This window comes from Phyllobates terribilis, unplaced genomic scaffold, assembly GCF_046119375.1.
Source record: "Phyllobates terribilis strain yellow unplaced genomic scaffold, ASM4611937v1 Scaffold_4__5_contigs__length_816908805, whole genome shotgun sequence".
NCBI lineage: Eukaryota > Metazoa > Chordata > Amphibia > Anura > Dendrobatidae > Phyllobates > Phyllobates terribilis.
In genome coordinates this window covers 104,878,707-104,950,795 of record NW_027362764.1, presented here as the reverse complement: position 1 = coordinate 104,950,795, position 72,089 = coordinate 104,878,707, and positions in this window count along the sequence as shown.

Below are 72,089 nucleotides of genomic sequence, written 5' to 3'. Positions count from 1 at the left end.
GTACGCCGCCTGTGTGTCCATTTTAGAAAGTCAGTTACAGCTTCAGCCGCCCATGCCGTGTTTCAGCAGCGTCTGCAGCTTCTGGCTCACAGATTGGTGTGTGATGTCCTCACACATTGGAACTCTACACTGCAGATGTTGGGAAGGATTTGTGAGCAGAAGAGGGCAGTTTTTGAGAACCAGCATCAACAAGGCCATCGGTATTCAGTTCAGACTCCACACATAAGACCTCAGGAGTGGACATGGATATCAGACATATGTACCATCCTCCAAAACTTTGAGGACTCCACCAAGATGGTGAGCGGCAATGACGCCATAATTAGCATCACCATCCCACTTCTCTGTCTTCTGAAATGCTCTCTGCTCACAATCAAAGATGATACAGGCGGAGCACGAAGAGCTGGAGCAAGGAACCATAAAGGGTGATCACACACAGCCCAGCCTCATCTCATCCCAATGTGGATTGAGTGACAATGAGGAAGAGGAGGAGGAAGGACAGGGGCTAGTTTCATGCGCTATAGACGGTACTACCTGCACAGCTGTCATACCGTCTGTTTAACGTGGATGGCCAGAGGACAGAGAGGAGGAGGAGAGCATGGTCAGTCATCCTCTTGGTGAGGACACGGAAGTCTTGCCTGTTAGTAGTCTAGCACACATGGCTGAGTTTATGTTACGCTGCCTTTCCCATGACACTCGCGTTCTCAAATTTTTGGATGACAGTCATTACTGGTTGGTGACACTTCTAGACCCACGCTACAAGGACAACTTTATATCTCTTATTCCTGAGGCGGACACGTCTGCAAAAATAGGGCTGTACCAGAAGGCCCTTGTTGCGGAACTATTAAAAAAATTTCCCATCTGAAAACGCTGGCAGCAGAGGGCACAATTCGTTGGACAACCAATTAGTACAGGCGAGAGAGACACAACTTCAATCCAGCAGAGGCAGGGGAACATTGTCAAAGTTTTGGGAGAGTTTTCTCAGTCCCTCCCATCGCACAGGCCCTGAGGCGCGGGGTACTCTCACAAGGAGTGCAAAGTTTGGGAAGATGCTGAGGGAGTACCTTGACGACCGTACCAACGTCCTCCATGATTCCTCTGTGCCTTATAATTATTGGGTATCCAAGCTGTATACGTGGAATGAACTGGCTCTCTATGCCTTGGAGGTCCTGGCCTGCCCTGCCGCCAGCGTTTTATCAGAGCAGGTTTTTAGTGCCGCTGGTGGAATTACAACTGATAAGCGCATCCGCCTGTCAACTGAAAATGCTGACAGGCTGACTCTTATAAAAATGAACAAGGGCTGGATTGGGCCAGACTTCTCAACACCACCGAATGATAGCAGCGTAACATAAACTCAACTCCAGTGTCTTTTCTTGGGAGGTGTATTCCCATGCACCTTTTCACACCCACAAATGGGTATGCGCTTACTGATTTTGGCTATTTGCTCTTTTTCTCCTCCTTTTCCTCATCCTCCACCACCATATCACCAGGGTGACCGTGGTCAGTGATGTAACACCCACATAATTTTTTTAAAGGGTGTTTATGATGCCCGTAAAAATTTTTTTTATACAGTACGTTCATGTATACCCCCCAGGGGTAAATGTTTATCAGCCCATACACATAGTACATGGGCATTACAAGTATAGGAGGCCCGCTCCTTTCTAATTGGAACATTTTTATATGAGGCCCTCCTCCACGTCTCTTCCAAGCGGCATTGGAGTGCCTCCAAATTTTTGGCAACCCTTGTATTCACTGCATAGGCCAACACTATGGAAGACCCACTTCCTATTAATGGGAAAATTGTTTTGAGGAGACCCTCTGACCTCCATGTCTCTTCCAAGGGGCATTGAAGTGCCTCCAAATTTTTGGCAGCCCTTGCTTTCACTGCATAGGCCAACATTATGAGAGACTCTCTCCTTTCTAATGGGAATTTGTCGTTACTGTTGCCCTGCTCTATGTGTATTTAATTTCTTAGTGGGGTTTTTCCTAAATTTGGTCAGCCGTTGGACTCACTGCATACGATATAACTGTATAGCAGACCCTCTCCTTTCTAATGGGAACATGTCGTACTTGTTACTGTGGCCCTGCTTTATGTGTCTTTAAATTCTTAGTGGGTTTTTTCCTAAATTTGGTCAGCCGTTGGACTCACTGCATACCCTATAACTTTACAGCAAACCCTCTCCTTTCTAATGGGAACATGTCGTACTTGTTACTGAGGCCCTGCTCTATGTGTCTTTAAATTCTTAGTGGGGTTTTTCCTAAATTTGGTCAGCCGTTGGACTCACTGCATACCCTATAACTGTATAACAGACCCTCTCCTTTCTAATGGGAACATGTCGTACCTTGTTACTGTGACCCTGCTCCATGTGTCTTTAAATTCTTGGTGAGGTTTTTCATAAAATTGGTCGAAGGCGGAGGCGATACCGAGAAATATAGTGGCCCTGCTCTATGTGTCTTTCAGAGTCCCTCCATCATCAATGAAACAGGATGTGTCTGATGATGTGTCACACACCACATTGCCAGATAAGGTTGTAAAATGTTAAAATGACATTTACCGGTGAAAGCATTTGCCTTAAAAAATAACGTAAAAAAAACAAAACAGTACGATCTTTCTTTAGTATAAAAACAGAGTCACCAATGTAACCTCAATTTAATCACATTGTTCAGCTCCTGCACCTCCTCCTCCATCTCCGAAATGACCACATCAGTCACAAGCTGAAAGCACTGCAAGCGGCAACAGGCTGTGCTGAAGATAACATGCTTACTGCTTAGGTGACAATCCGCCCAGCGCTGCAGAGTTGTTGAAAGCTGTAACACAGCAGCTTGATCTGTGGCTCTCACCGCTGAACATACAGCCAGGCATGGTCATGTGTGACAATGGGTGGAACCTGGTGACGGAGAAATGACAGCTGGAGTAGATACGGTTTCCCTCTGTGCCAGTCCTTTCACCGAGCTAAAGAATATGGCTGTGGTGAAATACAACTCCCACTGAGAAGATGTTTCAGATTGAAAAATATTGGGCCCACCAGAGGATTTGATTCTGAGGGCTCACCTTTCTTCCCCACTCAAGAGCCCCATAGCAGCTGCAAAGTTAGCGCTATCATGAACTCTCCTGATGTAGAATCCAGGGCACACCAGAGGATTCTCTGGAGGGACCGTCCAACCCTGCGGAGAAGCAGTCCTGGCTAAGAAAAGTGTGTGGAAAGGTTACCGGACACTATATGGCTGCTTTTCTACTGAGTTGGAAACCCATGCAAACATGGGGAGAACATACAAAGTCCTTGCAGATGTTGTCCTTGCTGGGATTTGAACCCAGGATCCCAGCGCTGCAAGGCTTCAGTGCTAACCACTGATCCAATGTGCTGCCGTTCACCCTCTAATATCTAACAGGATGGAGAAACTTGCACCTACTGCCACTCTATCTTCAGCTCTTTTGTGAGAAACTAAAGTATATGGGCAGCCACTCAGTCTACCAAATTAAATTCCTCAGAAGGAAATTGGGGATGGCTTCGCTACTGTTACTGGGGGCAGTGCTAATACCATGGCGTCGTACCATAGTTTACTGGAAATATTCCAGGCTGGTAGGAGGCAAGTAAATCCCCACAGAAAAGTACCAGCAGTAATGTTCAGGGACCCGCGCTTGTAGAAGGCGGAGACAACACCGAGAGAAATATTGACGGCTGGGGACTAAATATGGACACGAGGCATGAGGTTATGAAAAGCTTCCAGACCCACGAGCCTAAAAGGCCACATTTCAAGTGCAAGAAGCTGCCCAGAAATCTGGCAGTTTAGTATTGCAGCCTGTGGGTGGGTGGCTGGCTGCATACTTGCGCTTGCATTCCAAGTAACAGAAAACTAAGCAGATGGTGGCCTCTATCATCATCATGGCCTCACCTCGGCACTATGAACTCTCCTGAAGGAAAAGCCAGGGTCCACCGGAGGAGTCTTCGGTTTTCTAGTGTGTCCGTCCAACCCTGCCGAGAAGCAGCCCTGGCTAAGAAAAGTGTGAGGGAAGGTTCCTGGACACTCTATGGCTGTTTTTTTTAATGTGGATCGGACGTGCTTATGCATGTTATTTCTCAAACTGGATTGCAGATCAGGCCATTGCCCAACTCTGTAGTCATGAAATTAAATGCGCAAAGAAAGATGTTTGTGTGTCAAAGCACCACCAAGAAGTGCGAGTTGATGTTGGATGGGCTGCCATTGCTTTTGCAAAAGTTGCTTTAGAGGACTTTCTGGGAGAAATGACACCCAGAGTAGATATGGTTTCCCTCTATGCCAGTCCTTTCACCGAGCTAAAAAATATGGCTGTGGTGAAATACAACTCAGCAAAAAAAGCTGTGGACTGGCTCCGTACAGTCCCTGGCCACATTCACCTGTCCACGTGTTTGTGGTTAAGTGGTCCTTCCCAGTAAGTGCACTGGGGAGGACACGGGTAATGTTGAGGGAGCCGTGCTTGTGGAAGGCGGAGATGACACAGTGAGAAACAGTGGCGGCTGGGGACCGAGTATGGACACCCGGCCCCTGCTGGCATGAGGTTATGAAAAGCTTCCGCCTCCACGAGCCTAAAAGGCCACATTTCAAGTGAAAGCAGCTTTAGAGGACTTCCTGGGAGAAATGACAGCTGGGTAGATATGGTTTCCCAAGTCCTTTCACCAAGCTAAAAAATATGGCTGTGGTGAAATACAACTCAGCAAAAAAAGCTGTGGACTGGCTCCGTACCGTCCCTGGCCACATGCACCTGTCCACGTGTTTGTGGTTAGGCGGTCCTTCCCAGTAAGTGCACTGGGGAGGGCACGGGTAATGTTGTGGGACCCATGCTTGTGGAAGGCGGAGATGACACCGGGACATATAGTGGCGGCTGGGGACCGAGTATGGATACCCCGTCGCCGCCGCCATAATATTTTGGACAGCTTCTGTCTCCATGAGCCTAAAAGGCCACATTTCAAGTGCAAGCAACTGTCAAAAATTTGGTAGTAAAGTATTGCAGCCTGTGGGTTGGTGGGTGGCTGGCTGCATACTTGCGCTTGCATTCCAAGGAATGGGGTAGGGATAACTGAACGCTGCACTGGGACAAGGACGTGGATGGTGATTTTTGCAAGTCTGCAACGACAGGTGCATGGTGGGAGGCATCTTCGCATGCGCCAAGGATCACTTATGATGGGAACACTTTTAGGCAGTGACCTGGGAGTCAGAGATGCTTCCAGAGGTCTTCCCCATGCTTTTCCCTTGTCTTTTCAGCACTGTATGCATGTGTCTGATGATGTGTTACACACCACATGGCCAGATAAGGTTGTAAAATGTTAAAATGACATTTCCCAGAGAATGCATTTGTCTTGGTTGAAAGCAAAGCAAAAGTGCAAAAAAATGCATCAAAAACACTACGTTTGAACAAAGCCCAAGGTGTGGAGGAGTATTTTTGTTTTTGGTTATTTATTTTGCCTTATATACAAGTCATTACCCTGGAAAGGATGTTCCTTGACATATTTCCCAGGAAAATCCATTTTGGTTTCGTTTTTGTGTGTTTTATTGTGAGTCCGTAAAAGTGACATAATACTCTGACAACGTTGTTGACAGCAGTGATCTGGGAGTCAGAGATGCTTCCAGGGGTCTTCCCCATGCCGTTCCCATGTCATTTGAGCACTGTTCCCATCGATTTGGGCAATTTTTAGGCCCTCTGCAGACCGTCGGGGGGAGCCGCCTGAAAAATGCTCGAGTTTCCCATAGACTTACATAGGACTCATTGCTCGGGTCAAGCACCCGAGTATTCCAATGTGCTCTACCCGAGCAACGAGTACCCGAGCATTTTAGTGCTTGCTCATCACTTCTCCTAACTAAAAAGAAAAAAAATAAATACAAAATATACATTTTTTTACATGTTAAATTACAATAAAATTGAGTTTGATATTTTGTAATTATCAATTACTTCCCCAGCAATGCCAGATCATAGCTGGTATAGATTTCAGTTTTTGACGCACAGGTAGACCAAAGGTGCGCCAAATTTATTAAGAGGCATGTATCCCTTAATAAACTTAGTGCATCATTTTCTAGGAGGTTTATAATCAGAAGTAGAAAAATGCTAGTTTCGATGAATTCCCTATGTACACCTCATTCAAAATTATTATACAAATTTAATTTGTGTCATAAAGATGTAATTTTTCATTGTTTGAATAAGCTCATGGATGGTATTGTGTCTCAAGGCTCTTTGGATCACTGAAATCATTCTCAAACATCTGTGATAATTAGTTTGCCAGGTGAGCCCAATTAAAGGAAAACTACTTAAGAAAAACGTTCCACATTATTAAGCAGTCTACAGGTTTCAAGCAATATGGGATAAAAAAGGATCTCTCTGCTGCCAAAAAGCATCAAATAGTGCAATGCCTTGGACAAGGTATGAAAACATTAGATATTTCACTAAAACTTAAGCATGATTATTGTACTGTGAAGAGATTTGTGGCCGATACAGAGCACAGATGGGTTAGTGCAGATAAAGGCATAATGAGGAAGATTTCTGCCAGATAAATTTATTGGATTAAGAAAGCAGCTGCTAAAATATCATTACAAATCAGCAAACTGTCATTTGTAGCTTCTGGTGGATCTGGAGTCCCAAGAACCTCAAGGTGTAGGATCCTCCAGAGGCTTGGGGTTGTGCAAAACCTTCATGCACGACAATGCACCACCTCATGCTGCAAAGAATACCTCTGAGTCATTGGCTGTTATTGGCATAAAAGAAGAAAAAATAATGGTGTGGCCACCATCCTCCCCGAAACTCAACTCTATTGAGAACCTTTGTAGTATCCTTTATCAAAATATCTATGAGGGTGTTAGGCGGTGGTAGTTCACATCAAAACAGATCTGGAAGGCTATTCTGACATCTTGCAAAGAAATTCAAGCAGAAACTATCCAAAAACTTACAATTTCAATGGATGCAAAAATTGTGAAGGTGATATCAAAGAAGACCTGTTAAGATGTTTTTGATTGAAAAAGCTTTTGATTTCTGTAAATGTGAACTCTTCGGGTTCTCTCACACAGCTGTTGATTCTCTCATGCAAGAGAATCAGCTCAATTATGCTAATGACATTCAGCTCAAACTCTGTCAGAGTTTCAGCCGAGTTTCATCTGAGTGTGATCAAATTCTCTCACATGAGAGAATCGTATCACTGGTGCGGAGAAGATGGGGAACTTATTTTCTCCATCTTCTCCATTGTCTCTGTGCGCCTACATCAGGATGCACTTGGATGACATCCAAGCGCAGTTTGATGTTACAAATGCACCCATAGACTTATATGGGTGCGTATGATTCGATTAAAGGATGCACCTGCAGTATGCTGCAATTGTTTTCTAATGCCGAATTGGAGAAAAAAAATCTCATATCAGCATTGCCCCATAGTATAACTTTGAGCCAAGTGCTATCCAATAAAGCATCAGATAGCCCTTCGCCGTTTTATACGCCAGTGTCAGCGAGCCCTTAATGCTGAAAATTCAACAAGTGACCATTTTCAGTTCTTTGCAATCTATAAAATGTTTCTCCTTTTTCTCTTTTCACAAATAGAAGACGGACTGAAGAAAATTACTTTTATTTATAGGTAAGTTGTGGCCACTCTCTGTAGTTTTTGGCCAAATTCATTTTTTATAATTTATCTGAAGGGGTTTATGGGCTGTTTCGGTGACTTATGTTCAGCGCATGCGTTGAAATGTGGTAACTGTAAAACCAGAACAGTGGCGCCTACTTCAGGTGGAGCCGAAAAGAGATAGCACATGCTTTACATGGCTGACTTGTGCAGTAAGACTGTTGAAACCATGCATGCGCATGCTCATTGCACTGCAAAAGAGATCCACTATACAGTGCTGTGCAAATTAATTGGGACAAAGCCCAAAAAAATCATATTTTTGAATATTTAATAATAAAATGTTATAATGCACTGTTACATACTAATTTTAGGAAGAAATATGTCCTCCTTAAGCAGATATGAGATTATCAATGCGTTTTGGCATTGATTCTACCAAGTTTTTGCATAAATTCTTCAATTCTTCATCATGGAACCACACTTGTATGGCACCATTTATCATGCGTTCTTTGGTTGTACAGTCCATTTTGCCAAGACGTCTCTTCACAATGCTCCACAAATTTTCTATAGGATTTAAGTCTGGTGAATTGCCAGGCCAGTCCAGCACTTTTACTTTATTTTATTCCAGGAATTTCTTCACACACTTGGAATTGTGGCATGGAGAAAAAGTACACTAAACCACTCCTCACAGAAACAAGCTCTCAACTGAAGCTGAGGGGGCAGCTAGCTGTTATTTTCTGACTAAAACCAGTCAAACCACATTTTGTTACTTACGGTTGTACACTCACAATTGTTCAAAGCAGTTAAAACTGGTTTGAATCACTGACTGGTAACCAACTTACGATTTTACTTAAAAAATGCTTTGTCCCATTTAATTTGCACAGCACTGTAGAAGCATGAAGGATCTCACTGCGCATGCGCAAATAGAGAAAATAACTACTGGCAGGTGTAAACAGTAGTTTGAGCAATCACTCATGTATTTGCAATTATAGCTTATTTTTTTAAATGACGGCCAGAAAGCCATATTCTAGATTGTAGGAATACTCCTGTGTCATCATAGTCATGCAGAAGGCTGAAGAAGGTTGAAATAGGAGTCCGAGATTTAGAGGTATCCCTAATGTCTCGTGTGATTGGTTTAAAAGGAATTTGCTAACAGCTAAGTCCAATCAGCTAATGGATATTAAATAGTTAACACACTCCAAGTAAACAAGATTTAACAGTAAAGCGACAATGATAATGGAATTAGTCAGATTAACAAGTCTACCCGACTTGTACTAGTCGAACGACAGTACATCAAAATTAGATGTCTAGCACAAAGCAATACAAGACAGGCAACATGATTTACTCGCTGGAGTTTAAGTAGCGACATGGTTTTAAAATACATCCATTGGTGTCTGGACAAAAACAGGAAATCCACAGACACAATTTGCAGAAAATCAAATAATGATTGCCCTTCTCTGCTGTGTATAATGAAACCTATTTACTGGCCTGCTTCCAGTAGGAAGCCTCCTCAGGGAAACAATGCACATTTACAGATCTCATTGATTTTGTATAAAATGAAGTCTAGGCTGTCGGGAGAGGTTAGAAGAACTGTAATCTGCTGCAAAATGACCAATGAAATGTTCGCTAATGTGGAGAATGGCTTTGTCAGAAGCACGCAGGACACCTCCAATAAGACATGCCATTTTCATTAAGACCAACAATTTGTATTTTGTAACCGGGATCTGATTTCATCCTTTTTTCCTCTTGTTTCACATTAGCTCTGCCTTTTGTTATCTGTTGTTGAAATAAAAAAGCTATTTTTCCCTCCATGGTAAAACCACATGCAGCAGTTCTGTATGAGAAGTACATATGATGTTGCACTTGGAATTAAGTAAAAAAATGCAAATTAAGCTACATCTGAATTGTATAAATAGCAATTCCTTATATTTCATCGTCATTGAAATAAACACTTCAGAATTCTTGTTTTTGCCTCTCTGTCCCCAACGTTCTCAGTTACAAGGGCTAGTCTTAGTGTGTATGGCACCCCAGCCGCCATAAAGCAAACAGCAACTGTACTAAACATTATAAAATATATAAATATATGAAACACCAATATAAAGAACATACAACGCCCAAATGGCATGCATGTAATACACACTCAGCACACTTATGACACACAAAGGGAACACATATGGCACATATACAGCGGGTGAAATAAGTATTGAACACGTCACCAATTTTCTAAGTAAATATATTTCTAAAGGTGCTATTGACATGAAATTCTCACCGGATATCGGTAACAACCCATCCAATCCACACAGGCAAAGAAATCAAACCATAGATGTCCATAAATTAAGTCATGTGTAATAATTAGTGTTGTTGAGCCACCCCCGTAGTGTTCGGGTTCGGTTCGGTTCGTCGAACACCGGGATGTTCGAGGAACTGTTCGTCGAACTGTTCGTCGAACACCTTAGAACACCGTCGAACACCGTTAAAACCAATGGCAGGCAAACAAAAACACATAGGAACACATAGAAAACACCTTCAAAGGTGTCCAAAAGCTCACAAACTGCTCAGAAGACGCTTTCTTTAAAAAAGCCGGCCGGCAATTCAGCAGCGGCATACACCGGTACCCGACAATTTAGACATGAAGGAATAGAGCATCACACATAGATTAGATAGATAGAAACATGTCAGTCACATATATATGAAGTACAGTGACAGTGTTGCTTACTGTACTTGTCATTTAGTGTAAAGGATTTATTAAAAAATATAATAGTGTTTTCGTGCACCGTCTCTTTAAAAAAGCCGGCCGGCAATTCAGCAGCGGTACCCGACAATTTATAACAGACAGAATAGAGCTTCACACATAGATTAGATAGATAGAAACATGTCAGTCACATATATATGAAGTACTGTGACAGTGTTGCTTACTGTACTTGTCATTTACTGCAAAGGATTTATTAAAAAAAATAATAGTGTTTTCATGCACCGTCTCTTTAAAAAAGCCGGCTGGCAATTCAGCATCTGCACCCGACAATTTAGAATAGAAGGAATAGAGAATCACACATAGATTAGATAGATAGAAACATGTCAGTCACATATATAATAAGTACAGCGACAGTGTTGGTTACTGTACTTGTCATTTAGTATTAAAATAAAGGATTTATTATTAAAAAAAATTGGCGTGGGGTTCCCCGTAATTTTAGTCTCTAGCGGAGGTTAAGCAGACAGCTGGGGCAGATGTTTGAAGCCTGGGAAGGGGGTAATACCCACGGAGCTTCCCAGGCTACTAATATCAGCCCCCAGCTAAATACCTAGCCTTTACTAGCTATTAAAATAGAGGACCCCCCCAAAAAAAATGACGTGGGGTCCCCCCTAATTTAATAGCTAGCAAAGGCTAGGCAGACAGCTGGGGGCTGATATTAATAGCCCAGGAAGGGAGCCATGAATATTGGCCCCCTCCCAGGCTAGAAACACCAGCCGTCAGCCGCCCCAGAAATGGCGCATCCATAGGATGCGCCAATTCTGGCACTTAGCCTCGCTCTTCCACGCTGCCCTGGTGCGGTGGCAGGGGGTAATAGGGTTGGGGTTGATGTCAGCTTATAATGCCAGATGACATCAAGCCCAGGTTAGTAATGGAGAGGCGTCTATAAGACACCCCCATTACTAACCCCATAGTCAAAGTTAAAAAAAAAACACAAACACCCAGAATAAAGTCCTTTAATTGAAATAAAGACACAATTCTTTATTGTTCTAAATTAAACCATACTTACCATCACGCCCATTCCAGCTGAAGCCAACAATCTCCTGCAATAAAAGAAAAATAATAAAGCAACCTCATCCTTACCTTTCCATGGTTCCCAGGACAGCTTCAGCTCTGCTACATCGAGATGACAGGCTGGACCTGCAGAACGCTGCCATCCAGTCTGTCATCCCGCAGACACTGAGAAGCCCAGGCATGCTTGCGCTCCTCAGTGTCTGACTGTGACGGCATCCAGATGAGCCGACAATGAACTCGGCTCACCTCATGTACGTCACTGACAGCGTGGGAAAATTCTCCTGCACTCAGCGCTTCAGCGTGAGAATTTTCCCACGCTGTCAGTGACGTGCATGAGGTGCGCCGATTTCATTGGACATGACCTCGGCTCATCTGGATGCCGTCACAGCCAGACACTGAGTAGCGCAAGCAAGCCTGCGCTTCTCAGTGTCTGCGGGATCACAGGCTGGATGGCAGCGTTCTGCTGCGGTCCAGCCTGTCATCTCGATGTAGCAGAGCTGAAGCTGTCGTGGGAGCCATGGAAAGGTAAGGATGATGTTGCTTTATTATTTTACTTTTATTGCAGGAGATCATTGGCTTCAGCTGGAATGGGTGTGATGGTAAGTATGGTTTAATTTAGAACAATAAAGAATTGTGTGTTTATTTCAATTAAAGGACTTTTTTCTGGGTGTTGTGTTTTTTTTAAATACTTTACTAGAAATTCATGGTGGTCATATCTAATATTGGCGTGACCCCATGAATTTCGGGCTTAGGGCCAGCTGATAATGCCAAGCTGGCCTTAACCCCTTTATTACCCAGTGAGCCACCGCACCAGGGCCCTGGATGAGTTGGGTACAGCACCAGAAGATGGCGCTTCTATGAACGCGCCATTTTCCGGGGCGGCTGCGGACTGCAATTTGCAGCGGGTGGGGCCCAGAAAGCTTGGGTCTCCCTGCGCTGCAGATTCCAGCCCCCAGCTGCCTAGTTGTACCTGGCTGGACACAAAAATAGGGCGAAGCTCCACGTATTTTTTTTTTAAATTCATGAAATTCATGGAATAATTAAGAAAAAAAGGGCTTCCCTATATTGTTGTGTCCGGCTAGGTACAAATAGGCAGCTGGTGGTTGGGAGCAGCCCGTTCCTGCCTGCTGTACCTGACTGGACACAAATATAGGGCGAAGCCCCACATCAATTTTTTTTTCATTATTTCATGAATTTCATGAAATAATTAAAAAAAAATTGACGTGGGGCTTCGCCCTATATTTGTGTCCAGTCAGGTACAGCAGGCAGGAACGGGCTGCCCCCAACCACCAGCTGCCTATTTGTACCTGGCCAGACACAACAATATAGGGAAGCCCTTTTTTAAAAAAATTATTTCATGAAATAATTAAAAAAAAATTGACGTGGGACTTCGCACTATATTTGTGTCCAGCCAGGTACAGCAGGCAGGGACGGGCTGCCCCCAACCACCAGCTGCCTATTTGTACCTGGTTGGACACAACAATATAGGGAAGCCCTTTTTTTCTTAATTATTCCATGAATTTCATGAAATAATTTAAAAAAAAAATGCGTGGGGCTTCGCCCTATTTTTGTGCCAGCCAGGTACAACTAGGCAGCTGGGAGCTGGAATCCGCAGCGCAGGGAGGCCCAAGCTTTCTGGGCCACACTCGCTGCAAATTGCAGTCCGCAGCCGCCCCAGAAAATGGCGCGTTCATAGAAGCGCCATCTTCTGGCGCTGTACCCAACTCATCCAGGGCCCTGGTGCGGTGGCTCACTGGGTAATAAAGGGGTTAAGGCCAGCTTGGCATTATCAGCTGGCCCTAAGCCCGAAATTCATGGGGTCACGCCAATATTAGACATGACCACCATGAATTTCTAGTAAAGTATTTAAAAAAACACAACACCCAGAATAAAGTCCTTTAATTGAAATAAACACACAATTCTTTATTGTTCTAAATTAAACCATACTTACCTTCCAGCTGAAGCCAATGTCTTCTGCAATAAAAGTAAAATAATTAAGCAACCTCATCCTTACCTTTCCATGGTTCCCACGACAGCTTCAGCTCTGCTACATAGAGATGACAGGCTGGACCGCAGCAGAAAGCTGCCATCCAGCCTGTCATCCCGCGGACACTGAGAAGCGCAGGCATGCTTGCGCTCCTCAGTGTCTCGCTGTGACGGCATAAAGATGAGAGAAGTTCATGTCCAATGAACTCGGCGCACCTCATGCACGTCACTGACAGCGTGGGAGAATTCTCCTGCACTCAGCACTTCAGCGTGAAAATTCTCCCACGCTGTCAGTGACGTACATGAGGTCAGCTGAGTTCATTGGACATGAATGAGCTCACCTCATGCACGTCACTGACAGCGTGGGAAAATTCTCCTGCACTCAGCGCTACAGCGTGAGAATTCTCCCACGCTGTCAGTGACGTGCATGAGGTGAGCTCATTCATGTCCAATGAACTCAGCTGACCTCATGTACGTCACTGACAGCGTGGGAGAATTCTCACGCTGAAGTGCTGAGTGCAGGACAATTCTCCCACGCTGTCAGTGACGTGCATGAGGTGCGCCGAGTTCATTGGACATGACCTCGGCTCATCTGGATGCCGTCACAGCCAGACACTGCAGAGCGCAAGCATGCCTGCGCTTCTCAGTGTCTGCGGGATGACAGGCTGGATGGCAGCGTTCTGCTGCGGTCCAGCCTGTTATCTCGATGTAGCAGAGCTGAAGCTGTCGTGGGAACCATGGAAAGGTAAGGATGAGGTTGCTTTATTATTTTTCTTTTATTGCAGGAGATCGTTGGCTTCAGCTGGAATGGGCGTGACGGTAAGTATGGTTTAATTTAGAACAATAAAGGAATGTGTCTTTATTTCAATTAAAGGACTTTATTCTGGGTGTTTGTGTTTTCTTTTAACTTTGACTATGGGGTTAGTAATGGGGGTGTCTTATAGACGCCTCTCCATTACTAACCTGGGCTTGATGTCAGCTGGCATTATAAGCTGACATCAACCCCAACCCTATTACCCCACTGCCACCGCTACAGGGCAGTGGGAAGAGCGAGGCTAAGTGCCAGAATTGGCGCATCCTAAGGATGCGCCATTTCTGGGGCGGCTGACGGCTGGTGTTTCTAGCCTGGGAGGGGGCCAATATTCATGGAACCCTTCCTGGGCTATTAATATCAGCCCCCAGCTGTCTGCCTAGCCTTTGCTAGCTATTAAAATAGGGGGAACCCCACGTCATTTTTTTGGGGGGTCCCCCATTTTAATAGCTAGTAAAGGCTAGGTATTCCACTGGGGGCTGATATTAGTAGCCTGGGAAGCTCCGTGGGTAGTACCCCCTTCCCAGGCTTCAAACATCTGCCCCAGCCGTCTGGTTAACCTCCGCTAGAGCCTAAAATTATGGGGATCCCCACGCCAATTTTTTTTTAAATAAATCCTTTATTTTAACACTAAATGACAAGTACAGTAATCAACACTGTCACTGTACTTCATATATATGTGACTGACATGTTTCTATCTATCTAATCTATGTGTGATTCTCTATTCCTTCTATTCTAAATTGTCGGGTACAGATGCTGAATTGCCGGCCGGCTTTTTTAAAGAGACGGTGCATGAAAACACTATTATTTTTTTAAATAAATCCTTTACACTAAATGACAAGTACAGTAAGCAACACTGTCACTGTACTTCATATATATGTGACTGACATGTTTCTATCGATCTAATCTATGTGTGATTCTCTATTCCTTCTATTCTAAATTGTCGGGTACAGATGCTGAATTGCCTGCCGGCTTTTTTAAAGAGACGGTGCATGAAAACACTATTATTTTTTTTTAATAAATCCTTTATACTAAATGACAAGTACAGTAAGCAACACTGTCACTGTACTTCATATATATGTGACTGACATGTTTCTATCTACCTAATCTATGTGTGATTCTCTATTCCTTCTATTCTAAATTGTTGGGTACAGATGCTGAATTGCCGGCTGGCTTTTTTAAAGAGACGGTGCATGAAAACACTATTATTTATTTTAATAAATCCTTTACACTAAATGACAAGTACAGTAATCAACACTGTCACTGTACTTCATATATATGTGACTGACATGTTTCTATCTATCTAATCTATGTGTGAAGCTCTATTCTGTCTGTTATAAATTGTCGGGTACCGCTGCTGAATTGCCGGCTGGCTTTTTTAAAGAGACGGTGCATGAAAACACTATTATTTTTTTTGATAAATCCTTTACACTAAATGACAAGTACAGTAAGCAACACTGTCACTGTGCTTCTTATATGTGTGACTGACATGTTTCTATCTATCTAATCTATGTGTGAAGCTCTATTCTTTCGGTTCTAAATTGTCAGGTACCGGTGTATGCCGCTGATGAATTGCCGGCTTTTCATGTTTCACTGTTGGCACTGTTCCCATCGATTTGGGCAATCACTGTAATGCCACAACCACCATGGCTGTGGCATTACAGTGAGTGGCAGACAATCCCTGCATGATTGGTGCTCTAAATAGCGCCAGACATGCAGGACACGCTTTTGGTGCACGAACAGTTATCGAACATAACCTCGAACAGCCGAATTTTTTGCAAATCGTTCGGGTTCGTCGAACAACTCGAACACCGCCCAAAACAGCTCGAATTTGAGATTGGCGAACAGTTCTAGTCGAACACCGCTCATCTCTAGTAATAATGAGAATAGATACAGGGAAAAAGTATTGAACACATGAAAAAAAGAGAGGTGCAAAAAGCCATGGAAAGTCATGACACCAGCTGAAATCTATCAGTAATTAGAAAGCAATCCTGCCAAAATAATATCAGCTGGTTTGACTGATGGCCTATAAAAAGGTGTCTGATTACCAAGGTGCCACACAAGAAACATCTCATGATGGGTAAAACCAGTGAGCTGTCTCAAGACCTTCGCAACCTTAACCTTAACCTTGGCTACAGAAGAATTTCTAAACCACTGAAGGTTCCAGTGAGCACTGTTAGGGCTCTAATCCGGAAGTGGGAAGAATATCATTTTACCATTACCAGCCACGACCAGGTGCTCCCCACAAGATTTCAGACACAGGAGTGAAAAAAATGATCAGAAGAGTTGTCCAATAGCCAAAGTTCACCTGTTAAGAGCTACAGAAGGACTTGGAATCAGCAGGTACAATTATTCCAAAGAAAATTATAAGTAATGTACTCAACTTCCATGGCCTGCATGCATGCTCACTACGCAAGACTCCATTGCTGAACAAAAAGCATGTTCAAGGGCATCATAAACTTTGCTCAACAACATTTAGACAAGCCTGTGAAAGACTGGGAGAATATTGTCTGGTCAGATGAGACCAAAATTAAACTCGTTGGATGCCATAATACACACCATTATACAATAGGTAAGTACGGCACTCCAAGGTTGAACTTGCTGGACCTAGGTCTTTTTTCAACCTATGTAACTATTTAAGATGTGTAGGGTGCTCAGATAGGGTTTGTAGAAAAGAATCCGGCCCCCCAATGTCAAAGAAAATCTTGATTTATTATGTACAGTCCAGTAATGTGCAAAAATGTTGTGACGTTTAGGTCAATACGACCTTTTTCAAACATGCACTATAAAAAATTAATAGATAATGACATATGGTTAAAATAAACACACAACATTTTTGCACATTACTGGACTGTACATAGTAAATCAAGATTTCCTTTGATATTGGAGCGCCGGATTCTTTTCTACAAATAATACACATGTTTGGAGGCCAAAAAGCATTGCATATCACCCCTAAAACACCATACAAACAGTGAACTTTGGAGGTGGGAACGTCATGGTTTGCAACAGTTTTTCAGCATACAGCACTGGTAAACTTCATATAATTGAAGGAAGGATGAATGGGCAAATGTACCCAGACCTTCTTGATAAAATTGTGCTACCATCTACCATGATCATGAAGATGAAACGAGGGTGAACATTTCAGCAAGACAATGATCCCAAACGCACAGCCAAGGAAACTCTCAATTGGTTTTAGAGAAAGAAAATAAAGCTGCTAGAATGGCCTAGCCAATCACCGGACCTGAATCCGATAGGAAGGAACTAAAGCTCAGAGTTTACAGAAGGAGCCCACGGGACCTTCAGGATTTCAAGAGTGTTTGTGCGGAAGAATGGGCCAAAATCACACCTGAGCAATGCCTACGACTAGTGTCTCCATACAGGAGGCGTCTTGAAGCTGCCATAATCACCAACAAAGGCTTTTTTGTACAAAGTATTAAATATATTTCAGTAAGTGTGTTCAATATTTTCCCATATGACACTTCTCATTTTTACAGAATTAATTTCTGTAAAATTTTCTCCGTAAATACCACACTATGCATTACCTCATTGGTGATTCTAGTGTGGGTATGCGGTATTTAAGTAGGAAAGCCCTCCAGTTCCCTTATACCATACACCAGAATGGTCATTCCTCCATCACCCCGAGCACAGCTAGGGATTTCCACCATATATGGTATATTGTTTAGGTTTTGCCAAAAGCAGCGGTAGGTTTTCTGCACATTTTGAAGTTGTTTGGAGTTTTTCATGGCGCTCATGTATACATGCTTATCACACTAGGACGCAACAGAGCTCCCTTCATGATTTATGTGGTCTCCACCCTGTTCCACTTAGGATTCACTGTGGCCTCATTAGGTAATATTAGCACAATATATGACTTTAGACTTTTGTCTGCATCACATGGCCCTGTTGGATCTTATGTATGGTTTGTCATTTACTCAGCTAATTTTCTTGATACCACTTTTCAACCTCTACATCTTTTTATATTTATCTTTCTGGTGGGCTAAGAGCTGTCACCATAATATTCCGTAACCCAGCCTCTCTGTATTTGTTTGAGAATATGTATGAGTTTGCGAGATGTTCTATGATAGCCAAATTCGCCACATTTGTTATACTTGTATTAATTTTTATTTGTTCTGTTTAGAGATGAATTTGCCTTGAAAAAGACTGGTAAAACGGTCAAAACGTTGGTACATTCTCTGGGATCATGCTCTGTTAACAGAAGGGGTATATGATTTATTTAATAAAGCATTTGAAAATTCCATGATTGGAGTGCCGCAGTTCATTTTCTACTCATCAAAAAGTCTTGACATGTAAATTTGGATAAATGACCTAGACATATTCCTACATACAAGGCAGGGCAGCGCCGCTATTTCAGCTCTGCAGACATGGCAAAATAGGAGATGGGTAGATGGTTATGTTGACTGTAACTATAAAAAGGATGGTCATATGAAGAGGTAAAAAAACGGGTGTAAAATGGTATGATAGAATAAGCCGATAACATGCAGGTTTTATTCACCAACATTTCAGCACCCAAAATTGGGCAGTTTTCAAATCCAGTTTGCAAGATTTTCTGGCCAAAATCAGGACTAGAGATTAATTAAATTATACTCGAATTTTACAAATATCCGCATTTGTCAAAATGTAAATTTGTAGTAATTTGCTTCCGCACTGATTCAGCAGAACAGGCACGTGGAGAAGTCACAGGTGAGTGATAAGGTGAATATAAGGATTTTGTTTTATTGCTTACATATTACAATTATTATTTTTACAAATTATTATTAGATATTAAAATTCTCTTTTCCCTGCATGAGTCATCATTAGCACTACAATTCTACATCACTGCAAAGTCCCTGGCAGGGGAAGAAGTGGAGCAGCTGGGTCAGGAGTTTAAGACATGGTTGAGCTGGCCTACCAGGGACTTTGCAGTTATGTAGAATTGTAGTTCTAATAATGACTCATGCAGGGAAAAGAGACTTTCTGTTTATACATAGAGCTTAGAAGGATTCAGCTAGTCTGCTTTTAATCACGTGGTGTCATACACCTAATGCAAAAGAGAAGAATTAACTAGGTAGAAGGGCAAAATGTGCAATTGTAAGTACACAGTGCTGTATAATATGATGATTGCAATATATTAAGAAGAGGACAACCATTTTGATGGGAGGAGGGCTTCTTTAATAATAGATTATAGCGAAGTTCAGCTTTTCTTGGTATTATTAGTAGAGATGAGCGGTGTTCGACTAGAACTGTTCGCCAATCTCAAATTCGAGCTGTTTTGGGCGGTGTTCGAGTTGTTCGACGAACCCGAACGATTTGCAAAAAATTCGGCTGTTCGAGGTTATGTTCGATAACTGTTCGTGCACCAAAAGCGTGTCCTGCATGTCTGGCGCTATTTAGAGCACCAATCATGCAGGGATTGTCTGCCACTCACTGTAATGCCACAGCCATGGTGGTTGTGGCATTAGAGTGATTGCCCAAATCGATGGGAACTGTGCTCACAGTGAAACATGAAAAGCCGGCAATTCAGCAGCGGCATACACCGGTACCCGACAATTTAGAACCGAAAGAATAGAGCTTCACACATAGATTAGATAGATAGAAACATGTCAGTCACATATATAAGAAGTACAGTGACAGTGTTGATTACTGTACTTGTCATTTAGTGTAAAGGATTTATAAAAAAAAATATTAGTGTTTTCATGCACCGTCTCTTTAAAAAAGCCGTCCGGCAATTCAGCAGCGGTACCCGACAATTTAGAATAGAAGGAATAGAGAATCACACATAAATTAGATAGATAGAAACATGTCAGTCACATATATAAGAAGTACAGTGACAGTGTTGATTACTGTACTTGCCATTTAGTGTAAAGGATTTATTAAAAAAAATATTAGTGTTTTCATGCACCGTCTCTTTAAAAAAGCCGGCCGGCCATTCAGCAGCGGTACCCGACAATTTAGAATGGAAGGAATAGAGCATCACACATAGATTAGATAGATAAAAACATGTCAGTCACATATATATGAAGTACAGTGACAGTGTTGATTACTGTACTTGTCATTTAGTGTTAAAATAAAGGATTTATTTAAAAAAAAATTAGCGTGGGGTTCCCCTTAATTTTAGGCTCTAGCGGAGGTTAAGCAGATGGCTGGGGCAGATGTTTGAAGCCTGGGAAGGGGGTAATACCCATGGAGCTTCCCAAGCTACTTGTTATGTTCTGCTACCAAAGCTAAGGAAAGAGAGGAGATCTGTCCCTACTATAAGACTCAGCTGAATCCCTACGATGTAACAGGGAACCTGATCCTGCGATCAGACCTGCTAAAGTCCTAATCTAGTCTGTACGAAGACCTATAGATGTGGGGAGGGAATCCCTACAAGTACTAAGGACTGGGAGGAATATGGGACACCTCCTAACAGAAATAGTAGCAGACAGACGAACAAACAAAATAGATAGAACATAGAGGTCCGTAGACCAAGCAAACTAACAGAGGTAGATACAGAGCACAGGCTAGCTAGAAAGTAGATATACAATGAAGTCCAGCAAAGCCAGAAGGGCGGAGCAGGATTAAATAGGCCAACAAGGTCATGTGACCAGCAAAGGGAAAAAAAAACCTAACAGCAAGGTTCTAACAGTACCCCCCCTTCTAAGAGGATCCTCCGGATCCCCTAGGACCAGGCTTATCAGGAAATCTCCTGTGAAACGCTCTGATAAGTCTGGACGCGGAAACATCATCTGACCTCACCCAAGAGTTATCCTCGGGTCCGAAACCTTTCCAGGCCACAAGATACTGCAAACTACCTCTATACCGTCTAGAGTCAAGGATGCGAGAAATTTCATATTCCCCGTCCTCCACCACCGGAGGAACAGAGGCAGAGGCGTCACCATCCGACACAACAGCTTTTTTTAACAGAGAGACATGAAAGACCGGATTAATTCTCCAGGAGGTAGGAACCTCCAACCTAACAGCAGATTGGTTGACAACCTGAAGCACCTTAAAGGGCCCTACAAACTTGGGACCCAATTTCTTAGAAGGAATCCTCAACCGCAGATTCCTAGAGGACAACCAAACCATGTCACCAACAGCGAACAAAACCTCCTGTCGTTTCCTATCAAAGTAGTCTTTAGATTTTCTGTTGGCCTCCTGAAGATTACCACGCACATCCGTCCAAACTCTTTCCAAATCACCGGAAAAATTCTCCTCCTCAGGCACGGCAGATCCCAACTTGGAGAACGACCCAAACGACGGATGTCTCCCAGAACAACAAAAAAAAGGCGAACAACCAGCAGAAGAAGATGTATGATTGTTCAGAGCAAATTCGGCAAGTGGCAGAAACTCAGACCACCCCTCTTGATTGTCTGCCACAAAACAACGCAAGAACTGCTCAACATCCTGGTTTTTCCTTTCTGTCTGGCCATTAGACTCAGGATGATATCCGGACGAAAACGACAAATGAATTCCCAACCTGTCACAAAAGGCACGCCAAAAACGAGCCACGAACTGAGGACCCCTATCAGAAACAATGTCAGTAGGAACGCCATGAAGTCTGACAATTTCCTTGACAAAGGCCTTAGCGAGAGTTTTAGCGCAGGGCAGTTTGACGAAGGGAACCAAGTGACACATCTTGCTAAAACGGTCCACGACCACCCAGATGACAGTAAAACCCTCAGAGGGGGGAAGGTCAGTTATAAAGTCCATAGCCAAATGTGTCCAAGGAGCACTGGGGACCTCCAAAGGACAAAGCAACCCCGCAGCAGGAGTATGTGAGGACTTAGATCTAGCACATATAGTACATTGGCGCACCCACTTAATGACTTCCTTCTGCCATCCAGGCCACCAAAAACTGCGACCCACCAGTCTCTTGGTCTCAGAGATTCCGGGATGACCTGCCAATAGAGATTCGTGACACTCAACAAACAAATCTCTCCTAAAGGTCCCAGGCACAAACAACCTCCCATGAGGAGTGTTAGATGGGGCATTCTCCTGAGCTTTAAGAATCTCATCTTCCAAAACGGAGTCTAAAGCAGCTATCACAACACCTTCTTGTAGAATGTTTTCCTCTTTCTCAGCACCGACTATGGGAGAAAAACTGCGAGACAAGGCATCCGCCTTAACATTCTTAGTACCAGGGATGTAAGTAACGGAGAAATTAAACCGCGAGAAAAACAGTGCCCACCTAGCCTGACGGGCATTCAGGCGCTTGGCAGCATCAAGATATATCAGATTTTTATGATCCGTAAGAACCTGAACGGGAAATTACGCACCTTCCAAGAAGTGGCGCCAGTGTTCAAATGCGAGTTTAATAGCCAATAATTCCCGATTACCAATATCGTAATTCAGTTCAGTCTCCGAAAAATTTTTTGAAAAAAAGGCACAGGGATGTAATCCATCCCCGTTATCCTGAGACAATACTGCACCAACCCCCACAGAGGAAGCATCAACCTCAACCAAAAACGGCCTAGTAACATCAGGCTGCATAAGGATGGGAGCAGAGGTGAACCTCTCCTTGAGATACACAAAAGCTTCAATGGCCTCAGAAGACCACTGAACCGCATCAGCACCTTTCCTGGTGAGATCAGTCAGAGGTTTGACAATACTAGAAAAATTTTTTATGAATTTTCTGTAGTAATTGGCGAAACCCAAAAACCTCTGTATCGATTTCAAACCAATAGGCCTAGGCCATTCCTGCACAGCCTGAACCTTAACCGGATCCATCTCAAAACCTTTGCTGGAGATAATGTAGCCCAAAAAACTAATTCTCTGTACAGCAAACTCACATTTCTCCAGCTTAGCAAAAAGCGAATTGTCCATTAATAACTGTAATACCTCACGCACGCTCCGCCAATGAGACTCCAGATCTGGCGAATAAATCAAAATGTCATCCAAATACACAACCACATTTTTACCGATCAAAGGTCTAAGGATGTCATTAATCAGATTCTGAAAAACTGCAGGAGCATTAGTAAGACCAAAAGGCATAACCAGATTCTCAAAATGACCCACAGGAGTGTTAAAAGCAGTCTTCCATTCATCACCCTCCTTCATGCGCAACAGATTGTATGCCCCCTTAAGGTCAATTTTAGAGAACCACTTGGCCCCCAATAACTGGTTAAACAGATCAGGAATCAATGGCAGTGGGTAAGGATTGCGTACCGTAATTTTGTTAATCTCACGAAAATCCAGACAAGGACGTAAACCGCCGTCCTTTTTTTTTACAAAAAAAAATCCAACCGCCACAGGAGACTTAGAGGGCCTAATGTGACCGGCGGCCAAACTTGTCTGTATGTATTCCTCCAAAGCCTTCCTCTCAGGAATAGTAAGGTTAAATAAACGACTTTTAGGAAGAGTCGCTCCAGGGACAAATTCAATAGAACAATCATAGTCTCTATGGGGAGGCAAAACCTGCGATTCCTTCTCAGAAAAAACTCTCCAAAAATCCTGAATAGGAACAGGCAATTCTCCCCTATCCAAAGCTGCAATACGCCCATTACAACATTTGTCATAACATTTATGGCTCCAGGATTTAATTTCACTGGTAGACCAATCCAGTACAGGATTGTGAAATTTTAACCAGGGCAAACCCAATATTACTGGAGAAGGCAAGTTATTCAACACTACCAAATCCAATTTCTCATGGTGAACACCATTAATAGTGAGAGGAAATTCACTGACCTTGAGAGTAATATTCTTCAAAGGGGAGCCATCCACAGAAACCACAGCAATGGGGGATGATAAAGGTTCAGTTTTAAATTGAGTTTTTCCACGAATCCCCCATCAATTACATTCAGTGTAGACCCGCAATCAACAAACACCCGAAATTCCATTAATTTTTCCTGAGCAATCGTGGAAGCAGCTAAAAATATACCCTTGGAATTTAAACAGGCAATACGGGCGTGACTGACCATTTTTTTTTCTTTCTTCATCCGAAGCTCACAGCCTTTAATCAAATGACCAGATTTTCCGCAATAGAAGCACAAGCCTTCTGAAAAACGACGGTCTTTTTCTTGAGAGCGAGGTGCCACCGATCCAATCTCCATCGGTTCACCACTGTTAGTACACACATTATCATAACCAGAAACTGACATAGCAGAGGATTTGCTCTCATTAACCCTAGCACGCAGTCTTCTATCCACCCGTATAGCTAATTGCATAGCCTGTTGCAAATCCTCAGGTGTAGGATAAGCAATTAGCAGGTCTTTAACCCTTTCACTGAGCCCAGCAAGAAATAGACTTTTCAGAGCAGAATCGTTCCACCCTGTTTGAGTGGACCAACGACGAAAATGTGTACAATATTTTTCCACATTACCCGATCCTTGTTTTAGACGTCTCAACTCAGTCTCAGCTGATGCGACACGGTCAGGATCATCATATAATAGTCCCAAAGCAGAAAAAAAACTATCCACTGATCTGAAGCATGAATCACTAGGTTGTAAAGAAAAGGCCCACTCCTGAGGCTCTTTGCGCAAAAGTGACATTATGAACCCTACGCGCTGGGATTCATCCCCAGAGGACTTAGGTCTCAAACGAAAATACAATAAGCAAGCATTTTTAAATGAAAAAAATTCTCGGTGTTCACCAAAAAATAAATCCGGCAAACATACCTTAGGCTCCAAGAAATGTGCTCCAGGACAGTTACTCACGTGCTGACGGAGCTCGGCCACCTCCAGAGAGAGTCCCTGCAGGCGATGAGCCAAATCCTGAACCGACACCATGATGGAACAGAAAAATCTTTCCTTAGAGAATTTGCTGGCTGGACTTACTGTTATGTTCTGCTACCAAAGCTAAGGAAAGAGAGGAGATCTGTCCCTACTATAAGACTCAGCTGAATCCCTACGATGTAACAGGGAACCTGATCCTGCGATCAGACCTGCTAAAGTCCTAATCTAGTCTGTACGAAGACCTATAGATGTGGGGAGGGAATCCCTACAAGTACTAAGGACTGGGAGGAATATGGGACACCTCCTAACAGAAATAGTAGCAGACAGACGAACAAACAAAATAGATAGAACATAGAGGTCCGTAGACCAAGCAAACTAACAGAGTTAGATACAGAGCACAGGCTAGCTAGAAAGTAGATATACAATGAAGTCCAGCAAAGCCAGAAGGGCGGAGCAGGATTAAATAGGCCAACAAGGTCATGTGACCAGCAAAGGGAAAAAAAAACCTAACAGCAAGGTTCTAACACTACTAATATCAGCCCCAAGCTGAATGCCTAGCCTTTACTAGCTATTAAAATGGGGGACCCCCCAAAAAATTGACGTGGGGTCCCCCTATTTTAATAGCTAGCAAAGGCTAGGCAGACAGCTGGGGGCTGATATTAATAGCCCAGGAAGGGTGCCTGAATATTGGCCCCCTCCCAGGCTAGAAACACCAGCCGTCAGCCGCCCCAGAAATGGCACATCCATAGGATGCGCCAATTCTGGCACTTAGCCTCGCTCTTCCCACTGCCCTGTAGCGGTGGCAGTGGGGTAATAGGGCTGGGGTTGATGTCAGCTTATAATGCCAGCTGACATCAAGCCCAGGTTAGTAATGGAAAGGCGTCTATAAGACACCCCCATTACTAACCCCATAGACAAAGTTAAAAAAAAACACAAACACCCAGAATAAAGTCCTTTAATTGAAATAAACACACAATTCTTTATTGTTCTAAATTAAACCATACTTACCGTCACGCCCATTCCAGCTGAAGCCAACGATCCCCTGAAATAAAAGAAAAATAATAAAGCAACATCATCCTTACCTTTCCATGGTTCCCACGACAGCTTCAGCTCTGCTACATCGAGATGACAGGCTGGACCGCAGCAGAACGCTGCCATCCAGCCTGTCATCCCGCGGACACTGAGAAGCGCAGGCATGCTTGCGCTCCTCAGCGTCTCTCTGTGACGGCATCCAGTTGAGCCGAGGTCATGTCCAATGAACTCGGCTCACCTCATGCACGTCACTGACAGCGTGGGAAAATTCTCACGCTGAAGCGCTGAGTGCAGGAGAATTCTCCCACGCTGTCAGTGACGTGCATAAGGTGAGCTCATGTCCAATGAACTCAGCTCACCTCATGCACGTCACTGACAGCGTGGGAAAATTCTCCTGCACTCAGCGCTTCAGCGTGAGAATTCTCCCACGCTGAAGCGCTGAGTGCAGGAGAATTTTCACACGCTGTCAGTGACGTGCATGAGGTGAGCCGAGTTCATTGGACATTAACTCGGCTCATCTGGATGCCCTCACAGAGAGACACTGTGGAGCGCAAGCATGCCTGCGCTTCTCAGTGTCTGCGGGATGACAGGCTGGATGGCAGCGTTCTGCAGGTCCAGCCTGTCATCTCGATGTAGCAGAGCTGGAGCCGTCCTGGGAACCATGGAAAGGTAAGGATGATGTTGCTTTATTATTTTTCTTTTATTTCAGGAGATCGTTGGCTTCAGCTGGAATGGGCGTGACGGTAAGTATGGTTTAATTTAGAACAATAAAGAATTGTGTGTTTATTTCAATTAAAGGACTTTTTTCTGGGTGTTGTGTTTTTTTTAAATACTTTACTAGAAATTCATGGCGGTCATGTCTAATATTGGCGTGACCCCATGAATTTCGGGCTTAGGGCAGGCTGATAATGCCAAGCTGGCCCTAACCCCTTTATTACCCAGTGAGCCACCGCATCAGGGCCCTGGATGAGTTGGGTACAGCGCCAGAAGATGGCGCTTCTATGAACGCGCCATTTTCCGGGGTGGCTGCGGACTGCAATTTGCAGCGGGGGTGGCCCAGAAAGCTTGGGTCTCCCTGCGCTGCGGATTCCAGCCCCCAGCTGCCTAGTTGTACCTGGCTGGACTCAAAAACAGGGCGAAGCCCCATGTCAATTTTCTTTAAATTATTTCATGAAATAATTAAGAAAAAAAGGGCTTCCCTATATTGTTGTGTCCGGCCAGGTACAAATAGGCAGCTGGTGGTTGGGGGCAGCCCGTTCCTGCCTGCTGCACCTGACTGGACACAAATATAGTGCGAAGCCCCACGTCAATTTTTTTTAAATTATTTCATGAATTTCCTGAAATAATTTAAAAAAATTGAAGTGGGGCTTCGCACTATATTTGTGTCCAGCCAGGTACAGCAGGCAGGAACGGGCTGCCCCCAACCACCAGCTGCCTATTTGTACCTGGCGGGACACAACAATATAGGGAAGGCCTTTTTTTCTTAATTATTTCATGAATTTCATGAAATAATAAAAAAAAATTGAAGTGGAGCTTCGCACTATATTTGTGTCCAGCCAGGTACAGCAGGCAGGAATGGGCTGCCCCCAACCACCAGCTGCCTATTTGTACCTGGCCGGACACAACAATATAGGGAAGGCCTTTTTTTCTTAATTATTTCATGAATTTCATGAAATAATAAAAAAAAATTGAAGTGGGGCTTCGCACTATATTTGTGTCCAGCCAGGTACAACTAGGCAGCTGGGGGCTGGAATCTGCAGCGCAGGGAGGCCCAAGCTTTCTGCCCCCCCCCCCCCCCCCGCTGCAAATTGCAGTCCGCAGCCACCCCGGAAAATGGCGCGTTCATAGAAGCGCCATCTTCTGGCACTGTACCCAACTCATCCAGGGCCCTGGTGCGGTGGCTCACTGGGTAATAAAGGGGTTAGGGCCAGCTTGGTATTATCAGCTGGCCCTAAGCCCAAAATTCATGGGGTCACGCCAGTATTAGACATGACCGCCATGAATTTCTAGTAAAGTATTTAAAAAAAACACAACACCCAGAATAAAGTCCTTTAATTGAAATAAACACACAATTCTTTATTGTTCTAAATTAAACCATACTTACCATCACACCCATTCCAGCTGAAGCCAACGATCTCCTGCAATAAAAGAAAAATAATAAACCAACATTATCCTTACCTTTCCATGGTTCCCAGGACAGCTTCAGCTCTGCTACATCGAGATGACAGGCTGGACCGCAGCAGAACGCTGTCATCCAGGCTGTCATCCTGCAGACACTGAGAAGCGCAGGCATGCTTGCGCTCCTCAGTGTCTCGCTGTGACGGCATAAAGATGAGCCGAGGTCATGTCCAATGAACTCAGCTCACCTTATGCACGTCACTGACAGCGTGGGAAAATTCTCACGCTGAAGTGCTGAGTGCAGGAGAATTCTCCCACGCTGTAAGTGACGTGCATGAGGTGAGCAGAGATCATTGGACATGAACTCACCTCATGCACGTCACTGACAGCGTGGGAGAATTCTCCTGCACTCATCACTTCAGCGTGAGAATTTTCCCACGCTGTCAGTGACGTGCATGAGGTGAGTTCATGTCCAATGATCTCTGCTCACCTCATGCACGTCACTGACAGCGTGGGAGAATTTTCCTGCACTCAGCGCTTCAGCGTGAGAATTCTCCCACGCTGAAGCACTGAGTGCAGGAGAATTTTCCCACGCTGTCAGTGACGTGCATGAGGTGCGCCGAGTTCATTGGACATGACCTCGGCTCATCTGGATGCCGTCACAGCAAGACACTGAGGAGCGCAAGCATGCCTGCGCTTCTCAGTGTCCGCGGGATGACAGGCTGGATGGCAGCTTTCTCCTGCGGTCCAGCCTGTCATCTCGATGTAGCAGAGCTGAAGCTGTCCTGGGAACCATCGAAAGGTAAGGATGATGTTGGTTTATTATTTTATTTTTATTACAGGAGATCGTTGGCTTCAGCTGGAATGGGCGTGACGGTAAGTATGGTTTAATTTAGAACAATAAAGAATTGTGTGTTTATTTCAATTAAAGGACTTTATTATGGGTGTTTGTGTTTTTTTTAACTTTTACTATGGGGTTAGTAATGGGGGTGTCTTATAGACGCCTCTCCATTACTAACCTGGGCTTGATGTCAGCTGGCATTATAAGCTGACATCAACCCCAACCCTATTACCCCACTGCCACCGCTACAGGGCAGTGGGAAGAGCGAGGCTAAGTGCCAGAATTGGCGCATCCTATGGATGCGCCATTTCTGGGGCGGCTGACGGCTGGTGTTTCTAGCCTGGGAGGGGGCCAATATTCATGGCACCCTTCCTGAGCTATTAATATCAGCCCCCAGCTGTCTGCCTAGCCTTTGCTAGCTATTAACATAGGGGGGACCCCACGTCATTTTTTTTGGGGGGTCCCCCATTTTAATAGCTAGTAAAGGCTAAGTATTCAGCTGGGGGCTGATATTAGTAGCCTGGTAAGCTCCATGGGTATTACCCCCTTCCCAGGCTTCAAACCTCTGCCCCAGCCGTCTGCTTAACCTCCGCTAGAGACTAAAATTACGGGGAACCCCACGCCAATTTTTATTTTAATAAATCCTTTATTTTAACACTAAATGACAAGTACAGTAACCAACACTGTCGCTGTACTTATTATAAATGTGACTGACATGTTTCTATCTATCTAATCTATGTGTGAAGCTCTATCTTTCTGTTCTAAATTGTCGGGTACCCTGCTGAATTGCCGGCCGGCTTTTTTAAAGAGACGGTGCATGAAAACACTAATATTTTTTTTACTAAATCCTTTACACTAAATGACAAGTGCAGTAACCAACACTGTCACTGTGCTTCTTATATGTGTGACTGACATGTTTCTATCTATCTAATCTATGTGTGATGCTCTATTTCTTCTTGTCTAAATTGTCGGGTACCGGTGTATGCCGCTGCTGAATTTGCCGGCCGGCTTTTTTAAAGAGAGTGTCTTCTGAGCAGTTTGTCAGCTTTTGGACACCTTTGCAGGTGTTTTCTATGTGTTTCTATGTGTTTTTGTTTGCCTGCCATTGGTTTTAACGGTGTTGGACGGTGTTCTAAGGTGTTCGACAAACAGTTCGACGAACAGTTCCTTGAACATCCCGGTGTTCGACGAACCGAACCGAACCCGAACACTATGGGGGTGGCTCAACACTAATTATTAGCTGCTTGACATGAGTGCTAAGATCCAGTCCTAGAGTGGTCAGGTGATTTTTTCCTATATGAAATGGGTGGTCTCATGAAACAATAACTTACAGTTATCGTTTTAGGGAAAATATTAGTTTGAATAAAAGTTTTTTTCAATTAATATTATTATTATTAATCATAATAATAATAATATAAATAATAATAATAATAATAATGAATACACCCATATTGTCTGCAAATTGTCTGAGTTGTAAAGCGCTGCAGAATATGTTGGTGCTATATAAATAGAAAAGATTAATATTATTATTATTACTACATCACATTTTAAAATCTTCTTTGATGACCCTATTTCCATCTGAAAACACTGTGAAAAGGGGGGAAAAAATCAACTAGAGAAATACTTTTTGTGATACTTTTGTGTCTTTGAAAGCCTTGTTTTTATCAGAATCCTATTCAAACGTTCTTAATTGCTTTCCCTTGTATCTGTCTGTTGGCTAACTGCACCTTACACTCTGTAGGTGCTCCCTTGAGAATCATAGGTCATGGCCTCATCAGTTCCCTGCTGAGACCTTTATCAGTAGCAGGCAGTGAGTTCCCTGATTGGATTAAAGATTGATTATATACTAATCACAGCATCAAGGCAGGCAGACAGGCTGCTTGTGGTCAATGGGAACCCGCAATCAGTGTCAGAATAATGAGATGCATGCTGCTTGCCTTATAGGGAGAAGAGCCTGAACACAGAAAATGTGCAAATACTTTCACAAATATGTTTTATGAGAAATCTGCTTAACGTTAAAAAGAAAACAAAAATAATAAAATCCATTAAATTGAGAGCTATCTCTCTGCAGCCAATAATTTTTTATTTTTAAAAAATAAATCAAATGTCAATTTCTAAACCTGAAATAAACACTTTAAAGTACAAGTTATACATTTCGAATTAAACACAAATTTCATTCATGGGAAAATCCAAATACTATAGCTGTACTTGTTAGGCTGATGGCTGGTAAAAACACTGCAAAAATGAAGGGGGATAGCATGAAAGATCTGTTAGCTAAGCTTACACATTTTTTACACTTTTTTGAATTATATAGTAAATGAAAAGGTGTTCACATGTTGGGGTGTTGGGGGTCAGCCGAGCTGAGTATAATCCATAAACCGTCCCTTCCATTAAGGAAACAGAAAAAAAAACTCTAGATGGAGGCATTTAGGTATTTATGCTATTTCTCCTTTCTATTTTATACCCATTTTGCTTATTTATATGTTGCCTTATTTTTATTTTTTTATTCATTTCATTGTAAGCCCTGTACTTTTTATTTTAAGGCTTAAAACTTATAAATTTGGTCTCCATATGCTCAAAAAAAATCTATAGCCTTTTGGGAGATTGTGTGACCTTTTGATTTACAGCAGTGTGTATTTTGGGGACTCATCACCCCATTTGTTCAATGAGTGTTGTCAGCGTGTTGTGTATTTGGGGTAAGTGGGTTGCATTGGGGGGTGATTTATGCTCACTTTACAGTCTATAACAGAGGTTGAGTACAAGATTGAGTGACCCCTATGTCACATGCTGAGAAGTGTGTACGTGACACCAAGTTTTCAGCTAAACATTACTTCTTGCTGTTTACTACATCAACTATTGTGAATGGTGGATCCTATGTTATCTACTGCATATAGAGGTGTTATCGCCTTAATGGTCATTGTTTTTATTATTAATAATAATAATAATAATTTTATTTATATAGCACCAACATATTCCACAGCACTTTACAATTAAGTGGTGACATATACAGACAATAAATTCAATACCAGGTAAGACAGTTTAAACAGTTACATTAGGAGTGAGGTCCCTGCTCGCAAGCTTACAGTCTACAAGGAAATATGGAGACACAATAGGTGAAAAGTGCTTGTTATTTCAGGTTTAGTAATGATAATAAATAAGGATTTTCATATAAAGCTGCATGATCCGGTCATCAGCCAGTATGTTTAAGTGTAATTATCAAGTATCAAGTGCAGTTATCATATGCATGGAGGGTGTGGAGACAGATGAATAGAAGGGAGCAGATTCTGAATAATATTTAGAAGGAGGGAACAGGGGAAAGTTGGCTTAGTGAGTTGAGGTGGTAGGCTTGTTTAAGGAAGGTTATTAAAGTGCGCTTGAAGATGTGGGGGCTATGTATCTGTCTGATTGTCTGGGGTAGTACATCCCAGAGAACTGATGCAGCATAAGAGAAGTCTTGTAGACAGATGTGCAAGGTTTGATTATGGAGGTGTTAGTCTTAGGTCATTTGTAGAATAGAGGGCACATGTAGGGCGATAGACAGAGATGAGGGAGGAGATATAAGGAGGTGCAGAAACTGTGGAGAGCTTTGTGGGTGAGAGCAATGAGTTTATATTGGACCCTGTAGTGAATGGGTAACCAGCGTAGTGACTGGCGCAAGATGGAGGCATTGGTAAAGCGGCTGGACAGAAATATGATCCTGGCTGCCACCATAAGGACGGATTGGAGATGAGGGAATCGGTGAGAGGGAGACCAATCAGAAGAGAGTTGCAGTAGTCCAGACGAGAGTGAATAAGAGTGACAGTAAGAGTTTTAGCAGTTTCAAAGGTGAGAAAAGGTCAGATTCTGGAGATGTTTTTAAGATGCAGGTGACAAGAGTGGGCGAGTGATCAGATATAGAGAATAAAAGAAAGTTTAGTGTCAAATATAACCCCAAGGCAGTGGGCGTGCTGCTTGGGAGTTATGGTTGAATCTTTCAATATAATTTCTTTCAATATAATTTCAATGTCAGGTAGAGTTAACTTAGTATAGTGGAGAAACACAGGAAGTTCAGTTTTGGAGAGATTCAGTTTAAGATAGAGGGAGGACATGATGTTAGAGACAGCAGACAGACAATCCTTGGTATTTTGTAATGGGGTGGAGGTGATGTCAGGGGAAGAAGTTTATAATTGGGTGTCAGCATAGAGATAGGGGCTTTGTATAGAGAGAAGAGGAGGGGGAATAGGACTGAGCCCTGCGAAACCCCGATAGTAAGGGGGACGAGGAGAGGAAGAGGAGCCGGCCAAAGATACTGTGAAGGAGAGGTCAGAGAGGTAGGAAGTGTCCTTGAGGCTGAAAGAGCAGAGCATAGTGATGAGGAGTTGGTGATCTACAGTGTCAAATGCAGCAGAGAGATCCAGGAGAATCAGCATGGAGCAGTGACCGTTGGATTTAGCTGTTAGTAGAACATTAGACACTGTAGTGAGGGCAGTTTCAGTAGAGTGTAAAGAGCGGAAATTAGATTGTAAAGCGTCAAGAAGAAAGTTATCTGAGAGGTAGCGGATGAGACGGGAGTGAACCAAGCATTCCAGGAGTTTAGAGATGAATGGAAGATTAGAGACAGGTCTGTAGTTAGCAGTGCAGTACTGATCGAGGGATGTTTTTTTAGGTAAAAGGGTTATGGTGGCATGTTTAAATGAAGATCGAAAGATACCTGAAGAAAGAGAGAGGCTAAATATTTTAGTTAGGTGAGTGATGACCACCAGTGAGAGAGACTGCAGGAGATGTGAGGGAATAGGGTCACTGTTGCAGATTGTAGGCTAAGAAGAAGTGAGGAGCTGGGTAACTTCTTCTGTAACAGGCTCAAAGATGGCAAGGGAGCTTGAAATGTGGCAGGGATGGGGATCCAGGTACTGAAGAAATTGGACCAAAATGTCCTGATGGATGTGGTTGATTTTTTTTCTAGGAAATACGGATGTGGTTAATTTTTTTTCTAGGAAATAAGTGGCCAGATCCTCACTGCTGAGGTTCGGGATGAAGGCCTGTGCTTTAGGGCTCAGGATGGAGTGTAAGGTTTCAAAAAGTCATTTTGGATTGTTAGCTAGTGAAGTGAAGAGGGAGGAGAAGTAGGATTGTTTGGCGAGGTGAAGGGCAGAGCTATAGGTTTTGAGCATGAACTTATAGTGGATGAAATCCTCTGCTAAAAGCAATTTTCTCCACTGACGCTCAGCAAACCTTGACCAACGCTGAAGAAAACATGTGTGCAGCGTTTGCCAGGGTCTTTCTGCGTGTAGCAGGTTCTGCTTCATCTAGGGCACTCTGCAGTGTAATATTGTAGTGTGACAATTGTTACACGCATGCTGCTAGGTTGAGTTAGGGCGAGACGGGTTTCATGAATTATTTGGAATCCTGGGGGAACCATTACTCAGGGCAACCATAGGCTGCAGCTTCTCTCAGGCACAAAATAGATTCAATTCCTGACCAGACACATCTGACAAGAGTCTTTTTCAACCGTTTAACAGTGGAATTTAATCTGAAACGCGGCCAGTAGAATTCAGAGATATTACAGCAATAATCTTAATTACAGTACAGTCTGAGTTTTTTGACCAACCTGCTCCAGTAACAATATAGTAGTTCCTTCACAAGGCACAGTATTACAGTCTCTTCAGTAGCATAATTCAGCATAGATTAGATCTGTTAGCAGCACCCTTCTATGCATACACAACCACAGGCATTTCCTTCACAAGGACTCAATAGTAAACAGCATTCTTTAACCTGCATGGAGATGGAGGGGGAAGGGTTTGAAGAGGGAGGTTAACCCTGTGACACAATTCCTTCCAGTCCTTATCTTCCTGCCCAATAATACTCTGCATTGTTAGTTCAGGGAGTTTATCTGACCTGTGTTTAGTTTCTCTCCTGATTAGAGATGAGCGTTGTTCTACTCGAACTGTTCGCCAATCTCAAATTCGAGCTGTTTTGGGCAGTGTTCGAGCCGTTCGACGAACACGAACGATTTGAGAAAAATTCGGCTGTTCGAGGTTATGTTCGATAACTGTTCGTGCACCAAAATCATAACTGGATTTTTTCTCAGTAATGATGAAAATTAATGTTAATACGCAGTTTGAGTGTACAGCGGGGTGGGGGGAGGGGCAGGGGATGGATCTCTGCAGGAATAATGAAGATCTCCATTTTTTTTTTCTCTTTCCCGCATTTACAGTGGGGAGGTGCAATCTGTCAGCCTATCAGCAGCGCACACACGGAGCGAAGTGCTTTTTTCACACAAGCAAGGGCATGTGTCATTGGCAGTGTATGTCACATGTCCTTGCCCTATAAGACCAAGCCATTTTCCCCGTCGCCACCATTTTCTCACTGCTGCAGCTGCGTGTTAGACGGCACCGCTGTTGCTGTGTGCGCTATACCTTGTTAATTTCAAGCCAATTTTCGCACAAATCTACAGATAGCTTGGGAGTAGGGAATAGTTGTGATTGCAGTCCTTTTAAGGACTAGGTTACAGCATTTCCTACGACTTTTATCAGGCAGGTCTGTGCTCTTAAATAGATAGATTGTGGGAGTAAAGACTAATTGTAATTGCAGTCCTTTTCAGGACTAGGTTACATCAGTTCCTATCAGTTTTTGCCAGGCAGGTCTGTGCCAGTGCTGTGCAAGTTTTTTTCACAGCATTTGGCTGAATCTAGCAAAGCTAATCCTTTTTGGCCTATTGCAGAGTGTGTTAGTCAGTGGAGAAGCCTATCTGTGTTGCAAGATATACCACCTGTGTATAGAATACCAATTTTTTTACTGCACCTAGTGAAGTAAAATCTTTTGGGCATAGCATCATTCTATTAGTCCATCTATACTGACCTCCATCAGGTTGCAAATTGAATATAATTTTTTTCTGCATCTAGCTCTGAAAAAATATTTGGGCTTCTAGCAGTGTGTGGGACTTGTTCTATTAGTCCATCTATACTGACCTCCATCAGGTTGCAAACTGAATATAATTTTTTTCTGCATCTAGCTCTGAAAAAATATTTGGCCTTCTAGCAGTGTGTGGGACTTTCTCTATTAGTCCATCTATACTGACCTCCATCAGGTTGCAAATTAAAAATAATTTTTTGTCTGCATCTAGCTCTGAAAAAATATTTGGCCTTCTAGCAGTGTGTGGGACTTTCTCTATTAGTCCATCTATACTGACCTCCATCAGGTTGCAAACTGAATATATTTTTTTTCTGCATCTACCTCTGAAAAAATATTGGGCTTCTAGCTGTGTGTGGGACTTGTTCTATTAATCCATCTATACAGACCTCCATCAGGTTGCAAACTGAATATAATTTTTTTCTGCATCTACCTCTGAAAAAATATTTGGGCTTCTAGCTGTGTGTGGGACTTGTTCTATTAGTCCATCTATACTGACCTCCATCAGGTTGCAAACTGAAAATAATTTTTTGTCTGCATCTAGCTCTGAAAAAATATTTGGCCTTCTAGCAGTGTGTGGGACTTTCTCTATTAGTCCATCTATACTGACCTCCATCAGGTTGCAAATTAAAAATAATTTTTATCTGCATCTACCTCTGAAAAAATATTTGGGCTTCTAGCTGTGTGTGGGACTTGTTCTATTAGTCCATCTATTCTGACCTCCATCAGGTTGCAAACTGAATATAATTTTTTTCTGCATCTAGCTCTGAAAAAATATTTGGCCTTCTAGCAGTGTGTGGGACTTTCTCTATTAGTCCATCTATACTGACCTCCATCAGGTTGCAAATTAAAAATAATTTTTGTCTGCATCTAGCTCTGAAAAAATATTTGGCCTTCTAGCAGTGTGTGGGACTTTCTCTATTAGTCCATCTATACTGACCTCCATCAGGTTGCAAACTGAATATATTTTTTTTCTGCATCTACCTCTGAAAAAATATTTGGGCTTCTAGCTGTGTGTGGGACTTTCTCTATTAGTCCATCTATACTGACCTCCATCAGGTTGCAAATTGAATATAATTTTTTTCTGCATCTAACCCAGCCAATAGTTTTGGCCTAATACCACAGTTTGGCCACTCAGCTCTGCTCGGTTCCCATCCATTGTTTTTTTGTGCAAACAACTCCAGAGTTGTGAATTAGTTAACCACCAAAATGAGTGGAAAAAGGCCTGCTGCTGGTGGAAAGGGGAATAGGCGTGTTGGGAAGGGGAAAAAAGGTTGTGTCCGTGGGGTAGGTGTTAAAGCAACAGTAACATCTGCAGAAGAAAGAACATCTTCCAGTCAAACTAAAATGTCTACTTCTTTTAGCGGACAATGTGATAAGATCCCTTTCTTACGGCCACGCCAATCGCTACAAATTCCAGATGAGGCACAAAAACAGCAGGTGCTTCAACGGATATCAAGTGCTCCTTTAAGTGGGCTCTCCTCCACATCAACTTCAACATCACAAATACTCCAGTCCTCAAAGGTGTCACCCCAATCGCACTTGCTTCCTCACAGCACCCAAATCTCCAGCTGCCCGTCTGAGTATGAGGTAGAACAGATGGTTGAGTCTGCAGAGCTGTTTACTCATACTATAGCCTGGGAATCAGAGGTCGACTCCAGCGCTTCTGTGAATCCAGACGAGGAAATGATCTGCACTGATGCCCAGAATCTTTATGAATCGGATCCAGGACCAGACGCAGAAGGTTCTGACCATAATGTAGACCCTCATTCCCAAACTGTAACTCCTGTTGGTGGAGACAATGAGGAAGACGATGTAGAGACTCAAATACCTGATTGGAGCGACAACTTTAGTTTTTTGTCAGGGCAGGAACAGGTTGGCTCTGAGGACGACGGGTGTGATAACGCACAGGGTGATGATGATGAGGTTGGAGATCCCACTTACTGTCAACCCACAGTCAGCCAAGAGATGAGGTCAGCAGAGGAGGTGGAGGAAGATGCTAGTGACGACGAGGTCAGGTTGCGCCTTCCTGGACAGAGACATAGTACTGGAAGCACGTCAACAACTTCATCCTGAAACACAACTCTGCCTCTCACCACAAGTCGTGGTGGCTCTTCAGGTCGCATGGGTGCTAAGCCTTGCATAGCCTGGGCATTTTTTCAGATCGATAAAGATGACCCAACTCGTGTTATCTGTAACATTTGTCAGCAAAAGCTAAGTAGAGGCCAAAAAATACATAGTTTGAGTACTTCATGCATGAACCGGCACATGGACATGAAGCATAAGTTGCAGTGGGAAGCTCAGTGTGCTACAATGCGGACTAGCCGGCCGGGCCAACCACCGTCTGCCATATCTTGTGCATCCGCGGCCTCTTCATCCTCTGTGACTGGGGGGACAGCAGTCACACCTGTTTTGGGGCGCAGACCTGCCACCTCTTTACCCGCAACAGCCAGCGTGATTGGCAGGTCATCATTTTCTTTGAAGGTGGTAACACCAGCAGGTGTTGAGCGCTGTCCGACATCGATAGCACCACCTTTGGATCAAGGCAACCTAACATGTCCGCCTGCATCCTCCTCACAGACCGGCAGTTTGCCGGGGACACCCTTATCAACCCCGTCTAAGCACAATAGCCAGCCCTCGGTCCCTCAGATGTGGACAAGTAAAAGACCATTTCCTCCTAGCCATGAGAAAGCTAAGAGGTTGAATTTCACCATCTGCAAGCTCTTGGCTACAGAAATGCTGCCTTTCCGCCTGGTGGACACAGAGGATTTTCGAGATCTTATGTCCATCGCAGTGCCCCAGTACCAGATGCCCAGTCGGCACTACTTCTCAAAGAAAGGTGTGCCTGCGCTCCACCAGCATGTCGCACACAACATCACCGCTTCTTTGAGAAACTCTGTGTGTGACAGGGTGCATTTCACCACAGACACTTGGACGAGTAGGCATGGACATGGGCGTTACATGTCGCTGACTGGGCACTGGGTAACTATGGTGACAGCAGGACAAGGGGCTGCTGTCCAAGTCTTGCCGTCCCCACGAGTTGTGCGTCAATCCTCTTTATGTCAAAGTTCCTCCACTGCTTCTGCCTCCTCAACCTCCTCTCGGTCTTCCACCTGCACCCAAAGCCTGTCTGGTTATGCCACAAGCTTTCTAACTGAGCAGAAGGGATCCTGCACACCTCCTTACTATGCTGGCAGTAGGGCTCAACGTCATCAGGCGGTCTTTACTTTGAAATGTCTGGGAAATGTGAGTCACACAGCTGAGGAGTTGTGGTCAGCTCTGGAGAACCAATTTCATGAATGGTTGTCTCCACTGGACCTGAAAGGGAAGGCCGTGTGCGACAATGCTGCAAACCTGGGTGCGGCCCTTCGCCGGGGCAATGTCACACACGTGCCTTGTATGGCTCACGTGTTGAACCTGGTTGTCCAGCAATTTTTAGCCCACTATCCCAGACTAGATGGCCTTCTGCAGAGGGCACGGTCGCTGTGTGCTCACTTCTGCCGTTCGCATCCCGCAGCTCAGCGACTTACATCTCTACAGAAGTCGTTGGGCCTGCCACTTCACCGGCTAAAATGCGATGTGCCTACCCGGTGGAATTCAACTCTGCACAAGTTGCAGCGACTGTGGCAGCACCGACAAGCCCTGGTGCAATACGTTCTGACGTATAGCCTGGGCCAACGAGATCCGGAGGTGGGGCAAATCACGCTGGAGGAGTGGTCTCAGATCAGGGACCTATGCACCCTTCTGCACAGTTTTGAAATGGCGACGAAGATGTTAAGTGCTGACGATGCCATTATCAGCATGACTATTCCGGTGATTTACATGCTGGAGCACATGTTAAACAGAATTCGGAGTCAGGTGGTGGCACAAGAGGAGGTGGAGGAAGTAGAGGAGAAGGAGTTGTATGCGGAAGGGCTAACATCTGCAAGGTCCAGACGGTCGGCAGCACCAAGGCGGCAGGCATGTGAGGGTGGGGGAGATGGTTTTACCAGGGCGCATGGTAGCAGCCAAACTAGTGAGGAAGGTGCAGGAGCCCAGGAAGAAGTGGAGGACGAACTGATGGAAGACTCATCAGATGAGGGAGACCTTGATCACATTTCTGTTGTGCGAGGTTGGGGGGAGAGGACAGAGGAAGGAAGCATGATTGTTACCTCGCCACCAACACAACAGGGACTTGGAGCTCCTGGATGCGCAACACACATGAGTGCCTTCTTGCTGCACTACCTGCAACATGACCCTCGAATTGTGAGAATTAGAAATAATCCTGACTACTGGGTTGCCACACTGTTAGATCCCCGGTACAAAAGTAAATTTGCAGAAATTATTCCTGCCATAGAAAGGGATGCACGCATGCAGGAGTATCAGCAGAGACTGTTGCAGAATCTTACATGTGCTTTTCCACAAAACACCAGTGGTGCACGTAGTGAATCTTACAGTTCCAACTTGCCAACCGTGGGACCGTCAAGTGTTCAGCACTCAAACCGTAACAGAACCACAGTATCTGCTGGTAACATCAATTTTGCGGAATCATTTCACCACTTTTTTAGCCCATCCTTTGCAAGGCCACAGGAGACAAGAAGTCTGACACATAGTCAACGCCTAGAGACGATGGTACAGGAGTATCTCCAAGTAAACATTGAAGCCATGACTGTGTCACTGGACCCTTGCTCTTTTTGGGCTTCCAATCTGGATAAATGGCCGGAGCTAGCCACTTACGCCTTGGAGATCTTGTCATGCCCCGCAGCCAGCGTTCTGTCTGAACGTGTGTTCAGCGCTGCTGGTGGTGTGCTGACAGATAAGCGCACGCGGCTCTCCACTGATAATGTAGACAGACTCACGTTCATAAAGATGAACAAATCATGGATCCGAAATGACTTTTCTACCCCTGTGTCATCCTGGGGAGAGTAAAAGCTTGATGATTGGTTAAAATCACCCTACCAACCGTTTTAAGCTTTCAAATTACTAATCATGTTTATCTGTATCTTGACTGGAAAATAATTTGGGCTTTGTAGCAGTGTGCAGCACTGATCCTATTAGCCCATCTATACTAAGCTCCACCAGATTTAAAATTAATAATAATTTTTAGCTGCATCTAGCCCGGAAAATAATTTTGGGGCTCCGAGATGCGCAAGACACATAAGTGCCTTCTTGCTGCACTACCTGCAACATGACCCTCATATTGTCAGAATTCGAAGTAATCATGACTACTGGGTTGCCACACTCTTAGATCCCCCAAACTTTTCGATCAACCTTTTCATTTTAATAAAGACCAAAAAAATGGTCATTTTTGAAATTATAAGCATTAGCAGGTTATTAGAAACTGAAATCAAACAGTTTTCAACTCAAAACTTTATTCTAGGTGATGTTACATTTTCACATAGGACCCCTTGTTCGAAAGGAGCTTCTGAACTCTCTCGTCCATTGAATTTGTCAGGTTTTGGATGGTTTCTGCTTCAATTGTTTTGCATGAGGACAGAATACCCTCCCAGAGCTGTTGCTTAGATGTGAACTGCCTCCCGCCATCATAGACACTCCTTTTGATGATGCTCCAGAGGTTCTGAATGGGGTAGAGGTCAGGGGAGCATGGGGGTCACACCATAAGTTTGTCCCATTTTATGCCCATGTCAGCCAGAGATGCAGATGTTTTATGTGCAGCATGAGATGGTGCATTATCATGCAAAAAAATGATCTTGCTGTGAAATACATGGTTCTTCTTCTTGAACCATGGCAGGAAGTGCTGTTTGAGAAAATCCACATACATTATGGAGTTCATCTTTAGCGCCTTCAGGGATCCTAAAGGGGCCGACAATCTCTCTCCCCATGATTCCAGCCCAAAACATTACTCCACCTCCTCCTTGTTGGCGCTGTAGCCGTGTTTGCGTGGGGTGTCCATCAACCAGCCATCCTCCACTCCATCCATCTGGACCATCGAGCGCTGCACGGCACTCATCCGTGAACAAAACAGTTTTGAAATCAGTCTTCATGTAATGTTTGGCCCACTGGAGCCGTTTCTGCTTGTGTGAAGTGGATAGAGGAGGGCGACAGGATGGCATATGCACAGCTGCAAACCTCTGAAGGACCCTGCATCTTGTTGTTCGGGGGACGTTGGAGGCACCAGCAGCTTCAAAAACTTGTCTGCTGCTATGACAAGGCTTTTTTGCCGCTGCTCTTTTAACCTGACGTAATTGCCTGTAGGAAAGAGTCCTCAATTTGCCCTTATCAGCACGCACACGTGTGTACTGTGAATCAGCTACATACTTCTTGATTGCCAAGACACTTCATCCTGATCATCGCACAATGTTGATTGTAGTCATGCCTTGACCTAAACACTCCACAATTTGTTGCTTCTCAGCAGCCGACACATCCTTTTTCTTTCCCATTTTGGCAGAAAATGTAGGCTGCTTAATAATGTGAGACAGCCTTCTTAAGTAGTCTTGCCTTTCATTGGACACACCTGCCAAACTAATTAGCACAGGTGTCTGCAATTGCTTACAGTGATATAAAGAGCCCTGACACACATCACCATCAATGAGTTTAACTGACAAACAAACAAATTCTTCCCTTATCACTCCTAAACACTTTTTGCATAATAATTTGGAACACAGTGTACATGTGCTTTTCCACAAAACACCAGTGGTTCACGTAGTGAATCTTACAGTTCTAACTTGCCAACCGTGGTCTGTATGGAGTTGTTCAATAAAGGGCCCAAAATTAAGATAACATAGATGGGAGAGGTCTCTATGAATAGGAATTCCTAAGTATTTGATACCCTGTGAGGGCCAGGCAAAGGGAAAGTTGGACTGGATGGAATCCTATATGGATTTGGGGAGGGAGACATCGAGGGCCTCAGACTTCGCTGCATTGATTTTAAAATTTGACCATGTAACAAAGTGATCTATTTCAGCCATAACAGCATGGATGGATATATGTGATTGAGTGATATATACTAGTACATCATCAGCAAATAGAGAGCACTTGTACTCGGTGCCTCCCACCTCAATCCACCTAATATTGGGGTTATGGCGAATTGATGAGAGCAGGTGCTCCGTCACTAGGATGTATAAGAGAGGGGACAGAGGACATCCCTGCCTTGTCCCATTGGTGATTGTGAAAGTTGATGAAAATGTTCTGATGCACCCCCTGGGCCTTGGGACACCCGGAGCCGGACCCTTTTGGTGGATGCTGGTGGTTGTAGTCTTCGTGGCGGCGACCCGGTTCCGTGGCTCAGGGTGGTCAAACCAGTGGCGGAACTATTTATGTGGTTTTGATGTTTAAATGTCTGACTACGCCACCCGTGGATTGCGGTCAGAGTGAACCGCCGCTGCAGGGCAGACCGCTGAGGCTGGTGTTGTGGGTGCAGCAGAGCGTAGCATAACTCCCCACGGGAGGAGTATAGCCTCAGGGCAGTGTATGCGGAGGATGGGGGTGATGGTGCAGGGCAGCAGCAGTAACGACACGGAGTCAGTGATGCAGTCCAGGGCCTTTATTCACAGTTCTTATTATCCAGACCACGTCTGCAGGTAACGGCTGCTCACGTCGTACTGTGCTCACCAGGTGAGGGGCTCAGACAACTCCCAGATAACTTTGGAGCGCTTCACAGGACCCCCTTTGTGTGTCCTTTGTCTGGCCTTTCTTACCAACCCTTCTGTCCGGCTGCCTCGGGCCTCCTCTTGGTAAACTTGGCGCCAGTTTCCCTGACCCTATGTGCTGCCCTCCTAGCGGGTGTAGCGAGGGGCTGCGCCACATAAAATGTCACAGCCTCCGGTTTGTAGCTGAGGGTCGTTTCCTGCCTCCACTAGTTTCGGGGACCGGTCTCCCCCTTTGGCCTGACCCCTCCATGCAGATGGATTCGGGCGTGCGGTGGCGACTCGCCCGTCCGCACCCCTGGGATCCCTTCGTTCCTCGTTCCTGGAGGCTTCTCCGCTCCTCTTCCTTCCTTCTCCCTCTTCCAGGCCTGGGCCTCTGTTACTAGGCCCGCTTCTGGAGCAGAGCTCATGCAGAGCCCCTGCTCCCTGCCACTTCTGCTCAGACTTCTCTGCACTGAACTAAGATGGTGCCCACCTTTTATACTCCCTTCTCAATGCACCCAGGAACTGCTTCCTCCCTGCTCCTGCACTACAGGGTTCCCCTTCCTCAGTGTACCCTCCCCCCACTCCAGCCAGGGACAGGGACTGTCGTGCCCATCTCAGGGGCATATTGGTCGCCCTGCCCCACGGCAATGTGGTGTAATGCATGCAGGTGTCGGGTCCTGATCCACACTCCATCCTTACCTGAGAGTGAGATATCACACCTCTGGGTGAGGTGCAATACCTCTGTAGCAACCGAGCCCTCAGGGTGCTACAGTTCCATTTATCTTCAGCCTAGGTGACGTATTGCGATACAGGGCCGTGATTTTGGCTATAAAAGGGTCCCCTAGACCCCTACCCCAAGCTTTTTAAGAGAATCATATATGGCGTGCCAGGAGACTCTATGGAATGCTTTCTCAGCATCCAACGAGAGTATCTAATTACAAATTTTTAACTGCATCTAGCCCAGGAAATACTTTGTGCCTAGTAGCAGTGTCTGCTAGTCAGCGGATTATCCCGGCTGTTAAGCAAGCTACACCACCTGTAGTTTGGACACTTAATTTTTTCAAAGGAAATGCTTCGGGACCACGGGATACTCAGTGAAGAGCATCAGGAGGCACCCCAAGGCATAGGGACTGGGACTGGCAGTAGGATGCCTTGCGGTGGACAGCCGAGCTCGATCCTTATAAAAGCTTTTTAACTGCAGCAGCTTTAGTGGACGCTACTGGAGCTGGAATTACGCGGCTGCTGGCATGAGACTTGCCCTCCAATAGATCCTTGTAAATGGATTTAAAGTGTATTCATTCAAATTAGAGAGACAATTTAAATTAAAAAGCTTAGAGCTGCCTCCACCACAGGGGGGCTCGCTCGACCCACCAGCGGACAGGCACCAGTATTGGGAGAGGGGGGCTGGCCGTCAGGGTTCACCGCGGCTCTGGCACAAACCCGGCGACACGGAGGTGGCACGGGCAGGAGCGGACTGAACGTGTCGGCTTCTCACTTTTTGGATTTTAGAAGGGCATGACATGCCTATATCTGTGTCTCCCCCTCCTTTTACTCCTCCACCTCTTTTCTTTTCTCATGACTATATGTACTTGTCACTTTTCCATGTGTTAGTTGTGTCTTCTGAGCAGTTTGTCAGCTTTTGGACACCTTTGAAGGTGTTTTCTATGTGTTTCTATGTGTTTTTGTTTGCCTGCCATTGGTTTTAACGGTGTTCGAAGGTGTTCGACGAACAGTTCGACGAACAGTTGGCGAACACACGGGTGTTCGACGAACCGAACCGAACTCGAACACTACGGGAGTGGCTCAACACTACTCCTGATCTGAATCCTGTCCAGTTGCCTTCTGTCAGATCCAGATAAAACACCACCTTTCTCTTCGGCTTCAGCAAGACTACAATAACAAGTTCCCCACAATCCCCTGGGGCTCTGCTAAAACACTCCCTGTTTCCTGTGACTGTGTTAACCCCTCTAGTTGCTGGATGCTTCTGAAGCACAACACTTCTTCTGCATGTCACATTCTTCCCTCCTTTTTGAATGTCGTCCTCGACATTCATCTTAATTGATCAATCTGACCAATTCTGAGACAGTGGTGAAAGTTGAGTAATTTTATATACAAATTGGCATAACATTTATAAACATTTATAACAACCTATTCTACAATATTTTTCTTGTAGTACTCCTGTTAGAAATAACTAATTAAAACAATCAGCATCTCTTCAGCTGGAGTTTTTCATACGTTTTCAACCAGCTCTCTCTCTCACTAGGCCTTAACAGTTCTTTGTTTCTACAAAATCTTTTAAGGAAAACCAGAGCATGAAAACAAGTCTTTCCACCAGGCAACATCTTCCATACTGCCTCTTGGTAGTGAATACCACTCCAGTGGGCTTACCTGGTCCATAGGCAGAAATACCTGTTTCCAGTCGACACTTGACTTTGCTCACCAAGTGTCTCATACATGAGCATCACGGGCCTCATCACTTCTCGAGTCGATATCCTCCTGGTGGGTTGTTCCTCAGATACCACAGGTTCTTCGGTTGCAGGAGTTTCTTCCGCCGCACTCATTTTCCGTGCTTCCTCAGATGCTCTTGTAGCTGCCTCTATAAGTTCCTGTACTTCTCCTGAATTGCCTGTTTCCACACGGTCTGGTAATTCCGCCCCTCCTGAGTGTCGACCGGTCTCTTCAGGGACCGGTGTTCGATCATCAGATCTCAATGGGACTTCATCTGTACTCCTTGGTACAAACTCTGGAGCCTCGGGACTTAGTTCACTCTCCTGAGGATGGTCCATCCCTCTCCTTGCCAGTCTGAGAAATACAACAGTGTGTTCTTCTTTATCGGAACTTTCAAGGTCACTATCCACCTCCGGAGCTTCAGTCTGTGGTGGTCCGTTAGTCGATCTCGGACGATGTCGGTCTACTTCTGGGAAGTCTTGTTGTGGTAGGAGATAATCACAGGGTAGTAGTAAATTCTGATGGACTATTCTGATTTCATTGTCTCCCGTTTCCAATCGGATTTCATACACTGACCTGTCATCGGCTTTCCTCCTTACGACCACATACACTTTGTCTTCCCAGTACAAGCAAAGTTTTCCTGGACCGTCTTTCTCACGTACGTTCTTAACTAGCACCCGGCATCTCGGTGCCAATTCTATTCCATAACATTTTTGATCATAGTACGTCTTACCCTTGCTCTGTCCTTGCGTAACCACTTTGGACGCTATATTGTATGCCTCTGCCATCCGTTCCTTCCACTTCCGAACGTACTCCAGATACGTTCTGTAAGTCTCTGACACCAGAGTATCGAACATGATGTTGATTGGCAGTCTTGGCGATCGTCCACACAATAGGAAGAAGGATGAGTAACCCGTTGCATCGCACTTTGTACAGTTATAGGCATCTACCACTTTTGACAGAGAACTCTTCCAGCCTTTCTTCTCGTCAGCTGTTAAAGTGTGCAACATCAACAATAATGTCCGGTTAAAACGTTCCACTTGTCCATTACCCTCTGGGTGATAGGGCGTTGTGTGGGATTTATGAATTCTACAGTACTTTCCTAGCTTGGCAAAGAGCTGGTTCTCAAATTCTCTTCCTTGGTCGTAGTGTAACCTCGTAGGGAACCCAAACCTCAAAGCAAAATCGTAGAATATCTTCTCTGCCGCTTTTGACCAGCCTTATTAGTGGTGGAAAATGCTTGGGCAAATTGAGTAAAATGGTCCATCACCACCAATATGTATTCGTAACCACCCTTGTACGTCTCGAGATGTAAAAAGTCTATTGAGACCATCTCAAATGGATACGTAGTTTGGATGTTGCCCATAGGTGCCTGGGTTGATGTGTTGGGATGTTTATCTTTCAGACATCCACACTCCCTGGTCATGTACCTCTCAATAGCTCTCTGCCTGTACGGTCAGAAGAAACGTTTACTGATCAAGTTAGATATCCTTTCCACTCCCAGAGGGCCCATGTTTTCATGGACTTCTTTGAAGACCAACCTACTGAATACTCTGGGTAGTACCAGCTGCCGGTTTTGTCCTCCTTTACGATACCGGATACCGTCTTCACTGAGGTAGAGCTTCGTCCATTCTTTAACTAAAACAGATACTGCTGGCGACTCATTATCTCTCTCCCGTTTACTTGGAAACCGATTTTGGTCCACATAAAGTAGTATTCTACCAATTATGTGATCTTCCCATTGTGCTCTATGGATTTTTCCTTTTGGTAGTTGTTGAATGGACAGGGGGTGATCTTGTTCTCTTGCTTTTATGGTGGTTTCCACCATCAACGGACAGCACAATGGTGTGTCTTCCTCTTGATAAGCTTGCACTGCTTGGGTAGTGCTCTCAATTGCTTCCAGACTGACTTCCTCTGAGCATTCTTGCATGAACTCTTCAGGCTCTAGTAGCATTCTCGACAAGCCGTCAGCATACGCATTGCATTTTTCTGGCCTGTACTTGATGCTGAAATTGAAGTCAGCTAGCTCAGCAACCCTTTTCTGACCTGTTAAATACAGTTTGGCTGTAGTGAGGACATAAGTCAAAGGGTTGTTGTCAGTGTATACCTCAAACTCTTTGCTGTGGTAGAGATAATCTGTAAATCGTTCACAGATAGCCCATTTCAATACCAGGAAGTCAAATTTTCCGGAATGTAGATGGTAATTCTTCTCAGCGTCTGTCAACGTTCTAGAACCGTTACCGATGACTCTCAATTTTCCATCTTGATGCTGATACAGGGCATGTCCCAGTCCAGCTTGAAAAGCATCACAATGAAGAACAAGTGATAAGTTGAAATCAGGATATCCCAAGATGGGTTGTTTTACCAGGTAGTCTACTAGTTTTTCCAATACCTCCTGGTGGTCTGCTGTCCAAAGAATGGGCTGTTGAGACGAAACGGCGTGGTTTCTTTTAAGTCCGGTCCTACCCGCGTTCTTCTTTTTCTCTGTGGGTGTTGTGACGTCGCCCCCCCCAAAAGGAGGTATAGTGGGGCGGCAATCCTAGAGAAGTTCCGAACAAGTACGATAGTAGGAGAGGAATCCTAAGATCTGCCTCAATTCTCCGACAGTAGAGGGCCGCTTGCCTTTTAAGGCCAGTACCGGAATGATTTCTGTTGGGTGCATGGTATATCCTTCTCCGGACACAATTTTTCCTAGAAATTGGACTTGCCTTTTGAACAGTTCACACTTCTTTGGGGTCAACTTAATTCTGTATTGTTGATACCGCTGTAAAAGGGTCCTCACGTGTTCAACATGCTCCCGGAAGGTTTTGCTGTGTACCACATTGTCATTCAAGTACAGCTGGCAGATATCATCCCTCAATCCTTCCAAAAGGTCTCCATGCTCCGCTGAAATTCTGCTGGAGCTGAACTGAGCCCAAACGGTATGCGGATCCCTCCATATACCCCACATGGTGTGATGAATGCTGTCAAGGGTCTACTGGACTCTTCAACAAACCCATGATGTTATGCTTTACCCTGATCGAGGTACTTCCTGATAGGCTATCCAGCATATCTTGAATCTTTAGTATCGGTTGTCGATCAGGTACTGACTTTCTATTTAGTTCCCGGTAATCACAGCAGAGTCTCAACGTACCGTTCTTCTTCCTAACACAAACAATAGGAGAGGAATAAGACGACTTCGACTTTTGGCCCCAAACTCTGTTGATTAGGTCTTGTAAATACTCTTTCACTTCACGGTGTAATGATTTCAGCACAGACATGTAACTTCTGCTTACTGGCATTGTGTCTTTCAAATTGATTTTCAATTGCAACAACGCAATACAGCCTATATCTGAGTTATCTTTAGAGAATGCATGACACTCTTCTCTCAGCATCTGTTTTGCTATCGCTATATCTTCAGCACACAAGTGTTCCATGGATACTGGGGGATCCCAGGACCCTGAGGAGGGTCATGCAATTTCCTCCCCTGGGCAACTCCTTGGTGGGGAGACTGAATTCACGTTAGACCCCTGGGCGGGTCTCACGCTGGCTGGATATACCGTTTTAACGGTTTTGATGTGACCTAACACAGTCTTTGGATCCAGTCTAATATTGTGTTTCGTAGTATTCATCACCGGTACTGTCACTTGAACAAACCCACCAGTAGGAATTGTAAGCACAGCCTCACCTTGAACTAGGCCTTCCGTAAGTTCTGAGGAGTCTTTTGGCCAAACAGTCTTTTCTAGACTTTTCTTCCTGGTTCTACCCGGACTCCACATCTCACCCCCACCATTTGGTTTGCAGGGATGATGGTTTGGTGCCAGCCTACCTTGACTTCTTTTACGTCCATTGTATTCTGTGCTTTCTTTACTCTATGAATCACATTTTCCGCCATGGCGAGAAAAGGTACCAAAAGCTCAATGGGGTTGCTGTTCTTCGTGGCCCTCAGTTGTAAAGTCACTTCCACCCATCCTATGAAAGGGATTTTGGTCTGGTTGACAGCTTTGCCATTGAGTTCCACTGGTCCTAAGATTTCTTTTAGCAACCAAAGTCAGGTATGTGGCAGGTAGCGCCTTCTCCATTCTTCATTTAAAAGGCTTGCTTGGGCTCCTGTGTCCCACAGTGCTTTTACCATGAGTCCATCTAGCTGGCACTGTATAAAGCAACTTTCCCTGACTAGGCTGATGAGGCTATCTTTACTGACCGAGGAATCCTCCTCCCAGGAGAACATTATTTGACCTCCGTACTCGGCATTAAGCAACTGATGCCCCTGTCTCTCTTGGGGATAGTACTGATGCAGCCGTTTTGCCTCATGCGCCGTTCTGGGGTTTAGTGAGATTTGGATTTGCTTCTGGAGCCTCCTCCGTGTCGCGGTTACCAGTCGCCCCGCTCTGGCAACCTCCTGTCTTTTAACCCAAATGACCGTGACCATTGGCATTCCTTGGCATAATGTCCTTCCTCACCACATCTTAGAAAGTGGACACACACCATACTCTAATTTGGTGAACGGCACGCTGTTTTGGAACCCACTCCTGGGTCTGAGAGACACAGGTTCTGGCCTGGAACAAATCAACTTTTTCATCTTAATCAACTCGGCTCGCAGTTCTCCTATTACTTCCTCCCAGTCAGCACTGGCGGTCCTCTCTTTTGTTGGTGCTTTAAGGTTCCCTCTCGGAGGTGGCACTGGAGGGTCTACATGATGATCTTTGGACTAGCCACCGGGGGTCTTCAACTTCAGCTGACTCATTTTGGTGATTTTAGGAGCAGAGCCTTTCTTTTGTTTGCTCTCTGACTCCAAACTAGCCGCCTCATTAATTTTTTCAATTAGGACTTCGTCCAAAATGCCAGGATCCTCTAGGTACTGTTTCAGCTGCAACTTGATATCTTTGCTGATTAATCCCATTCCCAATAATCTCAAGAACTTCTGGACTAGTCCAGCATCAAACTTCTCCTCTGCTTCTACATCTCTGGATGCAAACAACAGTTTGTCCTTCAGTTCAATTGCACTGAACAAAAAACTTTGGGGTGATTCATTATTTTTCTGGGAGAGGTTAATGAGTCACTGGAATAATTCTGAAGTACTCTCTTTTTTATAGTGCCCTTTTAAAATCATGTTCGGCTGTTGCAAGGTCAATTGACTCTTAATTTCTAGCATACTACGGAGGTTCAGTCCTGGGCTGATCGCTTTCACCACCCCCTCAATGATCTCATCTGGCTGGTAGCCTTTCTGTAAGGCTGCATCGATCTGGTGCAACAAGTTCATATAAGACAGTATCTCTTTCTGTTCACACTCTCCAATCTATCCCAGGATTTTGAATTCTTGCCTTATGGTGATTTGTGGTGTCAGAGAGGACTGTCTTCCTGATTTATCTAACCCGAGCAGGTTAAAGGTTCTGTCTGAGTCTGTCACCCATTCAGCGGTTTTGGTCGATTCCTGCAGGGCTGTTGTTAGGGCTTTAAATTGTTCTTTCAATTCCTGTAGTTCAGTCTACAACTGCTTTCCCACTTTTGGTAATTGGTGCCGCCCCTCCATCCTCACACTTCAACCTGGTTAGAAACTGTGTTAGCTCCTGGAGGAATGTCCCCATGATGTCTTTAGCTTCTTTCTCCCCCAGCTCATCCATTTTTGCATTAATGGCAGCTAACAGTTGTCTGCGGTTGTGTGCTTTAGAAATCTGTTCTTCTGACATCTTTATATGTACTATATCTACTGTATCTACTATTGTTCTCAATTCTTCACAGGTTAACTGAAGACTGAAGAAACAGCTCACTAATTCTGTCCATTTGTATTTCCACATCCATTGCTGCAAGTGAGTTTTCTTTAGGGCTGGTCCCCTTTAACTGGTGTAGCTGAGTTGAGGTGCTGTGCTGCTGTGTTTTTCCAGATACTTTTCCTCTTCTCCCTCTACACGCTAATTCCCGCTCAGGACTGCCCGTACGAGCCACCAATGTTACACGCATGCTGCTAGGTTCAGATAGGGCGAGACGGGTTTCATGAATTCTTTGGAATAATGGGGGAACCGTTACTCAGGGCGACCATAGGCTGCAGCTTCTCTCAGGCACACGATAGATTCAATTGCTGACCAGACACATCAGACAAGAATCTTTTTCAACAGTTTAACAGTGGAATTTAATCTGAAACGCGGCCAGTAGAATTCAGAGATATTACAGCAATAATTTTAATTACAGTACAGTCTGAGTTTTTTGACCAACCTGCTCCAGTAACAATATAGTAGTTCCTTCACAAGGCACAGTATTACAGTCTCTTCAGTAGCATAATTCAGCATAGATTAGATCTCTTGGCAGCACGCTTACATGCATACACAACCACAGGCTTTTACTTCACAAGGACTCAATAGTAAACAGCATTCTTTGTCCTGCATGGAGATGGAGGGGGGTTTGATGAGGGAGATGGAGGGGGGTTTGATGAGGGAGATGGAGGGAGGGTTTGATGAGGGAGATGAAGGGAGGGAGGGTTTGATGAGGGAGATGGAGGGAGGGTTTGATGAGGGAGATGGAGGGAGGGAGGGTTTGATGAGGGAGATGATCCCTGTGACACAATTCCTTCCAGTCCTTATCTTCCTGCCCAATAATACTCTGCACTGTTAGTTCAGGGAGTTTATCTGACCTGTGTTTAGTTTCTCTCCTGATCTGAATCCTGCTCAATTGCCGTCTGTCAGATCCAGATAACACACCACCTTTCTCATCGGCTTCTGCAAGACTACAATAACAAGTTCCCCACAATCCCTCTGGGGCTCTGCTAAAACACTTCCTGTTTCCTGTGACTGTGTTAACCCCTCTAGTTGCTGGACGCTTCTGAAGCACAACACTTCTTCTGCATGTCACACAATGCTAAGTCTGTACTGGAGAGGAAGGAGATGGGAGCTAAAGATGTGTGTAGATTGTCCATATGCTGCTGGGTATTAATGGTACTTGTATTCCTATAAGTGTGGTAAGTGGGGGTGTCCCGGGTGAGGAGACAGTTCTTAACAAAGAAGGAAAGAAGGTTGTTGTTCGAGTGGGAGAGAGGAGTTAGTAAAGTTGTGCACTGAGCAGAGCCGGGAGAAGACCAAGTCCAGAGTATTCCCATCTTCTTGCATAGGAGAGTTAGTAATGGCTGTGAATGGCTGAATGAGAAGGTTAGAGAAAGTAGATGAGAGGCAGATTGGGAGAGGGGATCATTAAGGGGATATTAAAGTCTCCCGTGATGAGGGTGGGGATATGCAAATTGTCTCTTCAGAGAGAAAGAGGACTAGAACTCTAGTGCCACCTATAGGAAGTAGCAATCCTAAAACTCAATAATGACCCTTTAACGAGCCTTATCACATGACTTAAGATAAAAAGCCAAGACCAGAAACACAATTTGGAGACACTGTGTTTTGGGGTACTGCCCCTCATCAGTGCAAAGTGTGAGTTCTGGTTTGGCTGGATGAGAGGCGTCACGCCGGTATTTAGTTGTAATATTTCTCCTTGCGGAATGCTTAACACGTCACTCTCCGCAAGGAGAAATATTACACCTAGATACCGGTCTTCCTCTCTGAAGAGACAATTTGCATATTTCCCAGAGGAGCATTAAAAGTCTCCTCACCTGACGTGCTTAACACGTCACTCTCCACAAGGAGAAATATTACCCATAAAGGGTGGGGATGTCACAGGATGGGATGTCACAGGATAGAAAGTGAGGAAGCCAGGTGGCAAAGTAATCCAGGAACTGATGGGAGGAGCCTGGAGGACGATACACAACTGCCACTAGCAGGAAGAACAGTTTGAAAAGTCTAGCAGTATGGACTTCAAAGAAAGGAAACATAAGTGAGGGAAATGGGGGGATAACCTGGAATGCACATTGTGATGAAAGGAGAAAACCAACACCTCCACCTTGTCTACTCTCAGGTCTGATGATATGTGAAAATTTCAGCCCACCAAAAGAGACAATGAGTTGAGTTCTGAAAGTAATTTCTACAGAACAGGAAGTGCCAGTTGATTATGGGATGAGATAGAGTGAAAACTGCTCAATTTCATGATTTTTTAAAATAGTGATATGGAAATTAAATAAAGAAAAACACCAAAAATTGAATTTTCTAAATATGTTTAAGTTATTAACTTGATATAAACAAGAGGCCGTTTTCTGTTGATACATTAAATCTACTGTACATCAAACAGTTCTAATGGACACCAGAATTAAAATAAAATAGAAGTATAACTCAAGTATTATAAGGTTTACCTGCTGGTGAATTAAAACCAGATATGTTTGGCAGTATTTGTTTATTAAAAATATTTTAAAGTGGTTGTTACGGGGGCGGCTGCAGACAACTTTATTTAAATGGAACACAACCGACCCCGGGGTCCGCGATGCAGCCAGGTGGGCTGCTGCCGAACACTTTCCGGGTGAAAAGGTACGCAACCAACTTAAACGATAAGCCCTTCCGTGTTACTGCACACAGGAATGGGTATAGCGGTTCGCACTATCTCCGTTAGCAGCACGTGAGATGAGCGACCGGAAAACTATCTGTAGCCCTGTTACTGCACAGGGACTACTCTGGCGGCGCTAGAATGTGTGTGTGACTACGCGACGGGTACACGTGCCTCCAGTCGGCGTGCCACCGGACTGAAGGGTACTACTCCACGTGGCTGACAGGCGATAGCCGTGGACAGGACGTCTGCAGGCTGCTCGAGGTGTTAGGTGACCCCTTTGGCTGAGCCAGGCTGCAACATGTAGCTACCTGCCTAAGCAAATCTAAGCCTGCCTGAGTGACCTGTGCTAATCAGCCGAGCGAACTCTGTCATCGGCAGGTCACAGAGAGAGCAGCTAGGGAGCACATGGAATACACTCGTCCAAACAACAGCAACACTTGCTAAAATGATCTGAGCGCGCCGCCATGTTTGTGGGCGGGCCTTTTAAAGACTAAGCCCTGCCCACCGTCGCACCATTGGTGACGCCACCTGTGGACCAATCAGGCGGTGCCAGGTCACCGGGTCAGGTGGTTGCCAAACCACCAATCACGGTCCGCCAGGTCACGGGCATGCTCAATGCGGCTCCTCTCGGACTTAGGCTGCAGTAGCCTAGTCTCTCTCCGCAACCTGTGCTTTATGTTGCTAGGCACAAATACATGAGATACTACTTGTACATCTTGTGCATTGGCTAGGCTTTGGGACTGACGGCTATGCTGTGCAGCATCAGCCCTGGCTGGACCAGAATGGGAGACCACAAAATCCACTGATGACTCAGAACCCATTTCTGGTCCAGCAGGCGCCTAACTGTGGTCTTCCAGGCTTTTAAATTAATGGGACCCCCCTCCATTCTGCAGAATAATAGGCAATAATAAATAGCCTGTAATGCTCCTTTATTGCGAATGTTCTGTGGATGAGCTGCAGTAAAAGAGACAACGTAAAAAACAAGAGCAACTTTTTATCAGGTGTTGTGTCAGCAAAATGGTTCATGTATCCTTCTATGGGTCTGACGGAGTTTGAGCCAAGTGTCTTTAGCATAATCGACCCAATTCTTTTGCATCAGTAGTGTGAGCAAACCCTCAAAGAGAGAGAGTAGACGACCAAGTTGGCCACAAGAGCTTCCACGCTGCAGGCAACAGAGAGAGATAACCCCGCTGTCCATAAGAGCTTACACTCTACAGGTAAGAGAGTTACCCAGTGACTCTGGAGAAGGAAACCGACTCATACAAACTGTACTCAGCTGGGAAATGCTGATCTGTGATGATCCAGGTACTGACCACTAGTGTTGAGCCACCCCCGTAGTGTTCGGGTTCGGTTCGGTTCGTCGAACACCGGGATGTTCGAGGAACTGTTCGTCGAACTGTTCGTCGAACACCTTAGAACACCGTCGAACACCGTTAAAACCAATGGCAGGCAAACAAAAACACATAGAAACACATAGAAAACACCTGCAAAGGTGTCCAAAAGCTGACAAACTGCTCAGAAGACACTCTCTTTAAAAAAGCCGGCCGGCAAATTCAGCAGCGGCATACACCGGTACCCGACAATTTAGACAAGAAGGAATAGAGCATCACACATAGATTAGATAGATAGAAACATGTCAGTCACACATATAAGAAGCACAGTGACAGTGTTGGTTACTGCACTTGTCATTTAGTGTAAAGGATTTATTAAAAAAAATATTAGTGTTTTCATGCACCGTCTCTTTAAAAAAGCCGGCCGGCAATTCAGCAGCGGTACCCGACAATTTAGAACAGAAAGAATAGAGCTTCACACATAGATTAGATAGATAGAAACATGTCAGTCACATATATAATAAGTACAGTGATAGTGTTGCTTACTATACTTGTCATTTAGTGTAAAGGATTTATTTAAAAAAATAATAGTGTTTTCATGCACTGTCTCTTTAAAAAAGCCGGCCGGCAATTCAGCAGCGGTACCCGACAATTTAGAACAGAAAGATAGAGCATCACACATAGATTAGATAGATAGAAACATGTCAGTCACATATATATGAAGTACAGTGACAGTGTTGGTTACTGTACTTGTCATTTAGTATTAAAATAAAGGATTTATTATTAAAAAAATTGGCGTGGGGCTCCCCTTAATTTTAGGCTCTAGCGGAGGTTAAGCAGACGGCTGGGGCAGATGTTTGAAGCCTGGGAAGGGGGTAATACCCACGGAGCTTCCCAGGCTACTAATATGAGCCCCCAGCTGAATACATAGCCTTTACTAGCTATTAAAATGGGGGACCCCCCAAAAAAAATGACGTGGGGTCCCCCCTAATTTAATAGCTAGCAAAGGCTAGGCAGACAGCTGGGGGCTGATATTAATAGCCCAGGAAGGGAGCCATGAATATTGGCCCCCTCCCAGGCTAGAAACACCAGCCGTCAGCCGCCCCAGAAATGGCGCATTCATAGGATGCGCCAATTCTGGCACTTAGCCTCGCTCTTCCACGCTGCCCTGGTGCGGTGGCAGGGGGTAATAGGGTTGGGGTTGATGTCAGATTATAATGCCAGCTGACATCAAGCCCAGGTTAGTAATGGAGAGGCGTCTATAAGACACCCCCATTACTAACCCCATAGTCAAAGTTAAAAAAAACACAAACACCCAGAATAAAGTCCTTTAATTGAAATAAAGACACAATCCTTTATTGTTCTAAATTAAACCATACTTACTGTCACGCCCATTCCAGCTGAAGCCAACGATCTCCTGCAATAAAAGAAAAATAATAAAGCAACCTCATCCTTACCTTTCCATGGTTCCCACGACAGCTTCAGCTCTGCTACATCGAGATGACAGGCTGGACCGCAGCAGAACGCTGCCATCCAGCCTGTCATCCCGCAGACACTGAGAAGCGCAGGCTTGCTTGCGCTGCTCAGCGTCTCTCTGTGACGACATCCAGATGAGCCGAGTTCATGTCCAATGAACTCGGCTCACCTCATGCACGTCACTGACAGCGTGGGAAAATTCTCACGCTGAAGCGCTGATTGCAGGAGAATTTTCCCACGCTGTCAGTGACGTGCAGGAGGTGAGCTGAGTTCATTGGACATGAGCTCACCTCATGCACATCACTGACAGCGTGGGAGAATTCTCCTGCACTCAGCACTTCAGCGTGAGAATTTTCCCACGCTGTCAGTGACGTGCATGAGGTGAGCCGAGTTCATTGGACATGACCTCGGCTCATCTGGATGCCGTCACAGCGAGACAGTGAGGAGCGCAAGCATGCCTGCGCTTCTCAGTGTCTGCTGGATGACAGACTGGATGGCAGCGTTCTGCTGCGGTCCAGCCAGTCATCTCGATGTAGCAGAGCTGAAGCTGTCGTGGGAACCATGGAAAGGTAAGGATGAGGTTGGTTTATTATTTTTCTTTTATTGCAGGAGATCGTTGGCTTCAGCTGGAATGGGTGTGATGGTAAGTATGGTTTAATTTAGAACAATAAAGAATTGTGTCTTTATTTCAATTAAAGGACTTTATTCTGGGTGTTGTGTTTTTTTTAAATACTTTACTAGAAATTCATGGTGGTCATGTCTAATACTGGCGTGACCCCATGAATTTTGGGCTTGGGGCCAGCTGATAATACCAAGCTGGCCCTAACCCCTTTATTACCCAGTGAGCCACCGCACCAGGGCCCTGGATGAGTTGGGTACAGCGCCAGAAGATGGCGCTTCTATGAACGCGCCATTTTCCGGGGTGGCTGCGGACTGCAATTTGTAGCGGGGGGGGCCCAGAAAGCTTGGGCCTCCCTGCGCTGCAGATTCCAGCCCCCAGCTGCCTAGTTGTACCTGGCTGGACACAAAAATAGGGCGAAGCCCCACGTACTTTTTTTTTAATTATTTCATGAAATTCATGAAATAATTAAGAAAAAAGGGCCTTCCCTATATTGTTGTGTCCGGCCAGGTACAAATAGTCAGCTGGTGGTTGGGGGCAGCCCGTCCCTGCCTGCTGTACCTGGCTGGACACAAATATAGTGCGAAGCCCCACTTCAATTTTTTTTAATTATTTCATGAAATTCATGAAATAATTAAGAAAAAAAGGGCTTCCCTATATTGTTGTGTCCGGCCAGGTACAAATAGGCAGCTGGTGGATGGGGGCAGCCCGTTCCTGCCTGCTGTACCTGGCTGGACACAAATATAGTGCGAAGCCCCACTTCAATTTTTTTAAATTATTTCAGGAAATTCATGAAATAATTTAAAAAAAATTGATGTGGGGCTTCGCACTATATTTGTGTCCAGCCAGGTACAGCAGGCAGGAACGGGCTGCCCCCAACCACCAGCTGCCTATTTGTACCTGGCCGGACACAACAATATAGGGAAGGCCTTTTTTTCTTAATTATTTCATGAATTTCATGAAATAATTAAAAAAAAAATATGTGGGGCTTCGCCCTATTTTTGTGTCCAACCAGGTACAACTAGGCAGCTGGGGGCTGGAATCTGCAGCGCAGGGAGGCCCAAGCTTTCTGGGCCCCCCCCGCTGCAAATTGCAGTCCGCAGCCACCCCGGAAAATGGCGCGTTCATAGAAGCGCCATCTTCTGGCGCTGTACCCAACTCATCCAGGGCCCTGGTGCGGTGGCTCACTGGGTAATAAAGGGGTTAGGGCCAGCTTGGCATTATCAGCTGGCCCTAAGCCCGAAATTCATGGGGTCACGCCAATATTAGACATGACCACCATGAATTTCTAGTAAAGTATTTAAAAAAAACACAACACCCAGAAAAAAGTCCTTTAATTGAAATAAACACACAATTCTTTATTGTTCTAAATTAAACCATACTTACCATCACGCCCATTCCAGCTGAAGCCAACGATCTCCTGAAATAAAAGAAAAATAATAAAGCAACATCATCCTTACCTTTCCATGGTTCCCATGACAGCTTCAGCTCTGCTACATCGAGATGACAGGCTGGACCGCAGCAGAACGCTGCCATCCAGCCTGTCATCCCGCAGACACTGAGAAGCGCAGGCTTGCTTGCGCTCCACAGTGTCTCTCTGTGAGGGCATCCAGATGAGCCGAGTTAATGTCCAATGAACTCGGCTCACCTCATGCACGTCACTGACAGCGTGGGAAAATTCTCCTGCACTCAGCGCTTCAGCGTGGGAGAATTCTCACACTGAAGCGCTGAGTGCAGGAGAATTCTCCCACGCTGTCAGTGACGTGCAGAAGGTGAGCTGAGTTCATTGGACATGAGCTCACCTTATGCACGTCACTGACAGCGTGGGAAAATTCTCCTGCACTCAGCGCTTCAGCGGGAGAATTCTCACGCTGAAGCGCTGAGTGCAGGAGAATTTTCCCACGCTGTCAGTGACGTGCAGGAGGTGAGCTGAGTTCATTGGACATGAGCTCACCTTATGCAAGTCACTGACAGCGTGGGAGAATTCTCCTGCACTCACCGCTTCAGCTTGAGAATTTTCCCACGCTGTCAGTGACGTGCATGAGGTGAGCCGAGTTCATTGGACATGAACTCGGCTCATCTGGATGTCGTCACAGAGAGACGCTGAGCAGCGCAAGCAAGCCTGCGCTTCTCAGTGTCTGCGGGATGAGAGGCTGGATGGCAGCGTTCTGCTGCGGTCCAGCCTGTTATCTCGATGTAGCAGAGCTGAAGCTGTCGTGGGAACCATGGAAAGGTAAGGATGATGTTGCTTTATTATTTTTCTTTTATTGCAGGAGATCGTTGGCTTCAGCTGGAATGGGCGTGACGGTAAGTATGGTTTAATTTAGAACAATAAAGGATTGTGTCTTTATTTCAATTAAAGGACTTTATTCTGGGTGTTTGTGTTTTTTTTAACTTTGACTACGGGGTTAGTAATGGGGGTGTCTTATAGACGCCTCTCCATTACTAACCTGGGCTTGATGTCAGCTGGCATTATAAGCTGACATCAACCCCAACCCTATTACCCCCTGCCACCGCACCAGGGCAGCGTGGAAGAGCGAGGCTAAGTGCCAGAATTGGCGCATCCTATGAATGCGCCATTTCTGGGGCGGCTGATGGCTGGTGTTTCTAGCCTGGGAGGGGGCCAATATTCATGGCTCCCTTCCTGGGCTATTAATATCAGCCCCCAGCTGTCTGCCTAGCCTTTGCTAGCTATTAAATTAGGGGGGACCCCACGTCATTTTTTTGGGGGGGTCCCCCATTTTAATAGCTAGTAAAGGCTATGTATTCAGCTGGGGGCTGATATTAGTAGCCTGGGAAGCTCCGTGGGTATTACCCCCTTCCCAGGCTTCAAACATCTGCCCCAGCCGTCTGCTTAACCTCCGCTAGAGCCTAAAATTAAGGGGAACCCCACGCCAATTTTTTTAATAATAAATCCTTTATTTTAATACTAAATGACAAGTACAGTAACCAACACTATCACTGTACTTCATATATATGTGACTGACATGTTTCTATCTATCTAATCTATGTGTGAAGCTCTATTCTGTCTGTTATAAATTGTCGGGTACCGCTGCTGAATTGCCGGCCGGCTTTTTTAAAGAGACGGTGCATGAAAACACTATTATTTTTTTAAATAAATCCTTTACACTAAATGACAAGTACAGTAAGCAACACTATCACTGTACTTCATATATATGTGACTGACATGTTTCTATCTATCTAATCTATGTGTGATTCTCTATTCCTTCTATTCTAAATTGTCGGGTACCGCTGCTGAATTGCCGGCCGGCTTTTTTAAAGAGACGGTGCATGAAAACACTATTATTTTTTTTGATAAATCCTTTACACTAAATGACAAGTACAGTAAGCAGCACTTTCACTGTACTTCGTATATATGTGGCTGACATGTTTATATCTATCTAATCTATGTGTGAAGCTCTATTCTTTCGGTTCTAAATTGTCGGGTACAGGTGTATGCCGCTGCTGAATTGCCGGCTTTTCATGTTTCACTGTTGGCACTGTTCCCATCGATTTGGGCAATCACTGTAATGCCACAACCACCATGGCTGTGACATTACAGTGAGTGGCAGACAATCCCTGCATGATGTGAAAAAATCCAGTTACGCTTTTGGTGCACGAACAGTTATCGAACATAACCTCGAACAGCCGAATTTTTTGCAAATCGTTCGGGTTCGTCGAACAACTCGAACACCGCCCAAAACAGCTCGAATTTGAGATTGGCGAACAGTTCTAGTCGAACACCGCTCATCTCTACTGACCACCACTGTACAAGGAATGATAATCCATAAGATGTCATAGCAGCAGAGCATTATGGAGAGGCCTGTGTGGCAACGCAAAATCACATTAGACCGCTCTCTGATACTTCAGCAGAATTTTTTTTTGTGAACTGTGAATCGAATCTCAAAATGTTTTAATTAGCGTGAAACTATAAATTTCAGAAAATTCAACTTGGAGTCGCTTCTCCGCAGATCAATACGCTCATCTCTAGTGCTAACCACTTCACTTTATATTCACCATTTAACTTTGCCAGTGAGAAAAATAGACCACAATAGTTCCAAAACTCTTCCAAAACCAAGCACCCCTTCTTGAGGAGCCATACAAAGTTCCAGAACCCAGTGTCACGCTGTCTCAGCGAACAGGAGGTCAGGGGCCTGAGCTGTCTCTAAACGGGGGCCCTGACTAATCCCTCAACCTGGAGGTACTGTTAATGGTACAGAGGTCCAGGCCGCCAGCGTAACCCTAAACTCCTGAATATCCCTGAACCTCAGTAATCTAGTCCTGAGAAGGACCCCGATCACAACAATGGGGAACAGGATAGAAAATGCCCAAAACACAGTACTAGACAAACGAGACAGTACAAGGGGAAAACCAAAAACCACCTTGCATACAAAAACTCACACCACAAATACAGAGGGAACAACAACAGGTTAGGAGATAAATGATAAAGGGAGGAAGGGAAGAAACCACACCGTATACTCTTCACTCCGAACTCCACCAAACAACGATCCGCTCTGAAGGTCTGCAAGAAATGCTTTCACCGACAACTTCCCTATCAGACCAGCAGGTATTTGAAGGAATCCCAATACTGCAGCATTAACTGCAGCTGGGCGAGGCTGAGCCTCGTCAAGCACAGAGAGAGAGAATTAACTCCCTCACAACCAAAAAACACAAAGCACCAAAAACTCAGCTGCGAGAAGTCAGACTGTGTAGTCGCGACGATCTTCGTGGCGACACACCCATGACAGTATCCCCCCTTCTACGAGGGGCCTCTGGACCCTCAGGGCCAGGTTTATCCGGGTGAGTCGTGTGGAAGGCCCGAATTAACCGGTCTGCGTTAATATCTGACACAGGAACCCACATTCTCTCCTCAGGACCATACCCTTTCCAATGAACCAGGTACTGAAGGGACCGGCGACTAAAACGTGAATCGATGACTTTCGAAACCTGAAACTCCAAATTTCCATTGACCACCACTGGAGGAGGAGGAAGTAAAGGTGACGGTATCATTGGCACCACATACCTCTTAAGCAAAGATCTGTGGAACACGTTATGAATTTTAAACGTAGGGGGGAGGTCAAGACGGAATGCCATCGGATTAATTATAGAACTGATCCTGTACGGCCCGATGAACCTGGGACCCAGTTTCCAGGAGGGAACCTTGAGTTTTATATTCTTGGTAGACAACCATACCCGATCGTTCACACTTAGGTCCGGACCAGACACTCTCCTTCTATCAGCCATACGTTTGTATCGGTTCCCCATAGTACTCAGATTATTCAGTACCCCTCTCCATACTGAAGCGAGTGATGACGAAAATCGTTCCTCCTCAGGAACCCCGAAGAGCCCCCTCTACTGAAAGTACAAAACTGGGGGTGAAAACCATATGCCCCAAAAAACGGGGACTTACCAGAGGATTCGCTCCGCCTATTATTAAGAGCAAACTCCGCCAGAGGTAAGAAAGAAGCCCAGTCCTCCTGGTTCTAAAGTCCATAGACAGATGAGTCCAAGGACGCTCCGGGATCTTCAAAGGTAAGAGGGCCCCAGGCGGACGAGTATGTGGGGTCTTAGAGCGCGCACAAACCCCACAGGACGCAACAAAAGTTACCACCTCCTTATGTAAGTTAGGCCACCAAAACCGACGCGAGAGGAGATCCACAGTTGCTTTACTCCCTGGGTGTCCTGCCAAAGCTGAGTTATGGTGTGCCTCGATCACCTTTTGTCGTAGCTGATCTGGAACAAACAGTCTCCCTGGAGGTCCAACATTGGCGTCCCCCTTAGCCTCCAATACCTCCTCCTCAAGCTCAGAGCATACTGCCGACACCACCACCCCCTCTTGAAGGATAGGAACCGGATCATCCGTATTCCCGGCCCCAGGGAAACTACGAGATAAGGCATCCGCCTTCACATTTTTTGACCCAGGACGATATGTAACAACAAAATTAAACCTGGTAAAAAACAACGACCACCTGGCTTGTCTGGGATTCAGACGTTTTGCGGACTCCAGATATAGCAGGTCCTTGTGATCGGTGATGACGGTGACTGGATGGACTGCCCCCTCCAAAAAATGGCGCCACTCCTCAAAAGCTAACTTAATGGCCAAGAGTTCCCTATTGCCGACATCGTAATTCCTCTCAGCGGACGACAATTTTTTGGAGAAAAAAGCGCACGGACGCCACTTACCAGGGGACGAACCTTGTGACAAAACTGCTCCCACCCCTACCTCAGAAGCGTCTACCTCTACAATGAACGGCTGTGACGCATCAGGTTGAATGAGTATGGGTGCCGAGGCAAAACATTTTTTCAAGGAGGAGAATGCTTTACAAGCCTTGTCAGACTACCTAGAAAAATCCGTCCCCTTTTTTGTCATGTCTGTGAGAGGTTTAACCATGGATGAGAAATTACGAATGAATTTCCGGTAATAATTAGCAAACCCCAGGAAACGTTGTAGTGCCTTAAGATTCTCTGGCAGATCCCACTCAAGAACTGCCCGCACTTTCCCTGGGTCCATACGAAAACTGGACGCTGACACCAGGAAACCTAAAACTGGAGTTCCTGTACGGCGAACACACACTTCTCCCATTTGGCGTACAGTTTATTATCCCGCAAGATCTGTAACACCTGCCTAACATGCTCCTGATGAGACACAAGATCAGGCGAGTAAATTAAGATGTCATCCAGATATATGACCACAAACTGACCCACCAGGCGGCGAAAAATGTCATTAACAAAGTGTTGGAACACTGCCGGGGCATTAGTCAGACCAAATGGCATGACAAGGTTCTCATAATGCCCCTCCGGAGTGTTAAATGCCGTCTTCCACTCATCCCCCTCCTTCATCCTAATCAGATTGTACGCCCCCCTGAGATCCAACTTAGAGAACCATTTGGCGCCCACGATCTGATTAAAGAGATCGGGGATAAGTGGGAGTGGATACGGATCTCGGACCGTAATCCGATTAAGTTCACGGAAATCCAGGCAAGGGCGTAGGCCTCCATCTTTCTTCTTCACAAAGAAGAACCCCGCGGCCACCGGGGAAGATGAAGGTCTAATATGCCCCTTAGCCAGACTCTCTGAAATATAATCCTTCATGGCCTGCCTTTCCAGAACAGTCATACACGCGATGAGGAGGGAACAACAGCAGGTTAGGAGATAAATGATTAAGGGAGGAAGGGAAGAAACCACACCGTATACTCTTCGCTCCAAACTCCACCAAACAACGATCCGCTCTGAAGGTCTGCAAGAAATGCTTTCACCGACAACTTCCCTATCAGACCAGCAGGTATTTGAAGGAATCCCAATACTGCAGCATTAACTGCAGCTGGCCGAGGCTGAGCCTCGTCAAGCTCAGAGAGAGAGAATTAATTCCCTCACAACCAAAAAACACAAAGCACCAAAAACTCAGCTGCGAGAAGTCAGACTGTGTAGTCGCGACGATCTTCGCGACGACACACCAATGACACCCAGTCTTAGCCTTAAAAAGTAATTACTGGTAAATATTCAAATAAATTGACGTTTATACAATAAATTCTATATGGTAAAGTGAAGGGTATCTGAAAATATAAGTTATTAAAATATAGTATGAAATTAAATAAAATACCACTAGTGTTTAGGTCTTTCATATGCAATTTCTTTTAGATCTTAATGGTATATATATTTCAAACAATTGGTCAAGTAGAATTGATTTTGGAAAGTTACCTTTCACAATGAACGTATATTTTTCAGCCGACTTTCTATAAGATCATGCAGACTGGTAATGGTAATGTCAAATCCTGCAATTTTTTAAGCAGAGATGATTCTTAATGAAAATCTTTTTTTCAATAAATAGAATGTGTCTATGTGGGCAATTTTGCATTGTAATAAGAGTGAATGAGGCTATCTAATAGAACAGGGTCATTTCTTCCAAAGACGTTTTTGAGGGTCAAAAATCACACAATGTTAGAAATATTCACAGCTTTGACATTGGAAAAGCATTTAGTTAAGAGCTAAAGAAAATGCCATGTAATTTTAAAGGAAACAAAGACATAAAAACAAGAAAAAAAGATTTAAATAGAGGAATTTTGAGGATCTGTTCTATGTTTTGTCACAGATGAAGGGTCGCTAACAACATTTGATTGCCTAGAATAGCCTTATATAATGTGCTTAATGGCTTTACTGTCACTTTGCAAAGATGTATTAGTGGTCAGAAACAGCTGCATGGATCAATAGCTGTAAATCAATGGAAGCAGATAGAGTGCCAAGGCAAATGCTATGGAAAATTATTATGATTAAGTCAAGCCATTCAATTAGAACAGACTTGAAGTACAAGTGATAAAAATATATGTCTCTCCTGATGGATTGCAAAGATATTCAATGAAAGTTCACAACAGCTGAGGGGAAAAAGTATATCTACTATTGTTCACCATGGAATGGATGCTTTCTATAATCAATCCTTAGTAATAATGATAAAAAAAAAGTTGCTTGTCTTTATATTACTCATTCTGATACTTAGTAATAATAATAAAAAAAGTTGCTTGTCTTTATATTAGTCATTCTGATACTTTCTACAGAATATATCTCTACTTATTTAGCGCTTACAATAGTGGAATGTTCTCAGTTTTGGTGGAATATTTAAAAATAAAATGGCCAACCTTTTTATAATAGATAGAAAGTCAAACATCTTTGAGTACTGGGAATCTGTAGATTGGCTTTAACCAGGGTCACTGCTGGGGTTATAAAATCAATAATGATTTTCCTATTTTGCTTAGTGATAAATTTAGGCCATATATTTTGCATTTATTTATGAAAATATTGGAATTTTGGCAAAGATTTTAAAAATATCACAATATTCAAACTTTTTATTTTTATGCCCTTAAATCAGATAGTTATATCACACAAAAAAGTTAATAATTAGTGATGAGCGAGCATTAAAATTCTTGGGTAATCGAGTGCTCGACCCAAATCTATGGGAAACTCGAGTATTTTTCCAGCGGCCTCCCCCGCAGGTCTGCAGGAGGCCTAGAAATAGCCGAAATCGATAGGAACAGTACTGAAATGACATGGGAACAGCATGGGGAAGACCCCTGGAAGCATCTCTGACTCCTAGGTCAATGCTGGGAACAATGTTGTCAGAGTATTACTCCACTTTTACGGACTCACAATAAAACATACAAAAACGAAACCAAAATTAATTTTCCTGGGCAAAATGTTAAGGAACATAATTTCAAGGGTAATGACTTGTATATAAGGTAAAATAAATAACCAAAAACAAAAATACTCCTCCACACCTTGTTCACACGTAGAGCTTTTGATACGTTTTTGCACTTTTGCATTGCTTTCAAAGGTGAAAAATACATTCACCGGTAAATGTCATTTTAACATTTTACTTTACATTTTGCGAGGGCTCACAGTTTACAAGGGATGGGTGAGGATACAATAGGTAAGGATAGAGCTGATCGTGCAGCGGTATGGTGGAGTGAGGGTTACTGCAGGTTGTACGCTTCTCGGAAGAGGTGGGTCTTCAGGTGCCTTTTGAAGGTTTCAACAGTAGGCGAGAGTCAGAAATGTTGGGGTAGAGAGTTCCAGAGAAGGGGGGATGCACAGGAGAAATCTTGTAAGCGATTGTGGGAAGAGGAGATAAGAGGGCAGTAGAGAAGGAGATCTTGTGAGGAAGTTCTGTGCAGGTAAGTACCAGGAGACTAGGTCACAGATGTATGGAGGAGACAGTTTCTGGATGGCTTTGCATGCCAAGGTTAGGGTTTTGAACTGGAGTCTCTGGGCAATGGGGAGCCAGTGAAGGGATTGAGAGGAGAGGCCAGGGAATAGCGAGGGGACAGGTGGATAAGTCGTGCAACAGAGTTTAGGATAGATTGGAGGAATGCAAGACTGTTAGAAGGGGGGTCACAGAGCAGGAGGTTGCAGTCATCGAGACGGGAGATGATGAGGGCGTGCACTAGTGTTTTGCAGATTCATGGTTAAGGAATGTGCAGATCAGGGAGATTTTTTTTACTTGGAGTCGGCATGTTCCTCACCCTGATCTTCCTTCCTCCCACCATTCAGGGTGCATTGAGACAACTGATCCCACACTTGGACACTCCAAAGGGCTGTTTTGTTCATCTTTCCATTTATAGATTCTGGCCTCTCGCTCGGTCCGCTCAAAAGTAGAAAGAGCTTGGATATGTGGTTTGAAGGAGAGATTAGAGTCCAGGGTTACCCCAAGAGCTGTTCACTTTTCCATTGATAGATTTGGGCCTCATGCCTGACCAGTTTCCAGCAGGGCAACAGAAGATCGTATGTAGCAATTTGAGCAGCTATGGTCACCCAAAGGTGATGGTGGGAAAGTGCAATTACTGTTGCAAGAGGTGGATAATGATGAGACACAATGGACAGTGATCCCACACTTGGACACTCCGAAGAGCTGTTTTGTTCATTTTTCCATTTATAGATTCTGGCCTCTAGCTCGATCCGCTTCAACCGGGGCAACAGGAGATGTAGCGATGCCCAAATATTTCAGCAGCCATGGTCACATGAAGGTGACGGTGGGAAAGTGCAATTACAGTCGCAAAAGGTGGATGATGATGATACACAATTGCCAGAAAGTCAGGAGGAGGACCAGTGTGCGAAAGTGGAAGACGAAGCGGTGGACGATTAAGTCACTGACCCAACCTGGCAAGGGGACATGCAGAGTGATGACAGCAGCAAACAGGGGGAGGGAGGCGTATCACCACAACAGGCAGGAACAAGCAGTGTGGTGGCCACAGACCCAAGGCGGGCAACTGTTCCCCGCAGCACCAACACGAGTGAAGTTGCCAGTACAACTGTTAGGTTCTCCGGAGTCTGGTTCTTTTTTAAAGACTGTTTAGATAACCCCAAAAAGGCCATTTGCAACATCTGCCAGGCCGGCATCAGCGAGAGCACTAAAAGTACCAGCCTGACCACCACCAGCATGCTCAGGCACATGACAGCAAAGCAACCGACTAGCTGGGCCGAACGCCAAGATCCAGAAAGTGTCTGCGAGTGACACCACTGCCTCTTCCGCTGTTGTGCGTGCACGCCAATCCCTTGTCCATGGCGCATGCGAGAATGCCTCCCATCCTGCACCTATCGTTGCAGACTTGCAGCCATCACCGTCATTGTCCTTGTCCCAGTGCAGAGTTCAGTTGTCCCTAGCCCAGCCCTTGGAATGCAAGCACAAGTATGCAGCCAGCCATCCACCCACCCACAGGCCGCAATACTAAACTGCCACATTTCTGGACTGCTTGCACTTGAAATGTTGCCTTTTAGGCTCCTGGAGGTGGAAGCTTTCCACAAACTCATGGCGGATGGGGCTCCATACTCGGTACCCAGCTGCCATTATTTCTCCCGATGTCGTCTTCACCTTACACAAACACGGGTACCAGAACATTACCCGTGCCCTCCCTAGTGCACTTAATTGCTTAATTGGATTGAGCGCCTAACCACAAACACGTGGACAAGTGAATGTGGCCAGGGATGATACATCTCACTGATGCATTTCACTGGATTAAAATTGTGGAAGCAGGGACCCAGTGGGACCCTGGAATCGAATACGTCCTCCCGACGTAGAGGATTGTGGGTCCTGGGTCAATCAGGGTTGCCCCCACATTCTACAGCTCCTGCACGACCTCCTCCTCTTCATTCTCCATCTCCATCGCTTGATTTATTTTTTTCAGGAGATATTCCAGATTATGTACTTAAACTTTGTGGGTGCCAATAATAGTAAGCAGGACAGTATGCTAAGGTGACAAACCGCACACCATTTCAGAGTTGTTGAAAGCTGTATCAGAGAACCTGGTGGCAGCTCTGATGCTAGGCAAGGTCGCACATGTATCATGCCTGGCCCAAGTGCTCAACTTATGGTTCAGCGGTTTCTCAAAACCTACCTGGATCTGCCAGAGCACCTTGTGAAAGTATGCGGCATGTGTGCCAATTTTAAAGTCAGCTACAGCTTCCTCCACCATGGCAGGGCTTCAGTAGCGTTTGCAGCTTCCAGCTCACCGACTGGTGTGCAATGTGACCACGCGTTTGAAATCAATGTTGCAGATATTTGGAATGATTTTAAGCAGCAGAGAACAGTTGTTGAGTACCAGCTTCAACACGCCCGTCGGCATTCAGGTCAGCTTCCTCACATAAGAGCTTATGAATGGGCATGGATTTCTGACATCTGTGCCCTCCTCCAAAACTTTTAGGACTCCACCAAGATGGTGAGCGGCGATGACGCTATAATTAGCGTCATCACCCCACTTCTCTGTCTACTGAAACGCTCGCTGCTCACAATTAAAGAGGAGGCATTGCAGGCGGAGCAAGGAACTATACAGGGTAATGCTACTCAGCCCAGCCTCATCTAAATGCGGATAGGGTGATAATGAGCAGGAGGAGGAGAACATGGACAGTCATCCTCTTGGTGAGAACAAGGAAGTCTTGGCTGTTGGCAGTCTGGCACACATGGCCGACTTTATGTTCCGCTGCCTTTACCGTGAACATCGGGTTGTACGCATTTTGGGCATTAAAGAAAACTGGCACGGCAGAAGAGAATTCTTGAAGACGGAGGTGTGAGGTTCTAATTAAGGTGAATGTCAGTCTTAGATCAGTTTCAGAATGGAGGGCATGGGAGGGGTGATACACAGAAATGAGGGATGAGATATAGGGCGGTGCAGAACAGTGGACAGCTTGGTGGGTGAGAGAGATGAGTTTGTATTGTATTCTGTAGTGATTGTTTAACCTAACCAGTGCAATGACTGGCACAGGGTAGAGGCGGCGGTGAAGCAGCTTGATGGAAATATGACCCTGGCTGCTGCATTCAGAAGGGATTGGAGAGGAGGCAGTTTGTTTAGAGGAAGACCGATTAGAAGAGAGTTGCAGTAGTGAATAAGAGTGACAGTAAGAGTTTTTGCAGTATCAAAGGTTTAAAGGTCAAATTATGGAGATGTTTTTAAGGTGCAGGTGACATGAGCCAGTCAGTGATTTTCCACGTTGAATAAAGGAAAGTTGTGTGTCAAGTATGAATCCAAGAAAGCAGGCGTGCTGAGTGGGAGTTATGATGGCACCACCTAAAGGAAATTGCAAAGTCAGGTATAGGTAGGTTAGTAAAAGTCAGATATAGGTAGGTTAGTAAAAGTCAGGTAAAGGAAAGGTAGGTTAATAACAGTCAGATACAGGTAGATTAGTAAAAGTCAGATATAGGTAAGTTAGTAAAGGGAGGAAACCGAAGGAATTAGTTTTTGGAGATATTAAGTTAAGGCTCTTGTTGAAGAATTATAAAAAAAAAATCCCATCTGACAATGCTGGTGGCAGAGATCACAGACAGTTCATTGGACAACCAAGGAGTACAAGCGAGGGGAGACACAAATCAGATGCGGCAAAGGCAGGGGAACGCTGTCAAAGGTCTGGGACAGTTTTCTCAGACCCTCCTAGCGCCCAGGCCCTGATACACAAGGTACTCTGACAAGGAGGGAAAAGTTTTGGAAGATGCTGAAGGACTTCCATGGTGACTGAACCAGTGTCCTCCATGATTCCTCTATCTGCCTTACAACTGTTGGGTTTCCAAGCTGGACAGGTGGCATGAACTGTCGCTCTATGCCTTGGAGGTCCTGGCCACTAGTGTTTTTTCAGAGATGGTTTTTAGTTCCGCCAGGGGCATTAGAACTGATAGGCGCAACCGCCTGTCAACTGAAAATGCTGACAAGCTTACTTATAAAATTGAGCAAGGGCTGGATTGGGCCAGACTTTTCAACACCACCAGATGATAGCATCGAACATAAACTCAAATCCAGTGGTTATTTTTTTGGGGGTCTATTCGTATGCACCCCTTCACACCCAGACATGATTATACACTTCAGGAATTGTTCTATTTTATGTCACCCTCCTTCTTCATCTCATCCTCCACCACCATATCACCAGGGTGACCATCATGCCATGCCCACATAATTTTTTAACAGTGTTTCTGATTAGAGACGAGTGAATATTTCAATATTTGTTTTAGATTACGATTGCCGTTTTTGCAATATTTGCCAATGTAATTGTCAAATATTCGCTGAATATTGTCGAACGCCATTGGATTCAATGGGGGCCAAAACCAAACACATACACAACACCTTCAAACGGGACAAAAAGTTGCCAAAACACATCAATTTAGGGGCAGACACTAGAAAAGTGCTATCAATTGACCCAGAGTACAAGTAGTATAATTATTATTATTTATTATTATAGTGTTATTTATTCCATGGCACTTTACATGTGAAAATATGTCACTGACAGGTACAAGAGGAGAGTTGACCCTGCCCATGAGGGTGCACAAACAGTCTATAAGGGATGGGTGAGGATACAGTAGGTAAGGGTACAGCTGGTCATGCAGTGGTATGGTATGGTGGAGCAAGGGCTAAAGCAGGTTGTAGACTTGTCGGAAGAGGTGGGTCTTCAGCTTTCTTTTAAAGGTTTCAACACTAGGCGAGAGTCTGATACGTTGGGGTACAGAGTTCAAGAGTTGGGGGATGCACGGAAGAAATCTTGTATGCGATTGTGGGAAGAGGAGATAAGACGGTAGTAGAGAAGGAGATCTGGTGAGGATCGGAGGTTGCGTGCAGGTATGTACCGGGAAACTAGGT